At 42.8% G+C, this 72,089-nt stretch overlaps 1 pseudogene; it reads left to right on the top strand.

The window, feature by feature from the left end:
- The first annotated feature begins 46,355 nt into the window (after nt 1-46,355).
- On the top strand, nt 46,356-65,581 carry LOC146620387 (uncharacterized; annotated as a pseudogene).
- Nucleotides 65,582-72,089: the final 6,508 nt, after the last annotated feature.

Here is a 72,089-nt window from a genome sequence, read left to right as displayed (position 1 = left end):
TTTATTTATTTTTGCTTCATTTCTGGCAGTACGCTGCCATGCTAGTGTTATTGGGTCCCACAGGGAAATGTGTTCAGCATCAGTCACTGTGTGTTTGAGTATTTTTTTATTTGTTTATTTTTTGTTGTATGCGGCAATGTGTGCGTGTGTGTACCAACAGCACAGTAATCTGTAGGTGGGTCATCATTCTTAATGCAGTCTGTGTCATCAGTTCCCGTGACAACAGGGGGAATGATGCAGCCGATACATATGAAACAGGGTGCCATGCATAAACATGGACGCTGCAAGAGGAGGAGGGTGAGGGCAGCAAGGGGCGAGGTTATATGGGGGATGTGTGTGTGTGTGTGTATGTGTGTGTGTGTATGTGTGTGTGTGTGTGTGTGTGTGTGTGTGTGCACGTGTATCTGGTCTCTCTCTATTCCTGTTTATTATTCATCAGCCCTCCCTCAGTGTGCTGTCACTAGCTCCTCCTCCTGATATGAGTTTATATGTATGTGTGTGTGTGTGTGTGTGTGTGTGTGTGTGTGTGTGTGTGTGTGTGTGTGTGTGTGTGTGTGTGTGTGACGGATGGTGACAGCGTCAGCGGATGGGGGATCAAGATTAAGATCAAACACAGCTCAACATCACACTCCGTCAGGTTTACTGGACGCGTATGGCCACACACACACACACACACACACACACACACACACACACACACACACACACACACACACACACACACACAGACACACATGGTCTTTAAAGGTTTGAGTCTCCCATCCTCCCAAATGAAAAAAGTATTTCTCACAGGTGACAATAACGGCATAAATAAAACAACATACTCAAATGTGGGGGGGAAAAACACACTGCAAGAGTAAAAAAGATTATTACACAACAACTATTGTTGCTGAATAAACGTTGAGTTGAAAGTAAAGTCCAGTAGCTAAAAATGGGTCCTGACAGTACTTTTCTCCAGAAATAACCACCATAATCACAAGAAGATTAGCAGTTTAAATCTGGTACTTTATATATAGCGGCATAACCTGGAGGTCAATACTACGGAACAGAGCAGACATCAATGATATGATGCTGACTGAGTCATGTATACCTTGACAGGAGGAGCTGGGGTGGAGGTGTGTTGTAAAGCCGTTTGCAGTAACTGTAGGCCTTTAAAGTACTCTGATTATCACATCTTATATAAGATTTGCTAATTGGAAACACACAAAGGTATCAGCACAGCCTTCCCGTGATGTGGACAGGCTCTGAGATCAGTTGATATGCCAGGATTTCTACCGTGCTTGATTCTGTGGCTTTTCTCAGTTTTCCTTTTCAATCTGATTCCATCCATAGGAACACTAAATGTATCACTTCGACCCCACTTTAGGCACAGTATAGTCAAAGGTAGTTTAGCTTCTAGTTATTAGTTTTGACATCATAGTTCAAGTACAAAAAGACTTTGTCATGGCCACATATGACATCATGTCACATTGTTTGGAAAGTTTAACACCGTAGCACCATTTTCTCACTCAGTCCATGCAACTGATGCTCTGTGTTCTCTCATACAAGTTCACGATCAGTGAGGTCACAGAACAGAGACATTCAGATGGAAACACATCCTAAGTAATAATTCTCTGTTTTTTAAAGCATTTGCTGTTGGAGCTTGCTGCATTTTAACACTGACATGTTTAAATTCCTTGTTTGTTTCAAACAAGCCGAACATCTTCCAGCTGCTTTCTGAACATGTGGCTCACTTAATGTAGTCCTTTTTCTCTCCACGTGTGTCTCAGTGAATATGTGCTTTTATCAAGATGTGCGTGTAGTATTTACAGGTAGCATGGGCAGTTGCTCTTTATTTGGTTAACGTACACACACACACACACACACACACACAAACAGCAGAGGCAGTGAAGGCAGATATGGCCTCCTCACTCCACGCAGACCATTCCAAAGGGAGATGTTTTGAATTCACTCATTACGTTGGGGTTGTGCAGGGTCAAGTTCAATGCCAGGGAAAAAGAGCGGCTACACTAAGGACACATACACATGCACAGCCTTCCAGTGAGCACAGCACGAGTAGCATTACATCCAACAAAGCTTGGGATTTTGGGTAAATACACTAAAATTAGTCTCATTGTGTTATGTTAATTTCAACAGGGGAGAGAAAAAAGGCCTAAGAATGGCCGATATAAAGCAAATGGATGGATGGAGGCTTGGCAAAAGGTCAGGCTGGGGAGCTGGTTTGGTGGAGAGAGCAAATTGGCTGGATAGTAAACATGTCTGGGAGGTGTGTAATAAATGCCATTAGTATGCATCACAGTTTCTTAACCATGGTAACTGCGCTGATTCTTCCCACTGTGATTCTGTTTCTTCTCCTTATGTTCTTCTACTTCTCATATTGGCTTGGGATCTTTGGACCTCGAATTTCTTGTTGTGCTCCTGAAACCATTTTTGCTTTGTGGCAAGGCACACAAAGAGCCATCAGGCAATAGGTAGGTGTTACATATCAATGTAACATCCACATGGATGGTCTGATCCAAGGTTTCACAAAACATTACCCAAAGCATCACACTGCCTCTGTGGGCTTGCCTTCTTCCCATAATGCATCATGTTGCTACATGCACAACAAACAGTTATGTTCTGTGTATTCTGACACCTTTCTATCAGAACCAGCATCAACCTTTTTTGCAGTTTGAGGTACCACACCGGTCAGCCTTCACTCCTTATCTGCATCAGTGAGCCTTAGCTGCCATGACCCTGTTGTCTGGTTCATCACTGTCCTACCCTGGATCACTTTTAAGATACTGATGTCTGCATACTGGGAACACCCCACAAGAACTGCAGTTTTGGAGACGCTCTGATTGTGATTTCTCATCTAGCAATCTCAATTTGGCCCTTGTCAAACATGCTCAATATGCATATACACTGGGGCAAAAAAGTATTTAGTCAGCCACCGATTGTGCAAGTTCCCCCACTTAAAATGATGACAGAGGTCAGTAATTTGCACCAGAGGTACACTTCAACTGTGAGAGACAGAATGTGAAAAAAAAATCCATGAATCCACATGGTAGGATTTATAAAGAATTTATTCGTAAATCAGGGTGGAAAATAAGTATTTGGTCAATAACAAAAATACAACTCAATACTTTGTAACATAACCTTTGTTGGCAATAACAGAGGTCAAACGTTTACTATAGGTCTTTACCAGGTTTGCACACACAGTAGCTGGTATTTTGGCCCATTCCTCCATGCAGATCTTCTCGAGAGCAGTGATGTTTTGGGGCTGTCGCCGAGCAACACGGACTTTCAATTCCCGCCACAGATTTTCTATGGGGTTGAGGTCTGGAGACTGGCTAGGCCACTCCAGGACTTTCAAATGCTTCTTACGGAGCCACTCCTTTGTTGCCCGGGCGGTGTGTTTTGGATCATTGTCATGTTGGAAGACCCAGCCTCGTTTCATCTTCAAAGTTCTCACTGATGGAAGGAGGTTTTGGCTCAAAATCTCACGATACATGGCCCCATTCATTCTGTCCTTAACACGGATCAGTCGTCCTGTCCCCTTGGCAGAAAAACAGCCCCATAGCATGATGTTTCCACCCCCATGCTTCACAGTAGGTATGGTGTTCTTGGGATGCAACTCAGTATTCTTCTTCCTCCAAACACGACGAGTTGAGTTTATACCAAAAAGTTCTACTTTGGTTTCATCTGACCACATGACATTCTCCCAGTCCTCTGCTGTATCATCCATGTGCTCTCTGGCAAACTTCAGACGGGCCTGGACATGCACTGGCTTCAGCAGCGGAACACGTCTGGCACTGCAGGATTTGATTCCCTGCCGTTGTAGTGTGTTACTGATGGTGACCTTTGTTACTTTGGTCCCAGCTCTCTGCAGGTCATTCACCAGGTCCCCCCGTGTGGTTCTGGGATCTTTGCTCACCGTTCTCATGATCATTTTGACCCCACGGGATGAGATCTTGCGTGGAGCCCCAGATCGAGGGAGATTATCAGTGGTCTTGTATGTCTTCCATTTTCTGATGATTGCTCCCACAGTTGATTTTTTTCACACCAAGCTGCTTGCCTATTTTAGATTCACTCTTCCCAGTCTGGTGCTGGTCTACAATACTTTTCCTGGTGTCCTTCGAAAGCTCTTTGGTCTTGGCCATGGCGGAGTTTGGAGTCTGACTGTTTGAGGCTGTGGACAGGTGTCTTTTATACAGATGATGAGTTCAAACAGGTGCCATTCATACAGGTAACGAGTGGGGGACAGAAAAGCTTCTTACAGAAGACGTTACTGTCATGATCCTGGGTCTGCTGACCCAGCGTTTTGTGTTTAGTTTATGTAGCCTTCAGGTTTCCTAAGTTTATCATTATCATGCCTAGGTGTTACTAGTTATTTTCCCCTCGTGTTTCCACTATGTTAAGTCTCCCCTGCTTTCATGTATTTTATGTCTGTGGCGTATGTTGTCAGTCCAGGTTGTCATGTTTATATCTCACTGTTTCCTGTCTTATTGTGAAGAGGTCTGGTGTGTCTGTGTTCATCGTGTTCAGTTTTACTCTCCCATTGTCACGTCGTTATGTTCATGTGTGTCAGCTGGTTCCCCATGTGTTGCCACTTCCCTCATTATCCTCCTGTGTCCATTCTTTGTCAGGTCGTCTGCTCATCCATGTCTCATCCCCAGGTACCCATGTCAGTTCACTATGGTTAAGCTTTTTCATGTTTTGTTATTAGTTCACCCAGTTTAGGTTATTGTTTAGTTTTCACCGATGCCCGATTATTTTTACCCTCATTGCTAGCCTCAATAAACGGCTTGTTTTGTTTATCCACACTACGTTTTGGTCTGCGTTTGAGTCCTCCTCTGCAACACATACGGTCTGCCCCAGCCAGACCGTGACAGTACGACCTGACCACTATGGACTCAGCAGACCGCGAGCTTTACGAGCGTCGGGAGGCAGCCTTCGCCCAGCTGGAGGAGGAGCTCCGCTGGAAGCCGTGGCGTACCCCCGACTACGAGCGCATTTTCCACGGGACTCGGCTAGCTCTCGGAGGTCCCAAGAGCTGCCGAAAGTCCCCGCCTGTTGCGCTGCCTGCATCTAAGCCTCGCTCGCTTCAGGTGGGAGTCCTCCGTGTGGCTTCAGGCGCTCACGCTCCAGCCTCGGTGTCTCCGTTCTGTGCACCAGGGGCTCAGTCGCTCGCTCCGCCGGCTTCCTCCGCTCGAAGGAAGCGGCGCGCCCGTCGCCACAAACTGGACAATGCCGAGCTCACGGTGGTGAGTGAAAATGACTTTTATTCTCACGTCCCGTCTGACATTAAAAACAATCGGCTCACTTCCGATCCATGGGGAATTTCCCTTATGGATGACGACGTGGACTGGGAGGATCCGTTTTGTTTTACTCCCTCTACACAGGGAGGGATGAAAAGCAATTCCCGCTCGCCTAAGCCTGCACATAGGGTTAAAGGACAGACTGTTAATTACGTTACCAGGACAAACACACTCAGTTCCACTTCCGTCTGTTCAGGTTCTGTCAGTTCAGGTTTTGTTAAGTCTGGTTCAGTCATCCCCAAGTCAGCTCACTCTACAACTGTTAACCCAAGGATCTCGAAAACTATTAAAACAAGGACTGCTAATACTAAGACTGCAAAACATGAAGTGGACGGCGGGTTCATTTTTGATAGATCTATTTTTGTCGACCCGGAGCCTGCCGTTTCTCGGACTGTTTTTTCTGAGCCCGCTCCTTTTCCTGCTCGTGTTCCTCCTCCCGGGGCAGCTCGGGCCCAGCGTACCTCTGCACCCGTACCAGTTCCTCGGGTGGGGGAGGCTGAGGCCCAGTTGGTCCCTGCTCTGGTTTCCAGGCCGGCTGAGGCTCTGTCCCTTTCTGCACCCGTACCAGCTCCTCGGGTGGGAAGGGCAGTTGCCCAGCCGTTGCCGGTGCCTGTTCCGGTCCCCAGGGTGAGGTCAGCCAGGATACAGCCCGTCTCCGCACCCGTACCTACTCCTCGGGTGGGAGTGGCTAGTGTCCGGCACGTGCCTGCACCCGTCCCTGTTTCTGCTAAAGGCTCAGGAGAGTTCAGTCCACAACCATCACCACCATCACTACTGCATGCTTTTCAGTCTATAGCTCAGTCATTAGCTCTGTTAACAGCCCAGTCCACAGTTCACTTTCCTGTGCTTCCGTTAGCTCAGCCCTTAGCCCACTGTGCTGCTCAGCCAGCTCCCCATTGTTCAGCTCAGTTATTTGCTCAATCACCTGCTCAGCCTTTTGTTCAGCCAGTAGTCTCGGCACCTACTGGTCCTGCCACTGCTTCTGCTGGAGGGCCCGAGGAGCCCGTCCAGCCTCATGCCTCGTCTGCTGGAGGGCCCGAGGAGCCCGTCCAGCCTCATGCCTCGTCAGCTGGAGGGCCCGAGGAGCCCGTCCAGCCTCATGCCACGTCAGCTGGGGGTTCAGGAGAACCGCACCAGCCTCATGCCACGTCAGCTGGGGGTTCAGGAGAACCGCACCAGCCTCATGCCACGTCAGCTGGGGGTTCAGGTGAACCGCACCAGCCTCAAGCCACGTCAGCTGGAGGGCCCGAGGAGCCCGTCCAGCCTCAATCCACGTCAGCTGGAGGGCCCGAGGAGCCCGTCCAGCCTCAAGCCACGTCAGCTGGAGGGCCCGAGGAGCCCGTCCAGCCTCAAGCCACGTCAGCTGGAGGGCCCGAGGAGCCCGTTCAGCCTCAAGCCACGTCAGCTGGGGGGCCCGAGTCGCCTGTCCAGCCACCTTCAGATTCTGCTTCTGTTTCGCCTGGTCCAGCTTCAGCCCGTGCTTCGCCTGCTGCAGCTCCAGCCTGTGCTTCGCCTGCTGCAGCTCCAGCCTGTGCTTCGCCTGCTGCAGCTCCAGCCTGTGCTTCGTCTGCTGCAGCTCCAGCCTGTGCTTCGTCTGCTGCAGCTCCAGCCTGTGCTTCGTCCTCGTCTGGTGCAGCCTCCGAGTCTTCGTCCTCGTCTGGTGCGGCTTCATCAGAGCCTTCGTCCTCGCCTGGTGCGGCTTCATCAGAGCCTTCGTCCTCGCCTGGTGCGGCTTCATCAGAGCCTTCGTCTTCGCCTGGTGCGGCTTCATCAGAGCCTTCGTCTTCGCCTGGTGCGGCTTCATCAGAGCCTTCGTCTTCGCCTGGTCCAGCCTCGGCCTCAGCTCCTGCTTCGCCGTCGCCTGGTCCAGCCTCGGCCTCAGCTCCTGCTTCGCCGTCGCCTGGTCAAGCTTCGGCCTCAGCTCCTGCTTCACCGTCGCCTGGTCAAGCTTCAGCCACTGCTTCTGTGTCGGCCTCGCCTGGTCCTGCGGCTGTGTTGCCGCCGCCCAAGCCGCGTTTTGCCCCTTGGAATCGCCGGCCACTTTCCGGGCCGTTAGCTGGACATCGTTACCATCGGGGTCGGCCCCCTGAACCTTCGAACTATGACCTGCTATGCCGTCGGCCCCCGAGCCGGCCCCCTGATCACATGGACTATGGCTTTCTGGACCGTCACCCCCCGGGCCGGCCCCCTGATCACATGGACTATGACTTTCTGGACCGTCACCCTCCGGGTCGGCCCCCTGAGGAGTCGTGAACTGTTCCCTGCACTCCTTTGCTTTTGGTGGACATTTTGGTTTTGTGGCCTTGTTTCTGGCCCTCCGTCCTGGGCCCCCGCCGCCCGCCCTTGGTGGGTTGTCTTTTTGTTTTGTCTTTTCGGGGTTTTGGGCGTCTGGAATCCGCCCTTGAAGGGGGGGCTCTGTCATGATCCTGGGTCTGCTGACCCAGCGTTTTGTGTTTAGTTTATGTAGCCTTCAGGTTTCCTAAGTTTATCATTATCATGCCTAGGTGTTACTAGTTATTTTCCCCTCGTGTTTCCACTATGTTAAGTCTCCCCTGCTTTCATGTATTTTATGTCTGTGGCGTATGTTGTCAGTCCAGGTTGTCATGTTTATATCTCACTGTTTCCTGTCTTATTGTGAAGAGGTCTGGTGTGTCTGTGTTCATCGTGTTCAGTTTTACTCTCCCATTGTCACGTCGTTATGTTCATGTGTGTCAGCTGGTTCCCCATGTGTTGCCACTTCCCTCATTATCCTCCTGTGTCCATTTAGTCTGTGTGCTCTCAGTCATTCTTTGTCAGGTCGTCTGCTCATCCATGTCTCATCCCCAGGTACCCATGTCAGTTCACTATGGTTAAGCTTTTTCATGTTTTGTTATTAGTTCACCCAGTTTAGGTTATTGTTTAGTTTTCACCGATGCCCGATTATTTTTACCCTCATTGCTAGCCTCAATAAACGGCTTGTTTTGTTTATCCACACTACGTTTTGGTCTGCGTTTGAGTCCTCCTCTGCAACACATACGGTCTGCCCCAGCCAGACCGTGACAGTTACAGGTCTGTGAGAGCCAGAGATTTTCCTTGTTTGAGGTGACCAAATACTTATTTTCCACCCTAATTTACGAATAAATTCTTTACAAATCCTACCATGTGGATTCATGGATTTTTTTTTTCACATTCTGTCTCTCACAGTTGAAGTGTACCTCTGGTGCAAATTACTGACCTCTGTCATCATTTTAGGTGGGGGAACTTGCACAATCGGTGGCTGACTAAATACTTTTTTGCCCCACTGTATATCTTAAAGGCAGTTTGCCATAAAACATTTTCAGAAAATTTTCTCTAACTACCAAAATTACCCCGGGCTTATTTTTGCTTCCACCTGAAACCTGCTCTTTACAGATGAAAAGTCCAACAAAGTAGTTTATATTATATTAAAACCCTCCTGAAGCTCTCTATCCTCTTGCTCACTTTCTCCTTCAGAGCCTTTATTTTCTGTTTGTCAGAGTGCATTAAACCAATGACATATGTCCAATGATTCTCCTGAAATCATTTGCAGGTAATTTTAAAATATGTTCAGGAACCTGAGTGGCCAAAGGGGAAAGGCGCTGACCAAATTCATTATTCATTTCTTCCCCTTTACTGTAAACTTTTTAACTATCCTACAGTCTTCATTGTGCTTTTTTCTCATTCTTAATAAAGTCCAGTAACAGGCACAAAAAACGTTTCCAGATCCTAATAAGAAATAATTCAAACTTCACAAGCTTAACTTTTCTTTGGGTAGAATTTTTGCAGTTTCTGGTGGCAAGAATATTGTTTGGTCAAACGTCATGTTCCCATGCACAGTCCAGTAATAACAGGTCGGCTGCCCTTTGCACAGCCACAGATGGTCAGTTTGAGCAGCCAGCTGATGGTCAACTGGCCCCGGCAGCAGCAGTTGTTCTGGTGCTCTCTGACAAACCAATGTTGGTTTTAAGACCTCATTATGGTGACAAAGTCAACCGCAGATTTGTGGGAAGTTTTTGGATGACTACCAGCATATATAGAAAAAGGGATTTTTGTTCTGCTGACAGCTGTTATGAATCTCCTGACCGCAGTGGCTTTGAAAGTCTGGCTACGGCCGTCTACTAGAAATCTTTTATTGTGGAATTTAAACATGCAAGCAGGTTTCTGCTAAACAAAAAAAGAAAGAAAAATGTAACTTTTCAAAAATTCCCTCAAAGTCCTCTGAATCAGATCCATTCATGTGGTAACTGGATGCACTGCAATGGAGTGACTCAAAATGTGCTTAACTCAGCCTGTGTCTGCTTTAGAGGATAGTTAATGGTCCATTTCCCTGCACACTGCTGCACCATCTTCATCAGAAACAGAAAGAGACAGAAAAAAACAGGAGTAATTAAAATGTCTTTACTTGTAGCTTAATTACGAGCCAGCCAATGAATCTTTTTGTCAGAGTAACTCTGTCTCCCGGCTCCCCCTTTTTTGCATAAAACAATAAAACCTCTGTTAAAAATGTAATTTTCACTTTGTTCAGATTAGATTCAGTCAGCTTTTTCCCCCTCCTTGTCTAAGTTGAAACGTTAAATCAAATCAAAGACGAACAAGCGCCTCTTTTTCCTCTTCCTTGTGTTTTACTTCTGACCACCCTCCCCTCCCTGAGATTCCCCTACACTGTAGCCATGGAAATGGGACTTTGGGGATGAAAAGAAACCATAATTTTGTGGCGGGATTAATTTGGAGACATGAGCAATACCAAATGAAATCCCTGTCAAAACCTCTGCTGATTCTTTTCATCGCTTGCAGATCCCTGAGAAATCTGTTCCCCGTGGCGTTTGTGATTTGACAGTCCAGTAGTTTTGGACTTAGTTCCCCCCTGATACCTCTGACATGATGACATTAAGTGGTTGCTGAGACAGGCAGCACCCATATTTCAATCACCATTAAGCAGAGGATATTTGGTGTTAGTTTGAAAAAAAAAGGAAGAAGAAAGAAGCGCTGGTGACAAACAGACATTCACAGATACAACAGCAGGCAAACAACTGTAATTACATTAGAGAGCGAGCGGCAGCCATTTCCTGCGAGTGCGGGGAGGTAAATATAGTCCACATCTGACCTTAGATCTCTCAAAAAAGTGTGGGCTGATTGTTTACTGGTGTCCTTGTCGGATGCCCTTTTTTCACATCAGTCCTGTCAGCTGGAAGAACTTTATACTTCCTCAATACTTTTTACTTTGACAAAAGCACCACTGCAAGAAAAGATATTAGGAATGCCGTCATCAAAAAGATGTCACCTACATAGAAATGGTGTAAATGGGGTCACCTTGACGTGGTATCAGTTCAACCAATTGTTGCAGTTTTTTGTTTTTTCCTTTTTTTGTTTGTTTTTTTTTTTGGGGGGGGGGGGGTTGTTTTGTTTGCTTTGTTTTATTTTACTTTACTTATCTATATATAATTTTTTTCAGTAATAATATGTGAATGATCTACATGGGAGAGTATGTATAACTATATCTATGTGTTTCCCCAACACTATTCATACACGATGTACATACAATATTATTATACACACTTTTTTAAATTAATTTTCTCCTCTATTTTATTTGAACTCTCTCTTCTTGTTGGTTAAAATGTTATTGGAAAAACAATAAATAAATCTTTGAGAAAAAAAAAATTGTTGCAGTCCCATTTTACATATGGCTGTATGTCTTTGTTCTGAAACTTCCCAAAAGGTAGCCCTTTAACGCCAAGTGTATGATTTTTGATACATCATCAGTGTGATTTTTTTCAGATACAATCAGATACATGTGATGCTACTGTGAGCAATAAATTCCACAACAATTCCAGATGTAGCAAAAATTATGAAAATTAAAACTCATATATTTAAATTGATATTTAATATCCAGTTGTTTTTTTCAATGTTGTGATCTGGCAGTTATTTCATGGTTCAGGCTTTGCGGGGATACAGACAGCTGCAACAAAACCCCCTGTCAGTGACAAAGAAGTAACTGCTCAATTGGCCTATATTTTATGGTCCTGTATTGTAAGGTATCATACCTTATAAATCAAAATCTAAATAAATCTATATTATGCAGTATATTTGTAGAAAGGCCGGACGCCCCACACACAGTGTTCACAGAACGTTCCTTTATTCCTGGCCACACAGCAGTGTACTTTCTCACACACGTCCCACTGCTGCTCTTCCCTGGCGTTATGCACATGTTTTGAAGCCTTCTTCCTCTCCACTCCAGTGTCGCTAAATAGAGAGTGCCATCAATACTACTTGTCCACTCACCTGCCTGGCACCGCCCCTTGAGCTCACTGCACCACCCCTCCCCTGCAGGTGAGCCAGGACCACGCCTATACACTAAGCTGCATTTACTCATTAGTCATTATTAATATCTGGCTCTCTTCCACAGTGTGTCTTTTGTCCTATCTAGCTCCCATCATCCCCAGCTGGGCAGGGCAGAGAGCTGCTCCTCGCTGAGCCTGGCTGTGATTGTTGGGGCTTTCTCTGTGTTATTGCAGATCTATTGTATTGTATATTTAGAGGTGACTGTTGTTGTATTTTGGTGTTATATAAATAAAACTGAATTGAACAGCATTCTATATCACAGCTTTGATTTTGGATCATCACTGATAAACACCCTGTCCGAAAGCTTCCTGATATGTCTTGGTAAAAATATAGTTTTGCTAAAAATATTCCAAAAGGATAAAAAAATGCAGCTTTCCCAATTGAGTAACTTTCTTTCCAACTCCCTCTTCATCCTTCACACAGCCATCAACACCCACAAATCACAGCTTGCTTGAACACGTCCACCTTTTTGTTTGTGTACCAGAGAAAATTATGATGATTCTTCTCTGCTGCTCCATTCAAATTCAACATGTTACTTGTACTTACACACACACACACACGCACGCACGCACGCACGCACGCATGCACGCACGCACGCACACACACACACACACACACACACACACACACACACACACACACAGACAACGATGCACACATGCACCCACACGGAGGAAACCCAACACTGCAACCCACATCAACTGGGACTTTATGAGTCTCATATCTTCCGGATATACCTGCACACTACATGGCTTACTGCCTATCCACCTGAAATCCAACCAAACAAAGAAATATATTCCCTCAGCAGAGATCTCTCTTACTGGAGGCTTTGCAACCACCATCTGAGCTCTATTTAAGCAAACTTCTAATGTTGGAACCTGCATTCAATTTGAGACCTGGAGAAAATGGATCTAACAACTCGGTAGGGAAGCCATCACTGTTAGAACTTTATGTGCTGTCTTAGCGGGGCAGCTGAATACTGATTATGTTGTAAGCCTTTTTTTTGCCTCTCGGATTCTCCCTGGAGTCTCTCCTGTCTTGTCCAGCTGTACTTTGCAGTAAGAAGACAGTGGAGGAGGGAAAGTTAGATGAAGAAAACTTTCACAGAGAGGCAGAGGGGCTCCACTGTAGGGGGGGAAAATGTGACTGAAGGATGAAGGGCAAGGGCTGTGGAAGAAAAATGGAGGGTAAGGTCAGTCGACTGCACCTGTGACGTCTAGCAAGTTTCTGCGAGATCAGAGGAACAGTTTTCTAAAATGTCGCATTCAGCATCCCAAAACTGACATGCAGCCTTCATTTACATATCCTCCTCCTAAACACACACCGGAGATTTGCCTGTCAAAGATGCGCTTCTGCTGCCAGACAATCCAACAACTTTTGTCTCATTTAACTTTCATACCTTTTTACAAACCTGCTGCAATACATTATGGATGATCTTGAAGGTCAAGACAAGAACACAAACAGGAAAAACCACTGTCCACCGACTTGTGTCATTCCTCTAACTGAAAAACACAGCACAGAGATGACAGATGCTTCATGTTTTCAGCTGCAAGACCTGAGTTCCCAACTGGACTTTTTTGTTCTGCAAGTGCACCCTGTCCATTGGTATAGAGTTGGAAGGGTGAAAGGGGCTGTCCCTTTGAAATGATAAGTAGAGTCTTCCTACACTGAGGGACTGTCATTGAAGTCTTTGTTTGCCCGTCAGTGGCTCTGAGGCGTCTGTGAACTTGAGGGTCGGCACGGAATAGAAATGACCATGTAACCTAGTTCGAGGTCACCTAATGAAGGAAAATGTATTCATATATTTTCGTAGTTGTATTAGTTCATGCAATATGCTTCCCTTTGTAGCCCAAGGTTGCAGGTTCATTTTTGAAGTGGTTTTCAATCATCCCTTGGCATTGAAGTTTCTTTTTGTGCTTGGTATCTAGGCTCCACAGGGCTACAACTTCTGTTCATTCTCAGAATATCTACATACGCTCCATAGCCTGTGAGATTTTTTTTCTTTAGTGGACTGTATGGCACAGAAGGGTTTTGAGGAATGTAAATACCTATATCTATATATACCGGGAAGAATGAGCTAGTATGATCTCCACAAAGTGCTCGATTACGATAGAATGCATCTCTATATTTCCCTTTTTTCTGTCTGACTGTCCATCCCTGGGGCTGCTGAGGTTCGTCCAAACCTGCTGCAGCACAGCTGCCTAAAGCAATTTTTCCCCTCCATCATCACCTGTATTAAATATCTCACACACCCCATCCCTGCTGACATGCCACCCCCTGCTACCTCGCCACATCCTGGACCTATTTCCCCATGTTTTTTGAGTCTCATCCTAGCTGGACCCCCTGGTCAGATTCACAGTGGGGACCCCTCCAGCCCATCAGAGAAGTAATTCACACTCTGCCTCATTTGAGTTATTTACTCTATTACCACCCTGGCTGGCCCATTCCCTGTAGCTACCCACTGAGACCTGCAACTCAGGCTGGGTACGCGGGCTTCCAGTAGGACTGGCAGTGCCCTCCGACAGCCCCCCTTCTACCACATTATGACGGGCGCTGCCACCTCAATCTGCAGCTGGCACGCTATGTGGGGGGTTAGGGACAAGATGAGTGTGGAGATTGCTCAGCTAGCTTAGAGTACAGAGGTGTAGATGGTACACTAGTGTCTGTTCGTGTGCATGCTTACATGCATGTGTGTGTGTGTGTGTGTCACATCCTCTCCCCATTGGTAGTCTTCTGTAAGTCATTATCACACTCAAAGCCTGTGCTTCTCTCAGATGACATGATAGATTTACATGACTCTGTCTGGGGACCTGTGAAAAAGACAGGGTCCAGTAGAAAGATGAGAGAGAAGACCACACCATCAGCCTCTCCAAAATAAAAAAAGGGACAGTGCAGTCACACCTTAATAAAAGATGTCTCTTTTTGGAGGGTGGATGGCGCTCCTCATACTTCACACAATAGGCGCAAGTCTCCATCTTTCCCATTGTAGAATTGAAATAGCCCTCCTCATCAAAGATCCCCTCGAGCTCATCTGCCAGGGTAAGAAATGAATGATTTCACCCATCTTCTTCATCTCATTTCAATCTCAAACCATGTCACTTTCTTTCACTTATTGCTATTCAGTATTATTCCGGCTTTTATGAATTTACCTGACTGTAATACATTGTCTTCAGCGACTCAGAGCGTCCCAGAGAAAGGCGCATAGCCAATTGCAGAGACTATTTGGGATACTATTATAGTCATGTTGCAGATAACGCAGGAGCTCGGAGCTGTTGTTTGCTTGGACAGCCAGCTTTTTACATCACCGGGACAAGAAGTAATTTTGAGCCTGTGATTTTAGATACCTTTGACCTATGTCCAATAAAAAGAGGACAGGCCCCACACTTGATTCTCCAGCCATTCAAGCACACATGTTCCCCAGCCTCCAAACTTACCATTTCCACAAATTGAATAAAAACCCCACAGATCTCAATAGAAGAGGAAAATAATTACAGATCAAATGAAATACACACTTAATTTTATAATATAGCTCTTTGTTATAGAAATTTATACTATTTGTGTGTGTGACAGGAAACAAAGACAAGAGAAGGCATTGACATGTTCACCTCATCAAACTGACAATTTTTTACATTTCATTTTATTTATACGTTTGGAGAATATAAAAATAAAGATACTGATAGTGGGACCTCATCAAAGTTTATGATGTCGCAAATCCAGGGACACAAGGAAGACAAACAGACCCAGTGAAGAATAAAAAATACCTGTAAGAGCAATGTGTGAGTTGTCAAATCAAATGAAGCAAATTTGAGTAAAAATCAAGGAGGGCTTTAAAGAAGAAAACAGTTTTTTGAATTAATTTTTTAAATTTCAGTAATTATGAGCAGTTTGAAATATTTGTCTCGCAGGAGTCTCCTAAACTCAAGGTCCACTCAACTGATTATTGATGCATGTTTCTGAACTGTAGGGAACTGTGAGAGTCAGAATATCATTTAACTGTCTTTGGTGACATGTCCATCATGTGCTCCACCTCTTGCCCGATATAAGCTGTGATTACTGGATTCCCCCTTTGCTCCCCCCTCGTATTTATCAATGAAGAAATCATCTGAGTTAAACCACACTAGTGTACTTTTAGTCCATACAACTGGTTCAAATTTTGTAAGACCTTGTCCATGTTTTTTTTTTTTCAACATTCTCGAGCATATAAAGAACCCCAAAGCACTTTTAACCCACTATTCTCTTGTGGAGTGGAAACAGTAGCATTCACAGAGCCACCATGCTGCTTTAATAGCAGTAAATTAAACACAACACAACTAGCTCATCACCATAAAGTTCCCATGCCAGTGCAGTGTGTCGTGGCACAGCAGTGACTGTGACAGGGTTGATTATGTAGCTACGTAGCTTCTTCGCCATATTCATCAGAAAATCTGTTTTGTGAATATATTTGCATCTGTGTATGTGTACAGATGCATATCATGGTTGTGTCTGAACAGCTCAAGAGTGTTACAATTGGTGTTTGCCCTCTTGTCTCTCTCCCTCTCCTTAGTTGAGCTGAGGTAGCAGGTGTTGATGCTGCCTCGATTCAAAGTGTCGCTCACACCATTTAAAAAGTGAGGACACACCGTGTTTGTTTTGCATATGCTGGGATTTCAGGGTCTCAAAGCGCACAGGTCCAACATATAAAACCAACTTCCTAACAGTCAACATTTTGCTCTTTTTCATTTTTACTTATTTTCTCTTCATTTTGTTTTTGGCTTATCTTTTATCACATCCATTTTATTCTTGTTTTTTCTCCTTTCTTGTTGTGTCTTATGCCCCTTTAGCAGACAGTTACCTCCACACTCAGAAGAATGACATTCAATTAAACATTTTTACACTGAAAAACTATCATATCATGAGCCTTGGAAAATATAGGCCTGCAGTGAAAATGAGAGCTATAGTTTGTTTTGTCTGTCATCATTTTGGGAAATCAAAACCTAAATTTGAGCTTTGTTGATAAGACAGCATACCCGGCAGAGACACTGCTGGAACACTGGAACACAGTCATTTTAAACGTTATGAAGGACACTACAATTACAAAACAAAATTTACAGGCAAAAAAATCCATCCACCCATCCTGGGGCTGGAAAATATCCCAGCTGTCACAAAACAAGAGACAGGGTACATCTTGGGCAAGTCACCATCCATCCAGGTTCATTACACTCAATTAATTCAATTCAATTTTATTTTATTTACACAGCGCCAAATCACAACAACAGTCATCTCAAGCTGCTTTATATTGTAAGGTAGACCCAACAATAATACATACAAAGAAAAACCCAACAATTATATGACCCCCTATGAGCAAGCACTTTGGTGACAGTGGGAAGGAAGAACTCCCTTTTAACAGGAAGAAACCTCCGGCAGAAAATATAGGGGCGGCCATGTGCCACAACCGGTTGGGGTGAGAGAAGGAAGACGTGATAAAAGACATGCTGTGGAAGAGAGCCAGAGATTAACAACAAGTATGATTCAATGCAGAGAGGTCTACTAGCAAATAGTGAATGAGAAAGGTGACTGAAGAAGAAATACTCAATGCATCATGGGAATCCCCCAGCAGCCTACACCTATTGCAGCATAACTATAACAACTTCTGTGCATTTGTGTTTTTCATTGTTCTTAATGATGTTACAACACTAAATATGAATAAAAAATGCAACTGTTTCCTTAATTAATGTTTTAAAGTGTTGATTGTCTCCAGCAGCGTGAGGTATGCATTTTACATTGAGCCATATTCACAACCAGTGCTCGGCCTCATGTGGTCAGACTGTATAGGAGGGTCCCAGATGATCAAGGCACTGATGCCAGTGACTGGCCCTTGAATAAAAGTGAGAAGCTCTGGGATATGATTCACTGATGAATCCAGTTTTCTAATTTTGCCGACCACTACCTTACACTGCAAGGAACATTTAATCATACATTTTCCAGAACTTTATCTGCTTCCCATTCATTAATCGCCATTTAACCCTCTCAATGCAGGCGTTGCCGATTTGCAACAGTTAAAAACTAACAACCTGATTACCCCAAATACATATTTTATGAGTTTTCTTTACTCAGAAGTACCACTGCAGGACTTGGTTGTGCATTTGAGCCTGAGAGGGTTAACCTAACATAACAGTCTTTGGACTGTGGGTCCGGAGTGCCTGAAGGAAACTGGCGTAGGCGCAGGGAGAACATTAAAGCTTCAGATGGAAAGGCATCAGCCGTAGAACAATCAAGAAACCTTTTTGCCGCTGTGCCACCTTTGCAACCCAACATGGGAGTAGAAATGCTCTTCCTGTAGAGTGCTTCATAATTCCCTTCCTACAGCTACTAGACAATAAAAGGCAGTCTCTATATATTCGTAGATACAAATCAGTCCAATGTCTGTCTAACTGCCCCTCCCTTCCACCTCCCAGAGGTGAACCCCCAGCCCCCCACCCCTTTCACACTTGCTGCTCTGCTTCCCTTTCTCTCCCCTTTTAAAACAGGTTGAATACACTGAATGTCTCCCCTCACTCTCTCTTTCCGCCAAAACTCATATGGGACCACCTCTCATCATTCCCTTCATTATCCATTCTTTCCACCACTTCTTTTTTTTCTTTTTTGCGGCTCCTCAGTTTCTCTTTCCCTCCCTCTGTTCATCTGTCGGTCTGTCTGGCACCTCGAGCGCTGCTAAGCCTTCAACCAGTGTCAAAACGTACGGAGCTGGAACAGTGGCTCTGCTGTGTTTAGGTGGTGGCATTCACACACACACACACACACACACACACACACACACACACACACACACACACACACACACACACACACACACTCTTGGAGAAGCAAATGTGCACAAAATTCAGCCATTCGCACTACGAATACACACTTGTTTATACACACATCTATGCTCACACATGAACACACACGCAAACACAAGTTCAGGCTTGTAGAACTATGATCTGTCTCAGACACACACATACAAACGCACACACACACACACACTCTGGATGTGGATAATAAACAGCAGAGCAGCAGAACATCAGTCACATGTGTTTACATTATGGCATGGAGAGAGATATGACACAAACCAACCCACCGACAACGCATTCACACACACACACACACACACACACACACACATACACAACACACACACACATACACAACACACACACACACACACACACACACACACACACACACACACACACGGTGATACTGAGAGTTATTGAGTCAGACAAGTCTAAGCCTTCCAAAGTTGGTGTGTGTGTGCATGTGTGTGTGTTCGTGTGTGTGTGTGTAATAATCCATTGGTTCTGTTCTGTGCTGATTCCAGGCGCTAAGCCCTGCCACAATTATTCAAATCCAGGCTTTTAGTTGCAGCACACCTCTCTCCATGGGCCTATGAGCCGGTAATCTTGCCTTTGGCCCTGCATTTCAAATGGCCTTAACTCCCATAAGGAATGCATATGAAGAGGAGCCACTAGTGGCTTAATCCGCCCTGTTTAAGTTGCTGAAACGTACACCTGTCACAGCGTCTCGCGCCAGAGCTTGTGGCTACTGATAGTTGAGCTGTAAATCCAAAGGCACGCAGCTTTTTAGGCCTTTACAAAAATTATCATGCTATTTTGCAGGGAGGTGTCAGGGGTAGAGCTTGAGAACCCCCACCTTTCTTCATCCTCCATTTATACGTCGCTTCTGGATTTTTTTTCCTCTTGGTTGGATTTCCTTTATTTCTGTCATCTATACTTTTATCTGTCTCCCACTTTAATACTGCTACTGTGATTATATATTACTGGGATTCAGAACAGGTAATAGCACATGAACTAAAGGAGATAAAAATATGTAAAATCCCATTTTTAAATCTATTTCTGGTGATTAAATAACATTGAAACATCACTGGTATTTGAAAAACACTCATGCAATAAACCTGTCAGTCAAGTGTTACAGTCAAATCAGAAATACTCAAACATTACAACAGACAATAGATGAGATATTCTGGTATAATTTTATTGAGTTCATTTTTATCAAGGGCTTCATGCTGCATCTCATGATCTCAAGAAATAGTTCAGATTATATACTTCTGTCTTGTACAGAACTTTAGTTCCTAAAAGTTATTTTAGGTTCTTTCTAAGTTTGGATTTGTAACTGTCACACAATACCATCAGGGACTCATCTGATTGCTCCCAGATTCACCGTGCATCATGACGAAACATAACCTCCAGTCATAAAGAACTTCTTCAGTGACGAGAAGAACAGTCTCGCAACAGATGGTGTTACCCCACAGAGCCCTGAGCTCACGTTCACAAAGATGCTTCACACGAACCTGTCCTTAGTCTCGCAGTGTCAGATAGTTCTGTTTTGTCAGTGAGGAAGTGTTTCTAAAATCCTCACATACACACACCTGCTCAGGAAACCTTGCAGGGCTGTTATTCCAAGTAATACAATTATGGACAATAAAATATTTTTAACCGAATCCAAAATCCTAGATGGCTCACCCAACAGACTTGCAAAACACTAAGCTCTCAATCTAAATGACACTCTTATGATTGTTGTCAAAAGACACCTCCAAGATGTCTTTGGCTTTGTTATAACTGCAGTATCTGCTCTGGAAGTGAGAAGAGGTTAGCACGGCCTACCTGTCAACCATGAAAAATTGTTTTGATAGTAAAGGACAGTTAAATTATTTATTTATCTATTTTTTTTTACTGCAACTACACAATCTAGCGGTTAAATGAAATGGTAATTTAATATTAGTGCCTGTTGTCCTCAATTGAATTGAGAGAGCTGCTGGATCAAATCAGACATCTCCTTTTTTCACATCAGACTTATTCACCATGTTGCTGTTTGTAGGTTTTTGATTGGTCAACATTGCTCCACAGTTTAGTGTTTTATTGTCACCTGTTGCTTTGGGTTGAAATTGACACCATTAGAGGTCTTTTTTGTGTTTGCATGCAGACAGGGACATTTTTCAAAATATAGGGCTTCAAAAACGGCCATTTTAAGATCATACCAAAGCATTTCAACCTGCGGCAGATTTTGGCTAGAGAAAAATATTCATTCACGCATTCAGACATAAATTTGCTGGTGTGTTTTGTATCAGTGTGCTTGAGTTTCAGGTCACAAACTCATGGCTTGATATTCTTCTTCAGGATTTCCACACATGTAGGTAGAGAGCAGAATGCATGGTTAAATCAATTATGGCAAATCTTCCAGGTCTCGAAGCCACAAAGCAGCCCCAGACCAAAATACTACCACCACTGTGGTTGACTGTTGATTTGATGTTATTATTATGAAATGCTTTGTTAGTTTTACACAGCATTTTAGATGCAACAAGATGCAAAAGTTCAACTTTTGTCTCATCAGTCCAGGAAATATTTCCTCAAAAGATTTGACAATCATGTTTTGTTTTTTTATTTGTTTTTTGACAAATATGTGTTCTTTTTGGCCTAAAACGTGACAGATGTGCAAAAATAAGAGCTCAGGAAGGAGGCAGATACTTTTTTCACAGCACCATGGACTCCACACCCCAACTTTATTCTATTGCTTAATAAATAAATAATTTAAAATGTCACTTTTACTTTATTTTATTTTTATTTGAGCTCTAAAACTAACATTTAGGCTGTCAAAACAGATGGATATTCCAAAATATAATACAGACCACAGACGCTCTCTATTTGATTCCCAAAGATTAACTCCTTTTAACACTCTGCTTTGTAGATCGTCCAGTTCCGGTGGAATCAGGCACATTACATATGTAGTCTTATCAGTATACGCACCCCAGCATTGATCTCCAATGTGTCTCCAGTGAAAGATGCCTTTGTGAAAATTGCTTTGATAAGTAATTAACAAATATGTGAGAGCACAGTGTGAGAGCACGAGAATAGTTGAGATGCTGAGTGCGTCCTGGGACTCACAGGATTAGTTTCCAACACAGGTGTATACCAGCTAAGCTCATTTATGTTATTACTTTATGGCATTTTAAACCCACTGAACAGTGTTGGCATCTATGTCCTTCAGGTTGGTTTTTCATATTAACAACTTAATTTGTCATTTCTTTTGATTTGACAAAGATCTGACTGGCAGCATCTGTTGAAATACATTTTCAGTCTGTAGTTAGTATGTAGATGTTTCCATTAATGAGATTAGTCATAATGTCAAAAACTACCCAAACAAGACCCACATTACAATAAACTAGATTTTTCTGTAATACATGAAAAACACCAACTCCACCATGAGACCCTATCTACTATCTCTGCTTGCCCCTCCTGCTCCCCCTCCAAGCACGCACACCAGTTTACACACTCTGTGACTGTGGCAGGGACAGAGATGAGCTCAGGACAGCTGCACAGCAGCCTCAGGTAAGACAGAAACTCCCAGTCTCATACACAAGGGACCGACATGTACGCCGACATCTGTTGACGAAAACACACACACACACACACACACACACACACACACACACACACACACACACACACACACGTGCGCACAGACACGCACACACAGAGTCTTTGAACTTTTTCTTTTTCTTTGGCTAACAACAAGCTTTTGTTTTGGGCAGCCACCATGAGTTACATGTGGACAACTTTGCAACTTAGTACAAATCTCCCAGACTCTCACAAGCTCTGATCAGAGCCTGTGGTGCACAGAGGAAGGGGAGTTCTCACACTAGCTTGGGGCAAATACACCATCTCACACACAGACACACACAAGCACTCAGAGTCCCAGCAGTCTTTAGCTGGCATGCGTGAGGCCCGGCAGCTGCAGGCTGCCAGGCTGTCTGGGCCTAGACGTTTACCCAGAAGAGGGGCACTGCCAGTGGGCTGATGCTCTACCCGTGGCCCAGGCCTAAAATAAGGCCTTCAGAGGTTTAGTCCCCCTGGCTTATGTGTGTATGTGTGTGTGTTTAATATTGCTGTAAGTGTTGGCAGTAATGTGTTGGCCATCTGGTAATCTGGACCCTCTAGGGCCACACATAGCATTACAGTAGCAGTGCTGCTGCCACAGCTATTTACAGGCCCACACTCTCAGGGACAGGGACACAAATACAGTACAACCACAGCAGCCAGCCGTATAGAGCTAGATCGTGACATCGCCAGTGGAATGCATTATGGGACCACTGTTCACACAAGTCTGACTTGATTATGGAAAATTCAGAGGCAGATACTGCTTTTGGGTTTGAACGTTAAATTGTGAACATTACAAACTAATTTTAAAAGCAGGAATAACACATTCAACTTATGTAGTTACATTTCATAGGGCTGTTGCTACGTTATACACCACAGATTTTTTAGTTATCTTAGCTGTGTCTAAATAGCTGTATGGATAACTCCCTAAAATGACACTACTTTACCGCATGCAGGTGCAGGGATAGCTCAGCAGGTAGAGTGTTTGCCCCATGATCGGAAGGTTGGAGGTTCAAATCCACTGAATGGCAGCCCTTGAGCAAGGTACTGTCTTTACACACTGCTTCCCGAAGGCTGGATTGGTAACTACCCACTGCTTCACTGTGTGAATGGGTTAAACGCAGAGGACTAAGTAGCTATATAAAGTATACCTTATTATTGTTTAGATTCTCTTTGTATCATCGGGGTGTTTTTTCAGTTTTGGTTAGTGTGTTTTCCTCCTTATTACCTGTTGGCATCTATTGTTCTGTTGGTATTGCACGTTTGCAACTACCCAGAATGCATTGCGGTTCCCAAGCTCTGTAGGTACACACCCACAGACACACACAAACACACAGAAACTGTAAAGACAGCAAAACAATTACAAAATTGTGTGCACAGATATAGGAAAACTTGTTTTTTTCAGAAATGCACAGAAATGCGTACACACAAACACACACACACACACACACACACACACACACACACACGCGCGCACACACAGCCAGACTGAGACACTCTCACCTTCTAACTCTGCTGTCCTGTTTTCTGTTGCTTCATTGTCCATATTCTTATGTAATTTATGAAAATGTGATGTGCTGTTTGTGCTGCTATGTGATCCATGGACACCTAATGTTCTCCACCACCTGCTCGGCGTTTGGAGTCGGGGTCCTAATGTGACAGCGTGGGCGACACCGGACAGACCGAGAGCAGAACAGCCAATGACTCAGCAGGCTTCAAAAACAGCCAATGCCGAGAAATAATTGAAAATAAAAGTGCTTTATGTAAGGCAAGTGTGGTTAATGAGCTGTAGGCAAGTGTGATTTCTTTAGTTGGTATCTGCAAACCTTCTTTTGTTCCACTCCGTGGCTCTCTGTTACTGTCATTTTGTTTTTTTCCTTTGCTTTGTTACTTAAAAGTAATGCTTTGGAGTGTGTTTTGAGGTGCTGGCAGAGTATGCTACATTTTGTGTAGTCTAAGAGTTGATTTGGCACCAAACGGTAGGGTGGAAGGTTGTAACTACTGTGACTTTGGCTCACTCCCTTCTCCTTTCAGTTCTTTGTATTTTTTTTTCTCCACTGGCCGCTCTTGTTCTTCAGTGGGCTATTTGTGGTCATGGATATTAACAGATGGTTACTTGTGATTTCTAAGACTTAATCTGTGTTTCTCTGCATCTAACACTAAAGGTGTATGACGTCCAATGAGAAGCAAAAAGTTCAGCCAGTGTTTTGCCACATTTTGTCATTTCATGCAGGGATGTATAATTATTAAGTTGTTCGGTATTGTTCCTTTTAAAATTGTGAACATGATCAAATATAAATTCACCCGACACCTTAAATGGTAAATGGTAAATGGCCTGTATTTATATAGCACTTTACTAGTCCCTAAGGACCCCAAAGCGCTTTACATATCCAGTCATCCACCCATTCACACACACATTCACACACTGGTGATGGCAAGCTACATTGTAGCCACAGCCACCCTGGGGAGCACTGACAGAGGCGAGGCTGCCGGACACTGGCGCCACCGGGCCCTCTGACCACCACCAGTAGGCAACGGGTGAAGTGTCTTAAAATGAATACCACTGCCATAAAGTCTCCTTTCATGAAGCATTTAAATAGTTTCTGTTGACACTATCAGGAACACCACAATGGTTTTGGTTTTGTTACTGTTTGCTGGTAATATGATGGTATATTCACAATATACTAAAAATAAGTGTTCTTTCGTAGTTACTTCTGTAACTTCTGTAAGTGCACCTGGTGTGGAGATTGTCTCAGCTAATAATAACAGTCATAAAAAAATACAGGGCTCACAAGTAAACGTCCTCTCCCCTGAATAATTTCCGATCCCAGAGATGTTTGGAGCCAAGAAGGTATCATTTACAATTGGTTTATTTGGCAAAGTAAGTTCTTACACAAGGTATGTAGCAGATCTCAACAAAAGACATGGAAAGAACAAATGTAAAGCATTGTAGAGTAGGAAAGACAACAACAACAACAACAAACAAGAAGCTGATTTTGTAAAATGGTAAATGGTAAATGGCCTGTATTTATATAGCGCCTTACTAGTCCCTAAGGACCCCAAAGCGCTTTACATATCCAGTCATCCACCCATTCACACACACATTCACACACTAGTAGTATATGTACTGGCCAGGCAAGATGGAGCTTGCCATTTTGTGGCTGGCAATTTTTGTGCAATGGCTTTAAAAAAGAAGATATGCCCTGAGATGCAAGGCCATATTTCTCATTTCTCATCTAAAATCCATTGTTACATTTTAGAAAGTTAATGTGCAGAGTGTTTCATTTAAATATTTAGTAGCTGCTTATGGGTTTTTTAAAATAGCTTTATATACATTTGTTTTCATGTATTTGTGAATGCACAGAAAACATTCACCTTCTTTTCATGTCTACTGTTTCCTTTGTGCTCTACCTAGAATTAACTGTAGAGTTTGGCGAGTTATCCTTAAAGGGTTCCTACGTGGACAAAAACTCTTCTTGTGTGCATAAATTTTGTCCCCAAAACAAAAAAAAGGACTGTTAATTAATTAGCATGCAAAAGTGTAATAGATTCCTTTTTTGGTGTCTTCAGTTACAGTGTTCTGCCTACAATAATACCCCCATAAAATTTACATTATGACTGAGCTACCACGTAATAACTGAACGTTTGAGTGACTGAATATTCTCTTTTCCCAAGGATGAATGTCCATTTGATTAGAGGAGGTATGCGGACTTATCAGGGGGATAATAGCCTGACCAAAGGAATCAGTGCACAAAATGAAACGTCTCATGCTTCTCTGACGCACATAGGAAGCAAACGGTGTAATGCCAAGGGCATATCAATTTTCAGCTACATCATATCCTTATTCCATGTATGTTTCTTGCTCCATAGCTATGAAATGTCTTCTATTTCCATTTACACTGGACCCTGGAAACATGTCAAATAGAAAAAGAAGAAACACTTGTAACCTTGTCAAAATTCATGAATTTCAGAATTTGTAGGCAGGGTGGCCTTGAGGTCCTCCTCTATATGAAATGGTCTAAATCCAATGCCTAGGGTAAAATATAAGTTCTGCAACAGGAACAGTGTAACTACTCACCAAGTCCCCCTAGAGGCTACAAGGTTGATTACAACTGCCAAAGGGAGCATTAGGCTATTAGCTAATTTAAGTGAACAATACCAACATATACATAAAATAGATGTTCTGATGTTTTGGCCCAGTTGGAGGCTCAACTTAAATCTGACAGCTGACTGTTTGTGACACGGTGAGCTTTGAGCTAGGTAACTCTTCCAAAAAGAAAAACTTTCTTCACAGCTACACAAGGAAATGAAGGCTAAAGCATCACATCAGTCAAACGAACTGTAGTAATATGTCCACTTTTCTCAACAGAAGAACCATAATATCAGTGGATGGAATGGGGGCTGAAATGACACGAGAGTTGCATCAAATCTGCCTTTTTAAATCAATTTTTATGTCCTAGAATTTGTATTTACACAACCCTTGTGGACACATTTTAGAGTCAGGTTGAGCTGTAAAGCCTGAATTTCCCCTTAGCAGGTGGCAGTAATGGGAAACTGCAGATAATAAAACAGTGACGAAAAAAACCCGTTAAGCAGAAGCAAAAGACCATTAATATCACAAAAATCTTATGAAATATGTAATCCTAATTGCTAATAGACTTTAATCTTTCTGTAAAGTTTGCTGTTGGTAAATGATGCAAATCCTTGTCCCATAAGCAACTAAGCTGCTCCCATGAAACTAATTGATTTTGCCAAAAGATTTTACAGTTTTAAATTTGTGAGCTGGTTACATGCAAAGTTTGCAGGGAGGGATTTGTTAGAGTGACGATCAAAAACTGAAATAGATTACTTGCATTAACACATTTCATCTGATATGCTGTTATACTTGCCCTCATTTAGATTTACAAAAAGGACGAAACTGAGAAAAATAAAACATTTTGTTTAAAATAATGAGTTAGCAGGCAAGACACTGGCAAATGTATTTGTTTTCTTTTTTGGCCAACACTGGGTGTAAAATTTGTTGTCACCAGTGTTCTGTACAAATAAAAAAAATTATAGTTATTAACCGATACGGCAATTTTGTGTATTCATGGTCATACTACTACATATTCATTTAGGTTATTCCAAGCCTTTTTCCTGTGTCCTAATGGAAACTAGATTTTGAGAATAATATCTGCAAAGTAATGACTCCACTATAATTAGCAAACGCTATGGTTACGAGTGTTTTTGTTTGAAAAATTAATACCACATTCTGCTTTTCACAATTGGAAAACCAGTGGATTTGAGCATTTTACTCCTCCCCCACAGCCAACACTACGCACACACACACAGACTCGTCCCACATTTCTATGTCCATACTATTATCCATTTTTCACGTCCAATTGCTCTGTTATGGTAATCGTTGAAGGCTCGCCATGGGCTGATTACTCACAGCTGACTTCAGAAGCTTCTCCCTCCTCTCTCCTGCCGTTTTCCTGCTGGCTCTTAATGCACTATTAACCCATTCCTGCTTATTAATTCCTTCCCAGTCATTGCGAAGCGTCCACTCCATGATATCTGTCATCATTCCATGCCTATTAGCTCCTCGGCCAACAGTTATTTCAAGCATGCCGCCACATTTCTTTTTTGTCCCCCCCCTTCTCTCCCTCCTCTAACAGTCTGTTTAAGGAAGTGTAATTGCTGTGGGAGGGGGTAGGAATTTAGGATACTGCTGCTCCGAGTCTGAGCTTCAGTTGTATTCTTGTTGGTCTTACAGTATGCGATTACGGAGCCAGTGATCTATTTGTGCTTTTTGTATTATGACTGACTACGTGTTGATTGACTACTGCAGGGTTGATGTTGTCTTTCAGTCACTATCTGGACAGAGCCTCTTCTGTAGTGCTTTTATCTACATGCAGTGAAGTGTTGTGGTAGGCTCTCAACTACCTTTTCCAAATGTGAATAAAATGACCAGATTATATCATAAGGATGGTTTTCCAAAATACATCACTTGATTTGTTGGCTGACTTCTAGAATATTTGACATTTCCATTTCCATTGCAGGAGTTTTCTTCCTCTTCTTTCTCGGGTGGGAGGGGAAGGGGGGTGTCTAACTGTTTTGGTAAACATATTGTCCGTAACCAAAGTTTCTAAAACAGACCCAGTGCTTTCCTTGGTGGAGTACAGCTGTTATAAGTCTGTCTGTTGGGTCTTTTCTAGACAGATATTCTGCCTGAGTACTTTATGTTCTCCTGCTATAAATCCTAATGGTCTGCTCTTGGATGAAGAACAGGAATATTCCTCACAGTGGATCTTGGCAGCTGAATCTGGAACCACTGCTGGTGTCAGGGCCTGTGGTTTTGGACTGTCCTGAGACATATGGAGGAATGCTGGAATAACACAAAACCCTTAAGTTAGCAGGGCTCAACCACAGATCGTCTCAGGTTTCTGTAAGACCACATTAAAGTCGAGTAGTAGCTCTAAGTGTGGTCTTTTTGATGGAACTTTTACTGATTTTTCTACAGCCTGGTTACACATGACTCCACAGCATCAATCAATCAAAAGCAGTGTTTGTTCTACGTTTTTTCACACAAACGCTGAGCCCAAAGCAAACTTGACCACGAGTGGCCCAAAAGTGCCAAAGCAATGAAAAACTAAATTATAAAGACAGCTGTTACTGCAAATGATCTAAGACAATAACTACAGACTGGGTAGCAACCACAACCTAACAGTTGTGTTGATATTATAAGATGGTGCAGTCTACACAATCCAATTGTGGGTAAAACCAGTAACACTAAGCTATATCTCACATAACTCCAAGTACATCCTATGGAAAAATGCTAAAGACTGTAAAAAAACAAACAAAAAAACTGGTGTGCATGGTGAAAATTGTTTGTTGGGATACAGTAATGTCTGGCAGCCACAAAAAAGTTACATTTTTTTTAATAGGGTTGCTAACATAAACAATGCACAATAAACAGTTTCAGTATTCATGAAAGAGATTGCAAAGAACTAAACAGATATTAAGTGTCAAATTCACATATTTGAAGTTTCTTATATGTTAAACTGCGCATTTCACCTCCTTACACTTTAAATGGGTTGCCAGTGATCTGGTGGATGTAAGTGTACGTCTCTCCATTTTGCCATTATTTTGTCGTTACCATTTGCCTTTTAAAAGCTTTTCAATTTCACAAAAGAACTCAGAGAATCATCTAAAGAACTCCAGGCCTTGTTTGTTTCAGTTATGGTCAGTGTTCATTATGGGGGCATACACTGTACGATTTTTGGCTCATTTTGAGACGATTTTTCCGTCGTGCGACTGTTTTGGTGATCGGCCTGAGTTTCACCTTCCTCGTGTAGCATACGTGGGGTAACGAGAAGCGATTGACACCTTACGACCAGCTCCCGATCGTCAAATGCTTGGTCGTAAGAAAATCAAACCTGTTTGAAATCCTGTCGGCCTTTGTGAGGGTGTCACCGCAGCCTCTCACACTGCAAAGTGAAAAGACGGAGCAGCACGGCAGTCTGGACACAAGCGATGGAGGCATTACTTGTAGAACTGTGGAAAGCTCATCCGAGCCTTTTCGATGTGGCCTCACAAAATTATCACGACCACAACAACCGTGAAAATAGTTGGATTTACATGCTGCTCAATCACAGCTGCCTGATCAATGTTTTTCATTAGCAATTTAGCAAAGTTGATGGTGGTGGTGTGTCTGTGTGAGTGATAGACAGAGTGGGAGAGCGAGCGACAGAATTTCTGTTATAACCTTCATTTTATGGAGGCACAGTGTGAGCACTCAGGTCGCATCAGAGCATCGGGCCGTATAGTGTGAGACCCTGCATCGTGACCTACGAACTTCTAAGCCCTGCGAGTCAATCGTGCAGTTTGAGCAGAAGCTGAATAACGCGACTGAAGAAATCGCCCAGCTTTAGGCAACAGTGAGAAGGAGACTGGGCAAGAATGGCATCTATGGGAGTGCTCCAAGGTGAAAATAACTGCTGACCAAAACAGCCATAACGGCTCATCTCATTTTTGCCAAAAAATGTCTTGATGATCCCAGGACTATTGGGAGAATATGCTGTGAACTGATAATACACATGTTAAACTTTCTGGAAGGTTTACACTTTGTTTCATCTGTCATAAAACTAACACAGTGTTTCATAAAAAGAGCATTGCAACCAACAGTCAACATCGGTGGTGGTAGTGTGATGATCTGAGGCTGGAGGACTTGCCTTTATTATTCAGACCATGAGTTCTGCTCTCTATCAGGAGGAGAATGTCTGGCCATCAGTTCATGCCCTGAAGTGCAAGTGCACTTGGGTTATGCAGTAGGACAATGAGGCGAAACACAACAGCAAGTCCACCTCTGAATAAAAGAAAGTAAGAAAGGAAAGAGTCTGAGTGGTCTAGGGAAAATCCAGTTGGCATGACCTTAAACAGGTCTTTATGCCTTTAAACCCTCCAATTTGAAAACAATTTTGCAAAGAAGACTAGGTCAATTTTTTTCCACAGCTATGTGAAATACTTATTGCTAGTTATAAGAACGCTTGATTGGTTGTGTCATCCCTGAAAGCAAGACATGCTGTTATTAAATTTGCAGGGTACTAACATTTTCACATAGGGCCAGATACATTTGAATAGCTTTTCCCCCTTAATAAATGAAATGAAAACAAAATGATGTCTAATTTAGAAAGAAATGCAGAAATTACAATCATGAAAGAGAAACAAGTGACGGGTGAGTAATCAGTCTCTCACACTGTTATGAAGGAGTTCTGGTCCACTCTTCTTTATAAGGTTGTTTCATTGAATTGAGCCTTGTGGTTATTTATTCATTTATAGATCCCATAAGGTCCTGCCACAGCATTTCAGTGAAGTTGGACTTAAGCCATTACAAATTCTTTTCTTTTTCAGCAATTTCTTTGTGCATTTGCTGCTGTGCTTGAGGTTATGTTGTATGGTCTGTTTTCAGTAAAGCTTTAGGTTTTAGATGCCTTCACATTTAACTCTAGAACTTTTTAGGTGTAAAGAGGAGTTCATGGTCAATGGCTACAAGGTGCCCAGGTCTTGTGACTGCAAAACAGCCCAAATCAACCCTTCAACTACTGTACTTGGCAGTTATGAGGCGTTTGTGCTTATGCTGTGGTTGGTTCTGACTACATACATAGCATCAAGAATGGAACTGCTTATAACTAAAAGTCCAAGTGGAAACAGAAAGAATAACTTTGTATAAAGAATGAATTTAACCATTGTCATCAGAAACTCAGCCACATAATTAACAGACACTGGCAGATCTTAAAAGCTGAACCATCACTGAAATGTCTCTCCTTAGATCATTTCGAAGAGCTCAAACAATCAGAGATAATCGAGTACATATTTTTTAGCCAAGCAAACTAAATGATGCTTGGCTTCAGTTAAAAGGAAACTTTAGTGCACCCAGAAAGTATTCACAACACTTCACTTGTTCCACATCTTGTTGTTATGGCCTTATTCCAGAATGGATTCAGTTCATTTTTTTTTACCTCAATACTCTACACACAGCATCCCATAATGACAAAGTGAAAAACATTTGCTTGAAATTTATTACAAATAATAAACAAAACTGTAGCATTTTACAGTATTGTCATTGTCCGGTTGGAAGATGAACCTTCACCCCAGACTGATGTTCAGAGTGCTCTGGAGCAGGTCATCATCATCTTTGCACATTACTGCATTCATCTTTCCCTCAATCCTCACTAGTTCCCCAGTTCCTGCTGTCAAAGACATTCCCATAGTATGAAGCTGCCACCACAAAGCTTCACTGTAGAGATGGTATGGACCAGTTGATGAGCGTTGTTTGGTTTCCTCCAGACATGACACCTGGGATTTAGGCCAAAGAGTTGAAGCTTTGTTCCATCAGACCAGAGATTTTTGTTTTTCATAGTTTCAGTCCTTGAAGACCCTATTGGCAAACCTCAGAGAGAACTTGAGAGAACCCATGCAAGAATAAGCTTGTCTTAGTTTTTCACAGGCATGCTTATAGTCCTGTGAACACTTTTATTTTTACATGAATGATGAATAATGAATGTTTACACACTAGCCGCTGCGTAAATAATTAAATAATTATGCTACCAATGCTTTGAGCCATATTCTATGGTTACTTTTAATGGAAGACGTAAAAAGTTCTTGAGGTGCTCTGTAAAAACTAGTCAAACTTCATTTTGAAAAAGACAATAAAAGTAGCTAAAGAGCTTTAATAATTTTTATAGACAATTTTGCACCGATGTGGCACCTGTTAGTGTCTAAAGAATTGATTGTCTTTTAATTTGCATAACGCTTCTTTGTTGTAACTCGTATGTGGCAGGAATGAAGGATCATGATTGTTAGAAAGCCCACTGTTTACACATTATTTGCTTGGTTGAAGTGTAGTGGTTTGTTTATAGATAGTGTTTGCGCTGCGGAAATTGATATGTCCTATGTCATTGAACTCACCATATCTATGCTGACGCTCCTTGAATGCACCACTCTGTGCCGTGTGCTGCTAGTCTGCCTTGTAGCTGCTGATAGCCAGCATTGCTCCTTGTGTCCTCTCATCAGCATTTCGTGGGTTTTGGTTTATTGCTGTGTGTGAATGCCAGAAGGTGGGTTCTGTTTACATGATGTTCCGTATGTCAGATGCTATTGTGTGTATTTGTTCCCTCGTGACTATGCTCATGTTATCTTATGCTAATGCGCTAAGACGCTATGTAAGCTACTAAGCTAGTTAATGCTAATTATAAATCTTGTGTAATTATTGAAGTTGTTATAGATGTGAGTGTTGAATACAGTTCCTTGTGCTATCTCTGTGCTAGAATAATGTCTGGGCATGTTGAATGTTTTATGTGTGCTGTACTGATAGTTGCTTTATGTATCGTTACTACAGACCACAGCTGAATAAATCTCCTAAACTTGGAAGCTGCCTCCGTGTTCTTTAACCGGAACACACCCACCATACCTTGCCGCTCTAAATCAAATCAGCTAAACTCCCGGAGACAACATTCTCTCCATTTTATGGTCCTTCGAGCCGGATTAGAGTACTGATTAAGGTATGGAACAGACAGATGTCCAGGCTGACTCAGCACCCCCACGTGTTTCGCAGAGAGAGCGACGGCCACCTACTTACCTGACCGATTATGAGGTTTCAACACTCCCTCTTGAGGGACAAAGTCAAACCAGGCAACCTGCTACTGCTTCTCAGTGTTCACATAGTGGTAAAACACGCTCATCCCAGAGGAGCTCCAGATCCAGATCCACAAGAGCATCACGCTCGGCGATAGGCAGATTCCCTTCCCACGCATTATCAGACCTGGAAACAGCCCAGCTCGAAGAGCGAGTGAAGCAGATGGAACTTGAGGAATTCCAACAGCACCTAGAAGAGGATCAACAAGTCGAATATGAGTGTCAACGACTTCAAGCTCAAGCCAGAGAGGCCCAGCAGCTACAGGAAGAAGCCATTAGAACCCAAGAGTCATTGAGCAGACAGCTGGAGAGGCGACGACAGCTAAAGAAGAGGGTAAACGAGTTGGAGATAGCCAAGATGGTTACTTCTCTCCTTAAAGAGAAGGCACAAGAACCCAGTGGTTCCAGAGTCTCATCATGCCCATCGGAGAATAGTAATTCGAGCACCCATGCAGCTCTACCTTCAGTCGGTCCCGTGGGTCATCCTCCTGTACCGCTAATCGCTCCACCCTCAACACTTACTGTGGCTCAGCCTCCAGCGCCTGTGGTAGCTCCACCTCCAGTAACCATGGCCTCGCATCCATTGCATTCTCAATGCATGCCCCAAGTGCTGCACCCAACTGTTCCAGCTGGACCTCGGTCTACTACCTTTGCACCTGATATCTCTTACCAGGCATCTACTCCATTCTCAGTTCAGCCATCGCAGTACACTCATGCAGCCTGCACTAACCCTGCCGAAGCAGAGTTATCTTGCACTCCCACCCGGACTAAGTCCGAGCTACATCAACTACCGACAGCTAATGCCTACCCTTTCCTCGCCACAGGTCATGGCATTCCCAAACCTATGATTCCCTCCTTTGAGAGTGGCCGTGAAAGTGACTTTGCCTTATTGAAAATGGCCCTTGACAACCTGTTGAACAGTCATCCACAACTGAATGAGCAGTATAAATATCAAGTGCTGCTTGGGCACCTACGGCTACCTAGTGCAATCCAGCTAGCTAAGACATACATGCACGACCCAACGCCGTACACCACAGCCATGCACGCCCTGCAGGACAAGTATGGGCAACCCCGTCAGCTCGTCCAAAGCGAATTGGGCATAATTCTGAATGCTCCAGCTATAAAATTCGGCGACGCAGAAGCCTTTGATGCATTTGCCTTGTCTATCCAATCTCTAGTAGGGATGCTTAGGACACTGGAGGGCCAGAACGGCTTTGAGCTAAGATGTGGGTCTCATGTCGACCGACTACTGAGTAAGATGCCACCCAGTTATCGCGATGGGTTTGTAGAGCATTGCCTGAACCAAGGCATTCTTCGGACAGGTACTGACCAAACCTATACCCTGCCTGATCTGAGTTCCTGGCTGCAGATGAAATCCCAAGCGAAGCGCATCGCAGGTAGAGCTGCTTCACTCTATAGTCCTGAAGCTTATAAGCTGACAAAGAAAGACCAGCGTCTTCCCAATAAACCAAAGGAGAAATCTACAGCCTTCTTCCTGACTTCCCGGGAATCCCCCAGCGCAGAAGGGAGTTCTTTCCGACCAAAGACCTCATCCAGACCAAAACCATATTGCCCGCGCTGCGAGAATAAGGAGCATTTCCTGAATGCTTGTGTAGAGTTTAAGAAACTGACCACCGACCAGATGGTGAGGTGGTTAACTGATGAACAGCGGTGCTGGAAATGTGGAAGAACTCACCAGCCGGAGGTTTGCACCCTCAAACGACCTTGTAATACCTGCAGAGAACAACACCTGACTGTACTGCATGATGCTGTCCAGCAGATCCAGAAGAGTGTGCTCATGATGACTGCTCTGACTACAACAGTGTACTTGGATAGGCCGAACCGTTCCCCCAAGGTGATGCTGAAGGTTGTAAAGGTCTTGCTGTACAACAGGGACCAAACATTGGAGACTCATGCAATACTTGATGATGGCTCAGAACGAAGCATCATTTTACCACAAGCTGTTCGACGCTTAAAACTCACCCCAGAGCCCGAGACGCTTACCCTGCGGACTGTCCACCAAGAGGTAGTGCAGCTTCGTGGCGCCTCAGTCTCCTTCCAAGTGTCTTCCCCCTACAAACCTGGGGAGAAGTATCATATACAAAAGGCATTCACCGCCGATGCCCTTGGTCTCTCAGAACATTCCTATCCGGTGAGGATTCTCCAACGCCGCTATAAACACCTGCGTGACTTACCTCTGCCTTTGGTAGACCATGTTCAACCTCTGCTGCTTATCGGCTCTGACATGCCTCATCTCCTGGCCCCCACAGAACCAGTTCATCTGGGCCCGACAGGGGGACCCATCGCTGTCCATACCAAGCTTGGTTGGTCGCTCCAAGGTCCCATCAGTATCGACCAGACTCCTGCAACTGAGCAGCAGTGCCTGTTCACAACAACCGTTGTGCCAACCAGTGAGCTTTTCAGGAATGTTGAGCGTCTCTGGCAGATTGATACGCTCCCTTATGTGAGCGAGAAGCAGGTAACCCGATCAAAGCAAGATCAGCAAGCTCTGAACCTACTCCAGACATCCACTATCAGGGTCACTGTCGATGGGACACAGAGGTATGCCACACCACTGCTTCGTCGCGCCAACTCCGCCACGCTTCAAGCTCCTATGGAAGCAGTCTTGCCAAGTCTGCGCAGTACAGAGAGGAGACTTGTCAAAGACCCACAACGTGCCGAAGTGTATTGTCAGGAGATTCAGAAACTAGAGAAGTTGGGCTATGTAGCTGTGGTGCCACATGAGATAGCTAGAACCACTGCAGAATCCTGGTTCATACCTCACCACATGGTGCGACACAATAACAAGGACAGGATCGTCTTTAACTGCTCTTTCCAGTACGAAGGGAAGTCCCTCAACTCTATTCTCCTCCCTGGACCTGCCCTAGGTCCATCTTTGCTAGGAGTTCTTCTTCGGTTTCGACAGTATCCAGTTGCTGTGAGTGGCGACATCAAAGGTATGTTCCACCAGATACGCCTGTTGCCAGCAGACAAACCAGTGCTGCGCTTCCTCTGGCGGGACATGAAGAGGAATGAAGAGCCGAAGATCTATGAATGGCAAGTGCTACCATTTGGCACTACATCCAGTCCTTGCTGCGCCATCTATGCACTGCAGCAGCACGTCCGGGACACTTGTAGGTCCAATCATGACCTCGTCGATTGTGTAGAGCAGTCGTTCTACGTGGATAACTGTCTCCGCAGCACCCACTCCCAAGAGGAGGCTAAGGCCCTAGTCGACAGTCTGCGCCAGCTGCTCCACACCGGGGGCTTTGAGATACGTCAATGGGCCAGCAACATCCCTGCTGTCATTGAACATCTTCCATCCAATGTCAGATCTGAGAGTAGTGACCTATGGCTCTCTCAGTCTAGCACGGACCTTTGGGAGCCAACTCTGGGATTGACATGGGTTTGCCTTCGTGACTCCTTCAAATACAGACATCGACTGGGGGAGAGAACTGAACCCACACTGAGGAACGTCTACAAAAAACTTGCGTGTCAGTATGATCCGCTAGGTTATATAGTACCGTTCACCACACGGGCCAAGATTCTGGTACAGGATCTTTGGAAGGACCAGCTCGGCTGGGACGACCCGATCCAGCCACCTAGCCTTCGTGACAGATGGCTTGCCTGGGAAAAGGAGATTCCTGATCTTATCCAAATGGAAATCCCCAGATGTTATGCACCAGCGTCTGCTGATTCATCTGCCTCGAGCAGAGATCTCCACATCTTTTGCGACGCTTCCGAGAGAGCGTATGGGTCTGTCGCTTACCTACGGACAGAAACTGCTCAGAAGGAAGTCTATGTTGCCTTTGTAATGGCTAGATCCCGAGTGGCCCCAAAGAAACAGTTGTCCATGCCACGGTTGGAGCTAAGTGCCGCTCTCACTGGTGCACAACTAGCTGGTCTCCTTCAAGCTGAGCTCACGCTGCCCATTCGGAAGGTTGTTCTCTGGTCGGACTCTACTACCGTCCTCCACTGGATCAAGTCAGAATCTTGCAGCTATAAAGTTTTTGTGGGCACGCGGGTGGCAGAGATCCAGAGTCTTACAGATGGGAGTACCTGGAGATATGTGGATAGCGCGAATAACCCTGCCGATGACATTACCCGGGGCAAGACCTTAAAGGAGCTGTCACGACCACACCGGTGGCACCAAGGCCCTGAGTTTTTACGTCAATCCGAGGAACATTGGCCGACCAGCCCACCAGTATATCCAGAGCCAGAGGATGGTGAGCTGAAGAAATCATATTTCTGTGGACAGGTTAGGGTTAACTCCTGCCCTCAACTTCCTGAAATCAGCATGTTCTCTACCTGGAAGACAACAGCGCGGTCCCTACATGGGGCGGCTGACCCAAATTCAAGCTCGCACAGTGAAACAGATGATTACATCAAAGCTGAGAAACTCCTCCTGATGAAGGCCCAGTCAGAGTCATTCCCAGATGAGGCTAATGCACTCAGGTCTGGCAGACCATTGCCAACCAACAGCCGTTTGAACTCCTTATCACCCGAATATGATAAGGATACGGAACTCATCAGAGTTGGTGGAAGGTTACGAAGAGTTGAGCAGCTGGAGCTAGACACGATCCACCCGATCATACTGGACCCAAAACATCCTCTGACTAAGCTCATCATCCAAGATTTTGATGAGACCCTCCTTCATCCTGGACCAGAAAGAGTGTTGGCTGAACTACGTCGCCGGTTCTGGATCCTCCGGGGGAGGGAAGCAGTCAGACGGTATCAGAGGGACTGCAGGCAGTGTCAGGCTTGGCGTGCCAATCCATCCATCCCAAAGATGGCAGATCTGCCACCAGCTCGTCTGCGTCTGTATAAACCACCCTTTTACTCGACTGGAGTCGATTGTTTTGGACCCTTTACCGTGAAAATTGGACGTCGAACAGAGAAGCGTTGGGGCATAGTCTTCAAATGCATGACGACCCGCTGTGTGCATCTAGACCTCCTCGAGAGCCTTGACACTGACTCCTTTCTGATGTCGTTAAGGCGCTTTATTGCCAGAAGAGGCAAACCCTTTGAGCTCCTGTGTGACAATGGGACAAATTTTGTCGGTGGAGCCCGAGAGCTCCATGAGGCCTTTGAGACCATGGCGCCTCAGTTGAAGGAGCGTTTGGCAGAGCAGCAGATTGCTTTCCGTTTCAACCCTCCCAGTGCTCCTCACTTCGGTGGTGCCTGGGAGAGAGAGGTCAGGTCCGTAAAAACCGCTCTTAAGGTCGTACTCAAGGAGCAGACGGTCCCTGAAACTGTGCTTCATACGGTCTTTGTGGAAGTGGAAGGCATCGTAAATGCTAAGCCTCTCGGCTACATCTCATCAGACATAGCAGATCCAGACCCCATCACACCTAACATCCTGCTGATGGGACGCTATGATGCATCACTCCCTCAAGTGGTTTACGATCCCAGTAACCTTATTGGGAGTCGGAGATGGAGACATAGTCAAGTTCTTGTCGACCATTTCTGGTCCCGATTCATCCGTCACTACCTGCCTAACTTGCAAGAGAGACAGAAGTGGCAGAAGGATTCGGAGTGCCTCAAACCGGACCAAGTGGTGCTCATAGTTGATCCTCAGCTCCCAAGAGCTTTATGGCCTGTTGGTAAGGTAACGACTACTTACCCTGGAGCTGATGGACGCATCCGGACTGCTGCCGTTAAGGTCAAAGATCGAACGTATATTCGACCGGTAGCCCGCTTGGTCTCACTCCCTATGCTTGAAGATGATAAGGATCCACGTACCTGAGTGGCTTTCTACCTTGGATTCGACTGTCTGTGCAGACATTCGGGGGCGGCTGTGTTAGAAAGCCCACTGTTTACACATTATTTGCTTGGTTGAAGTGTAGTGGTTTGTTTATAGATAGTGTTTGCGCTGCGGAAATTGATATGTCCTACGTCATTGAACTCACCATATCTATGCTGACGCTCCTTGAATGCACCACTCTGTGCCGTGTGCTGCTAGTCTGCCTTGTAGCTGCTGATAGCCAGCATTGCTCCTTGTGTCCTCTCATCAGCATTTCGTGGGTTTTGGTTTATTGCTGTGTGTGAATGCCAGAAGGTGGGTTCTGTTTACATGATGTTCCGTATGTCAGATGCTATTGTGTGTATTTGTTCCCTCGTGACTATGCTCATGTTATCTTATGCTAATGCGCTAAGACGCTATGTAAGCTACTAAGCTAGTTAATGCTAATTATAAATCTTGTGTAATTATTGAAGTTGTTATAGATGTGAGTGTTGAATACAGTTCCTTGTGCTATCTCTGTGCTAGAATAATGTCTGGGCATGTTGAATGTTTTATGTGTGCTGTACTGATAGTTGCTTTATGTATCGTTACTACAGACCACAGCTGAATAAATCTCCTAAACTTGGAAGCTGCCTCCGTGTTCTTTAACCGGAACACACCCACCATACCTTGCCGCTCTAAATCAAATCAGCTAAACTCCCGGAGACAACATTCTCTCCATTTTAATGATCATATGTCATTAAATTAAAAAAGGACATGCTCTTTAGTTTGCAAAACTTGGTGTTGCAGATAACAATGCGCACAAAAAGACAAGTAGATGAGTGAAGAATTAAACAGAGAGCTTCAGTGGATGACTCAAAACCTCCCTTTGTCTGCTTTAAAAGTTTGAAAAATTGTCTAATGCTATCTCACTGTAAGTCTGACATCGGAGACTTTGACAAGCTCTTTCACATTTCTCAAGCTCTTCCTTTCAAGCATTATGGGGCCTTAAAGTTTAATATTCTGCAATGTTTTTATTCACTATACTACATCTGGTTAATTCATCTTTTAATTTATCCTCTCTGCTTGATATGGCGCAAAAATGTCTTTGAACAAAACCTCACAGACTTTCAGGTCTGCGTGGTGAATGATGGTGATCCTTAGACTAACCTAGCACTTTGCTATTGACTGCTGGGAGTTTTTTAGAAGTAAAATAGACCTTTATTTTTTTAAATTACTGACAGTATTTAAGGACTATTACATTAGGACTGAGCTTGCTCTCGCACAGTTGAACATCATCCATTGTCTCATCCCCCTTCTTCTTAGTTCCCTTTTTAACTTTCCATCTTATTCAACACTAACCCTGACGATTTGGCATTCACACCAATTTGCCATTCACAACTTTGCTAATAACTCCAACCTTTTATTGCATTACCAGTTCACCACTCAGCTGCGGAAGTCATAGGCTAGCAGTTCTCTCACTAACGTGTTAGCCCCTTTTGATTTCCAGTTGCATATCAACCTGCAATTACAGGACCTGGTCTGGAAACTGTCAAGCATGACTGCAGAGGTATTGGAGTTATTGCAATTACACTCTGGTAATTGAGCTGCCACGGGTGACGATGTTAAACACTGTGTCTATAGTGGGAGTCCATGTTGCCACTGTCTCATTCCATTTTACTCCTTTTCTCAGCATAACACAATGTTTGAAATTCCTTTTTTCACCAGGCAGAGACCGTACACTTCAAAATAGCACGTAAGCCGATTTGTTTTTCATCTTGACTTCATGACCTTTTAGATATCAAATGAATGTTATATTATAAAAAACTTATGTCAGCACTGTAAACCCAAATGCTCAGAGTACTTAAATAATTAAGTAATGTCAGCTTAAGCTTTTAAAAACAGTCCTACTAACTCAAACAGCTTAAGATCATCTAACATTTTCTTAGTTCGGTGTATTATTTTTAATAAACTTTGGCTATTTTGCATATTAAGTACCTGTTACTTAAAAAAATAATTAATTAATTTAAATTTTATGGCAGTCATCTTGTAATGTTTTGATTCCTGGGGTCAATTTGACTACAAACATAAATGATATTAGTCTTTAGTCTGATATAACAGCTGGGTCAAGATTATGAGAAAAGACAATGGAGCATCAGTGGCTCACAGACAAATACAGTTTGACAAATCACTTTTTTTTTGCTTTGTTCTTTTGTTGTTGTTGCTTTTACTCTTTTTAAAACATGACACAATCATTGTAACGTAGCCATTTTTTTTACTGCAATTCATTTATTGGGGCATTTAAAAATCTGCAAAAACCCCAAGCTTTAAAAATTCTAAACTTACCTTTTTGACCATGTAACCCGACCTTTTTGAGAGGTATGTATCAGGCTTTTGAAAGGCAGTTTCAGTCTCTTTTAACAATGTCTAATATTATTAGAAACCAAATGTGCTAGCAGCTTCTCTCACTTTGTTCTCACCATAGCAAAAGATGCAGGTAGGTCAAAACTTGGAGTACCCCTTAAACCTGAAGAACAAATATCACAGTATGGAGAACCATAACTATCATTTTATCATAGGTCAATTAATTTTGAACTCACTTAGTAGTTTTGCTGTAGTAGCTTTGCTACCCTCAAAGGTGTTCAAACAGAGCATGCCCAACATGTTCTTTGCCAAGCTTGACAGCCATCCTTTTAGCTGATGACCTTTTTCAAATAGATGGCTCCCAAAACAGGTAAGTGACCAAATGTTTTGGCTGCAATTTGAAAAAATTCGCAGTGGAAAGAGACTTGTCATGAACCTCACACTGAATTCTAGCATTAACCCACTTTGTTTTCAATCTTCAACATCTTTTGTCCACCATATCCACTATCCCCACTTTGCACACAGTTAAACCGCCTCACTCTTGCCTCTGTTTGTCACTTGGGTTCAGTTGCCTCAGAACTGTTTACTGTCTAGAACACAGATCATCAGTTGTTACTCATTCATATGTAGTTTGTTCTACAAAAATACAGAGTTGTAACTAAAATAATAAATAGCTTTCAAACATAACTCCTACACACTGGTTGACGGTTAACGACATAAAAGTATTATGACAATTTGCAGAATCTTCTGAGTCATGACTAGTGTAAACCACCTTTCTGATTAAGATGATGCAGATATGATTTGTAATAAAATCATTCTGTGGATTAGTTGATTCATTTTTTTTCATGCTCTCTTATTCATTCAGGACAAGTCTGATGTGGCAGATCTGGTTGGTTGTCATAGATTACTCATAATAGTATGACAACCACCCAGTTCATTACCAGTCTGTGAAAGGCATTCATTGTGACTTTGTGGAGGTCTTCCAAGAACTGCTGATAAACATCTTGGTAATGTTTGGAGTGATCGATGAACTACACCTACTACTGCAATTTTCACAACACTGTATTCACTCAGAGTATAGTAGTCTGGTAAACTGTTGTCCAACAGTTTACCAGACTTGTCCTGAATGAATGAATGAGAGAGCATGAAAAGTCTCAAGAGTCGCGATCACTGTATCAGAGCACAGTAGTAGTTTTTTCTAAAAGTCATTGTTATGAATATGAATGTTAACTAAGCAGGTATTGAAAAATAACAGAACCAGGACAGTAGTACAATGTATACATACAACAGTTGATCAAACAGTTTCAAAATTATTCAAAAGTAATATTGCTTTTGGCATTCATTACGTTTTAATTTTTTTATTTTAATATTTCTTGAATATTGACAGTGCAGTGTGTTATTGATGGAGCCCAAGAAAATACTGCTGAACTGAAGAAATGTACTTAAGCTGTTAAATTTAGCAGTACACGATCCAATTGAGGCAATCGGTTGCCTTAATTTGTTTTACGTTTGGTGAGACATGTTTTTGAGTTTTCAGTGTCCATATCTTTGAGTTTTGTTTAGTAAAAAAAATACAAAAGTGAAAAATAAATTTTTGCTAAACTGAAAAAGTGACTCTGCTGTACTCATTTCTTTTAAGCTACATCTACTTATTTCCATTGAAGACAAAATGAAAACTTTAATTTCTAGTTACTAAAAATATTTACATTTAATTATTAAACATTTTACTTTTATTTTAGTCAAAAGGTACACGTCAAATAAAATCAAACTATCAGAGTTATGATAAGCTTAAATTCCTAGGTTTAACAACTTCAAAAAACGTTAAGACAATCGGTTGCCTTAATGTTTTTAAGTTCTGCTAACTTCATGTTTACAGTGCAGTAAAATGTTGCTAAGAGACATATTGCTTTTTGAAACTATTGAATGGAAGACATTCTTAAAGCAGCATAAGACAGTACTGAAGATGTTTATTTTTGAAATGTTGGCATATATTGTAGTTCTCTGCTAAAACATCAACACTGATGCAAACTGTGTTTGAAAAGTGTAAAACATTGACTTTGGCATGCGAACATTTCAGGCTGTCAGTGCGTGGATACATCACTGTTTCAGATACATTTCACTTGAGGTAAACTGTAACTGTAATCATGACAATCTATTATACAATTTATACAGCCTTTGACCTACTTGTGTTTACCTGACTGCTGTGGTCTTTCTCTAAGCGTGAGAATCTATCAAAGAAATCCAACATAATTCAGTATTCCTTTAATATAACAATCTTCCCTGTGAAATTGCACAACTAATACCACCTGAAACTGTGATCAACATGAAACTGTTATTTTACAGTAAACTTGTCTTAATCTGCAACAAGTTATTAGTGAAAAAAAAGATTGTGTAACTTTTATAGTTTTTATTGTTGTATGTTTGAAATATATTTTTTCTTTTGTTACTGTATTCTCATTATATTAGTTTAAAACACCTATCTATTTATAGAACAAAAGCTTTTTTTAAAGTATTTTTTCCTTTCTTGAATAAAGGCAAGATATGTGTTTTTGATGTAATTCCACGAGTCCCTTGCGGCTCATACTGATGGAAACACTGATGTATTCAAAATTTTTCTCATCAAATACACTAAATCATATCACACATTTATGTCTAAGAACAACTAAGGCATAGATGTGCTATTGTGACAGTTAAATAATCAGTTTGAACATTTACATATCCATAATCCTTTGTTTTCACTCATGTGTAACTGTCAAAAGTGACCATGACCATCTTGAAGTTGCTTTCTAATTTTATTGGTTAACTTCTTATAACTTGCCTAGAAACCCATATTAGGTACTTTCTAGTTGCTAGCGATGAGTAGATTCATAATCTCAATTTAAGGTGACACAGTTAGCAGTTAATGCACCACCTCAAACAAAATGAAGCATAGAAAAACATGTTTATCACCCAAAGGCCTATCACACTTGAGTAATTATAAAAATATATTCTGTTCATTTGAAATAAAATTTTTAATCATGACATGTATTTATTAATTTTAGTATATCGTAACACAGTATCCATGTTCAATTTAATTTTCATTTAATTGTTTCATTTTTCTGTGCAATGTTTTGAAATGATTGTTATCCCCTTCATTTGTCCCAAAAGGAAGATATCCAAGATGACATATGGTGACCTGTCTGTAGATGAAAACAAGCAACAACGATAAAGGTTTTAGTGGGTTAAATAGTAGGTGGATAGGTCAGTATGTGGCAACCTGTTAAAGGCATTAAGACGCTTTTAGTAGAATTCTGCATCTATTTCGAGAGTCTCCACATGAACCTGCAACTTGTACTCTTCCACATCTCCTCAGTCGAGCCACAGTGTGAGAGAAAAAGTTGCTTAGCTCAGTAGTTTCACTGTGAGGCTATCACTGGTGTAGAGTCCTCCTATCAGCTGGCTTCTGTCAACTTCTATCTCTCCACTTCTCTCCCTTTCTCCTACTCCTTCTGTCTTCGCTCTCTTCTTCACTCCCTGCATGAACCCAGCTTTACTTCTTCCACGCATCTGCATAGCTATCTATCTGTCTCTCTCACCCTTTTCCTGTCCTCTTCTGTGTGCCTCTGTCGTTCAGTCTGTCTATATCCACTGACCCTGTCCTCATTACCGTCACAACACTGCAGCAGCTGGTTGCCTGAGTCACAGCCACCATTGTCGATTCCTCACTCGTCCAACTCGCACCCACTTAACAAAGTGAGGAAGGGAGGGAGAGACAGATACTGAGTAGAAAACAGGTGAAAAGAAGAGGGCAAGTGGGGAAAAGGAGAGTGAGGGAAAGTGTGAGTGAGGAAGGCACAGATTTAAAAAAAAAAAGGGAAAGTGAAATTCACAGAAACAGGCAGTACTTCAAAGATATGTACTTATGCTTGTGGTTTTAAATGAATAGATTTTCTCTTTGGCATCCGTATAGATATCAGTCTCTATTCTGACATAAAACAATCAAAGTCAGACTCAACTTTTCTATTTGCTATTGCTTTCTAAGAACTCTCCTATGAAGTAGTTATAAAGACATTTCTACAATCATGATTCAGCAAGTTTCAGCCTGTGAATAACTGGAGAGCTCTGGTATGTGAAAGGCAGCAGTTCAAATATCTAATAGTATGATTAAGGATATCCAGGCCACATTACTGGCCTGCACAGTGACATCACATATATGACATATATGACATAATCAGAGATGGGCAGTAACGCGTTACTTGTAACGCGTTACTTTACTCGTTACTTGAAAAAAGTAATCAGATTACTGTAATCTGATTACTTTTTTCAAGTAACGAGTAAAGTAAGGGATTACTATTGCAAAAACGGTAATTAGATTACCGTTACTTTTCCGTAGGAACGCTGCGTTACTGCGTTACTAAAACCGTGATTTTTTGCGAGAATGTCTCACGACAGTGACATAAGCGAGTGCGCCATTAGTGACAACAGCTGTGTGCAGATCAACAATGGATCATATATCGATTGTGGGAGAGAGTATGAGCGTGCAGCGTTTAAAGCTTGGAAGTACTGACCTTACTTTGAGTTTGATTCCATAAAAAGTGACAAAAACATTTGCGTCCATTGTGCGTGGGAAGAAAACTTCTTTTTACAGCGAAAAAAACCCCTAAACAAGCACCGAGTGCGCAACAACGTAATGGGAAATTCACAGAGAAACTCGCGGATTCTTCAACTGACCGCTGCACACCTGCACCAGGGTAAACCTCCGCCTACCCCAGTCCTGCTTTACAGGTGAAAATAGAGCAAAAGGACCGCTGAGTCTTTGACTTTATTTATTTTCTGCTGTGTTTTACTTGCATCTATTTGAAAGACTGAGTGTAAACACAAAAAACATTTTATTAGATAGAGAGGTGATATGATCATGGCAAGTTCTTCTTATTTCATTGTGTAATCTTCACATGCTTCATCTGAAGCACACTTTCTGTGTATTCATTTGCTAATTTATAGTCAGAGTATTCACTTACTGTTTCTTTAAGGTTTTGCTAGCTTAGCTTAGCTCGTAGCCAATTTGCTAGCAACATGGCCTCTTCACCTGAACCCCCATTGTGTCAGATGTTTAGTTACTCCTCGGCTTCCTTTAGCAGTAATGATACTTGTAATAAATATAGCCTATTAACAGCTCTGGAGGCCAGGATTGCTGAATTGGAGACTCGGTTTCACACCCCTGAAAAACCTGTTGCTACCCAGACCCCTGTATTGGGTGCAGCCGAAGGTAGCGTAGACCTCGCTAGCTCTCCCCCCAGCAGACTGCCCCGAGGAGCTAGGGAAACAGGAAGGCTGGGTGATGTTGAAGAGGAAGCATAGTCTTAAACAGAAGCCCCCGGTACACAACGAACCTGTTCACGTGTCTCAATGCTTTTCCCCACTCGGCAACACACCCGCCGGGGATCAAACTCTGATTATTGGTGTTCTGAGACATGTGAAGCTAGAGACACCAGCAACTATAGTCAATTGTCTTCCAGGGCCCAGAGGACGTGACATTAGAGACATAAAACTGCTAGCTAAGGGTAAACGTAAATTCAGTAAAATTATAATTCACGTCGGCAGTAATAACACTTGGTTACATCACTTGGAGGTCACTAAAATTAATATTCCATCAGTTTGTAACTTTGCCAAAACAATGTCGGACTCTTTAATTTTCTCCGATCCGCTCCCCAATCAGACCAGGAGTGACATGTTTGGCTGCATGTTCTCCTTAAATTTGCTGCCTGAGTGGTGTCCAAAACATGACGTGGGCTTTATAGATAATTGGGAAGCTATCTGGAGGAAACCTGGTCTTGTTAGGAAAGGGTATATATATATATATATATATATATATATATATATATATATATATATATATATATACACATAAAAAACACCCAGCACGCCCCTGCGGGCGGTTTATCCTTCAAGCTCGGGTCCTCTACCAGAGGCCTGGGAGCTTGAGGGTCCTGCGCAGTATCTTAGCTGTTCCCAGGACTGCGCTCTTCTGGACAGAGATCTCCGATGTTGTTCCCGGGATCTGCTGGAGCCACTCGCCTAGCTTGGGAGTCACCGCACCTAGTGCTCCGATTACCACGGGGACCACCGTTACCTTCACCCTCCACATCCTCTCGAGCTCTTCTCTGAGCCCTTGGTATTTCTCCAGCTTCTCGTGTTCCTTCTTCCTGATATTGCTGTCATTCGGAACCGCTACATCGATCACTACGGCTGTCTTCTTCTGTTTGTCTACCACCACTATGTCCGGTTGGTTAGCCACCACCATTTTGTCCGTCTGTATCTGGAAGTCCCACAGGATCTTAGCTCGGTCATTCTCCACCACCCTTGGGGGCATCTCCCATTTTGACCTCGGGACTTCCAGGTTATACTCGGCACAGATGTTCCTGTACACTATGCCGGCCACTTGGTTATGGCGTTCCATGTATGCCTTGCCTGCTAGCATCTTGCACCCTGCTGTTATGTGGTGGATTGTCTCTGGGGCATCTTTACACAGCCTGCACCTGGGGTCTTGCCTGGTGTGATAGACCCCAGCCTCTATGGATCTTGTGCTCAGAGCTTGTTCCTGTGCTGCCATGATTAGTGCCTCTGTGCTGTCTTTCAGTCCAGCTTTGTCCAGCCACTGGTAGGATTTCTGGATATCAGCCACCTCCTCTATCTGCCGGTGGTACATACCGTGCAGGGGCCTGTCCTTCCATGATGGTTCCTCGTCTCCCTCCTCTTTCTTGGGTTTCTGCTGCCTGAGGTATTCACTGAGCACTCGGTCAGTTGGGGCCATCTTCCCAATGTATTCTTGGATGTTCGTTGTCTCATCCTGGACTGTGGTGCTGACACTCACCAGTCCCCGGCCCCCTTCCTTCCGCTTAGCGTACAGCCTCAGGGTGCTGGACTTGGGGTGAAACCCTCCATGCATGGTAAGGAGCTTTCTTGTCTTTATGTCAGTGGCTTCTATCTCCTCCTTTGGCCAGCCTATTACCCCAGCAGGGTACCTGATCACGGGCAGGGCGTACGTGTTGATGGCCCGGATCTTGTTCTTACCATTCAGCTGACTCCTCAGGACTTGCCTGACCCTCTGCAGGTACTTGGTGGTTGCAGCCTTTCTAGCGGCCTCTTCATGGTTCCCATTTGCCTGCGGGATCCCCAGGTACTTGTAACTGTCCTCTATGTCTGCAATGTTGCCTTCTGGTAGTTCAATCCCCTCAGTTCTGACTACCTTCCCTCTCTTTGTTACCATCCGACTACACTTCTCCAGTCCGAACGACATTCCAATGTCATTGCTGTATAGCCTGGTAGTGTGGATCAGTGAATCGATGTCTCGTTCACTCTTGGCATACAGCTTGATGTCATCCATGTACAGGAGGTGGCTGACAACTGCTCCGTTCCGTAGTCGGTATCCGTAGCCAGTCTTGTTAATGATCTCACTGAGGGGGTTCAGACCTTGAAGGATAAACCGCCCGCAGGGGCGTGCTGGGTGTTTTGTGTTTTATATATATATATATATATATATATATATATATATATATATATATATATATATATATATAACACCCAGCATGCCCCTGCGGGCGGTTTATCCTTCAAGCTCGGGTCCTCTACCAGAGGCCTGGGAGCTTGAGGGTCCTGCGCAGTATCTTAGCTGTTCCCAGGACTGTGCTCTTCTGGACAGAGATCTCCGATGTTGTTCCCGGGATCTGCTGGAGCCACTCGCCTAGCTTGGGAGTCACCGCACCTAGTGCTCCGATTACCACGGGGACCACCGTTACCTTCAACCTCCACATCCTCTCGAGCTCTTCTCTGAGCCCTTATAACCCTTAACACCCAGCACGCCCCTGCGGGCGGTTTATCCTTCAAGCTCGGGTCCTCTACCAGAGGCCTGGGAGCTTGAGGGTCCTGCGCAGTATCTTAGCTGTTCCCAGGACTGCGCTCTTCTGGACAGAGATCTCCGATGTTGTTCCCGGGATCTGCTGGAGCCACTCGCCTAGCTTGGGAGTCACCGCACCTAGTGCTCCGATTACCACGGGGACCACCATTACCTTCACCCTCCACATCCTCTCGAGCTCTTCTCTGAGCCCTTGGTATTTCTCCAGCTTCTCGTGTTCCTTCTTCCTGATATTGCTGTCATTCGGAACCGCTACATCGATCACTACGGCCGTCTTCTTCTGTTTGTCTACCACCACTATGTCCGGTTGGTTAGCCACCACCATTTTGTCCGTCTGTATCTGGAAGTCCCACAGGATCTTAGCTCGGTCATTCTTCACCACCCTTGGGGGCATCTCCCATTTTGACCTCGGGACTTCCAGGTTATACTCGGCACAGATGTTCCTGTACACTATGCCGGCCACTTGGTTATGGCGTTCCATGTATGCCTTGCCTGCTAGCATCTTGCACCCTGCTGTTATGTGCTGGATTGTCTCTGGGGCATCTTTACACAGCCTGCACCTGGGGTCTTGCCTGGTGTGATAGACCCCAGCCTCTATGGATCTTGTACTCAGAGCTTGTTCTTGTGCTGCCATGATTAGTGCCTCTGTGCTGTCTTTCAGTCCAGCTTTGTCCAGCCACTGGTAGGATTTCTGGATATCAGCCACCTCCTCTATCTGCCGGTGGTACATACCGTGCAGGGGCCTGTCCTTCCATGATGGTTCCTCGTTTCCCTCCTCTTTCTTGGGTTTCTGCTGCCTGAGGTATTCACTGAGCACTCGGTCAGTTGGGGCCATCTTCCCAATGTATTCTTGGATGTTCGTTGTCTCATCCTGGACTGTGGTGCTGACACTCACCAGTCCCCGGCCCCCTTCCTTCCGCTTAGCGTACAGCCTCAGGGTGCTGGACTTGGGGTGAAACCCTCCATGCATGGTAAGGAGCTTTCTTGTCTTTATGTCAGTGGCTTCTATCTCCTCCTTTGGCCAGCCTATTACCCCAGCATATATATATATATATATATATATATATATATATATTAGGGGTGCAACAATACACAAAATTCACGGTTCGGTTCGGTTCGATACTTTGGTGTCACGGTTCGATATTTTTTCGATACAAAAAAAATGTTCATGCCTTTTTAATTTGTCATTTATTAAATTTTCACGGCACATTCCGCACCACATCTCTGTGCGTTCATCATTTGTTTGAAGCCAGCTCACCCCCTGCAACTACTTTTCCGAGAATACGTGCTTCTTTTGTGGTTCGGACTCCTTCTGACATTTCTTTGGAGGTGGAGGAACATCACAGTAATTGCTTAAAGGAGCTTGCTTCTTCGACATCTTTAAGAGTTCTAAACAAATGTCTGTCCTCCTCCTGAAAATCTTATGTATGCAAACACGCGTTGCAACTTCTTATCTTGTGCCCGTTTTTTATTTTGACAGCGAATGCGCACCTGCGGACCACTTATGTGCAGCCCTGGTTATTTCGCTTGTCATATTGCAGCCACATAAATTCTTTTGTCCATGAAACCATAAAGCTGCACTTTCTTTTTGCCTTATAGTCTGATTTGTCATAACTTTTCCGTTTTGTGGTAAGTTTTTCTTTGGCTGTCACTTCTTCACCCTGACCTGTCTTATTTGGCTCAGCAGAACTAAAATATTGTGGCGAGCTCAGACAAGGAGGAGACGGAGGTATCGTTTGGTCTTGCTTCCCGTGAGCTAGCCAGGGAGCACAGCCGTTTATTGACATCTGCAGAAGAACACTGCCGCTAGCTAACTGCTCAGCGCGGTAACAGCACAGCAACAACAACACCACCACACAGGGCGCCCTCTGACCCCGGAAGGACACACCGTCGCAGCGAGAGGGCGTCACCCGTCACTATGGCAACATAAACAAAACATAACTGTACAAACAGAACCCCGAACAGCCCTGATCCGCTACAATATATCCTGCTGCTTTTACACACGCACTCACATAATGCTCAGCGATTCTCTGCACGATCAACCTCACATGTTTAAGCTTGCTGCGGGAGATTTTACTTGTCATGTTTGCATAGTAAGCTAACGATTGATAAGACAACGTCAGAGGAATTGGTGCGCAAATTATCATCACTCACCAATCAGTGCTGTCGCTCTCTATACACAGTTCGCGCGATTGCAAAGTGAAAGCAAAAAAACAAGCGCAAATTCAAACGCGATTTCAATATGTCACATATTAGCAGTGGCTCACCGATGTCAATGACATAATTACCCAGCTACATTTCCGAAAGAATGCAAAAGCATTGACATAGATTTTTCCTTCCTACAATAGCCCGACGGGCAGGGTAGCCCGTCTGAAAAAAATCGCTAGCCCCAGGACGTCGGGCTAGCGATTTTGCGAGCCCTGTATCTGATTGAGGAATCACTCATCTTTGGAAAAGAGAGTTTATTACAGAGAAATGCCTCTTTCCAAACTAAAAGCTATACTATCCGCTTCTTCTGGGCTATATTCTCAGCAGCATAAGGAGAATCATGTGCTAACAGCTGTCTAAATGACTCGGCTAAAGTTAGTAGCATGCTTGTTGTTTTTGTCTTTGCACTAGGGTGATGTAAATGTGCAGTCATATTCGTTGTGTTCCCACTAGTGCTTTCAGGTTAATCTCGTTGAAATGACCTTAACGCCACAACACGGCAAATCTCCGTTAACGAGCTACCGCGGATCGCCCTGTGCATGGGGCTAGACGGCCAACACGTTAACGAGCTAACTGCGCTAACACACTAGTTCCCACCCATGTAATTGAGCATTGCATGGCACATCCAACATACTGTTTTACTTTAGTCCATGACTCGCTTAACTTCAGGGTCATACGTCACATGAAAACCAAAATAATTCCAAACGCCAGATCTGAATGGGGGGGGGGGTCCATGTTGCAAGGAGAGCTTAACTTCTGTCTTGCTAGCTTGCCCTGCGCTCTTCCTTCTGACTATGCTGTCTGTGTTGAGCGCTCAGTGGATCTGCGCTCGACAGTGCAGCCTAGGCGGAGTAGTCGAACGCAGATTCACTGAGCGCTCAACACAGACAGCATAGTCAGAAGGAAAGTTGATAAAATAAATTACAAATGTTGTATTGTTCGATACATATGCGTACCGAACCGAAAGCACTGTATCGAACGGTTCAATATCGATACGAATATCGTTGCACCCCTAATATATATATATATATATATATATATATTAGGGGTGCAACAGGCAAATTGAACCTCATTCAGATCTGGCGTTTGGAATTATTTTGGTTTTCATGTGAGTATGACCCTGAAGGTAAGCGAGTCATGGACTAAAGTAAAACAGTATGTTGGATGTGCCACGCAATGCTCAATTACATGGGTGGGAACTAGTGTGTTAGCGCAGTTAGCTCGTTAACGTGTTGGCCGTCTAGCCCCATGCACGGAGCGATCGGCGGTAGCTCGTTAACGGAGATTTGCCGTGTTGTGGCGTTAAGGTTATTTCAACGAGATTAACCTGAAAGCACTAGTGGGAACACAACGAATATGAATGCACATTTACGCCGACATCATCCTAGTGCAAAGACAAAAACAACAAGCATGCTACTAACTTTAGCCGAGTCATTTAGACAGCATGATTCTCCTTATGCTGCTGAGAATATAGCCCAGAAGAAGCGGATAGTATAGCTTTTATTTTGGAAAGAGACATTTCTCTGTAATAAACTCTCTTTTCCAAAGATGAGTGATTCCTCAATCAGATACAGGGCTTGCAATATCGCTAGCCCGACGTCCTGGAGCTAGCGATTTTTTCAGTCGGGCTACCAAAATCTATCTCTGCCCTGCCCGTCGGGCTATTGTAGGAAAAATATATGTCAATGCTTTTGCATTCTTTCAGAAATGTAGCTGGGTAATTATGTCATTGGCATCGGTGAGCCACTGTCAATATGTGACATATTGAAGTCGCGTTTGAATTTGCGCTTGTTTTTTTGCTTTCACTTTGCAATCGTGCGAACTGTGTATAGACAGCGACAGCACTAATCTGTGAGTGATGATAATTTGTGCACCAATTCCTCTGACATGGTCTTATTAATCGTTAGCTTACTATGCAAACATGACAAGTGAAATCTCCCACAGCAAGCTTAAACATGTGAGAGGTTGATCGCGCAGAGAATCGCTGAGCTTATGTGAGTGCGTGTGTAAAAGCATTTCAGTTCTGCTGAGCCAAATAAGACAGGTCAGGGCGAAGAAGTGACAGCCAAAGAAAAGCTTACCACAAAACGGAGAAGTTATGACAAATCAGACTATAAGGCAAAAAGAAAGTGCAGCTTTATGGTTTCATGGACAAAAGAATTTCTGTGGCTGCAATATGATGAGCTAAATAACCAGGGCTGCACATAAGTGGTCCGCAGGTGCGCATTCGCTGTCAAAATAAAAAACACGCACAAGGGTTAGGGTTAAATTTAAAAACTGTACTTTTGAGTTAAAATATATATTTAGAATTTTAATAAATGACAAATTAAAAATGCATGAACATTTTTTTTGTATCGAAAAAATATCGAACCGTGACACCAAAGTATCGAACCGAACCGAACCGTGAATTTTGTGTATCGTTGCACCCCTAATATATATATATATATATATATAATAAGAAATCATCATCATTCCAGCATACTCATACTCATATTTTCACTGCATCACCTAATAATGTCGTTATGGCTTCTTGATACGTTATTGCAGTAATATTTGCAACTGTAAAAAGGTTACATTTTTAATACATTTTCAGGAATCTATTGTACATTTATATCCAGCATCCAACATATCATACTTTACTCTTGTTCAGAGAATATCCATGGGTTTACCAGAAGGAGCTCACCATTTTTATTGTAGGCTACAGGACATGTCCTGCTGTGTAACAGAAATTTTTTTTTTTATTATTATTTCTTAAATTAAATTATTTTTTTTAATTTGATAGTTAAACCACTCCAGTTTGAGACTTATTAGCATGTCGCACTGATGAACCAGTGATAGTTGACTATTTTCATGCTTTAGATGAGATGTATTGTTCAGAGGGCCCGGTGGCACCAGTGTCCGGCAGCCTCACCTCTGTCAGTGCGCCCCAGGGTGGCTGTGGCTACACTGCAGCTTGCCATCTCCAGTGTGTGAATGTGTGGATGACTGTGTATAGTGTAAAGCGCTTTGGGGTCCTTAGGACCAAGTAAAGCGCTATAAAAATACAGGGCATTTACCATTTATAAATCTGAAGGCAATAATAATCACATCAATATGATGTCATTGGAAATAGGGTTTACTGTACTTTCTCATCACCTTTGGTTCCTCCAAGGTTATTACCCTGACTCCTTCTCGGATCAGTTATTTTGATGTTATACGATTTAGAAACGGAGCCTAACTAGACTAGACAAACATAACTTAACTCATTAAGGCTATTTCCCATGTTTCATGAACCATTTCAGAAAGGTTGATCCAAATATAGACAGATATAGACATATTCTTCCAAGCATTACAACAGCAAGAAGAATTCCTTATTCATTTATGAATCTGCATCAGCTCCCATTCTGGAAAACTACTAGAGCTGCATAGAATTTTAACCCATGTAAATGAAAAAAGAACAGTCTGAGTTAAACTGCAGAGGTGACTTTTGACATAAAGTAATCTCCAGCCAGGGAATAGTCATAAATATGGATGTGAAATCAAGATATTTTATCCTCTCGAACTTCTTTTTTTTTACTGTTTATTTATTGGTATAAATCTGTCTTTCGAGGTTTGTGTGTTTTTTTAAAGAACAAACTGAAGTTATGCTTTATGCAGTATGAAAATTGTGAAACACAATTGCAAAGTGAGTTGCTGGTTCCCAGTCAGTTTATGATTACTGTGGACCAAAGTCTGGAAGCGTGATTTAAAATTATTATCTATATTTGTTCAAAAATTACACCAATAATATAATGACTCTATACTGGGAGACACTCCCCTGGGTGGTACAGGAAACGTCTCTCAGAGTTTTTTATGGCACCAAAGACGTTTTTAGCTCTCTGTCCGATCATCACCTTTATTAAGAGTGGACGCTTGAGGCGAGCAGGAGAACAATGTAGATAGATAGTCAGAAGGACAAGGTAAGGCTGCTGCGAAGGAGGGCGAGATAGTGGCTGTGTGAGTGTGTGTGTGAGGGAGTGGGAGAACGGGAGGGGAGGGGAAGGGTGGGAGCAGGTCGAGCTTAGCCAATCCTGTGCCTTGCACTCTCATCTGAATTAAGCTGTGCAAAACAGGCCCCAGGGCTTGGTTGCTAAGCAGTGAGATGGGCTTGCCGATTTCCACAGAGACCTCAGTGGCGAGAGCCTCTCTGATGGCCTGAACCAGAAACCCCATAATAATGAGCAGCACCACGGCAACAATAGAGACCCCAAATAACGGGGTGTGCGCCTCTTGTTTGCTGTAATGTGGGGAATTATGCATGTTATGCAGGATAATTCCATTGTACTGCTTTACCTCATGTTGCGAAACTGAGAGTGACCTCCCAAAAATGCCTTGTGGGGTATGTTATCGCACTCTTTAGGCTCTTTTTTTTTAGCCAAGGAAATAGTCAGCAGTGTTTCCTTATGTCGCTGTTGGGTAATCTATGGGATCTCAAGTTCCGTTCCTCTTCCTCTTTGTTTGCATCTCTAGCTGAGGGGGGTCATCTTTCTAGCTATTTTGTAATTTGTAGCCATAGAGACATGTTGGTAAACTTGGTAACTGTGGCAGCAGGGATTCTATTTGTTTCCCTGAGAGCTCTTGAGGTCTGCTCATAAGGGCATTTTCCTGAGGTCTTGTTTTTTTTTCCTTCTTCTTCTTCTTCTTTGGGGGGAGAGGGGCTGGGGTACAGCAGGCGAAGGAATTGCAGGTGACCTTTTGGATTTTAGAGAGTGGAGAAAGCTAAACAAGCCAAAGTCTGTTAGTCTGTCAACAAACACTTAAAGGTCTCAGGAGAAGTTGGGAGCCTCCGGGGGCCAAGGAATGCTATTCATCTGGAGTGTAGGCAAGTACGACCAAGGATGCTTCAACAGAGCACATAAACAAGGACAAATGCCCAGCCATTCTCGTAATAATCTGGTAGCAATATGCAGACGCTGGCTGGGGCACTGTATGGGACTGCATGTTAAAGGTTAAGTGAAACATATGAATAATTATGTGCTGTCTTACTGATTCCCTTGTTTGGAGGTCCAGAAACATTTGCAAATGTTAGCGATGGCATTGTAGATGTAGATGCATTTGTAGATTGCTGCAGCATCTTCGTGTTGTGTGTGTGTGTGTGTGTGTGCAGGCATGCGTGAGAGATGGGATGACTGACAGGGATGCTGTGACATTTTTGGTGTGATTATAATGTATTTTTTAATCTGATTAATATAGATTTGGACATTGCTGCCTGGAGGTGAGCTAAAATGTCATATCTGAATCACAACTGGTAATCCTGCATTACACTATTTCACTATTCTCTTTCAATTGGGTTTTTTTTTAAGATACTTTATTAAATGGATTTATGTTTCATTGACAAAATTTCCCTCCCAAGTTGGGGAAGAGTGTCCCAGGAGATGTAGAAGTGACAGAAAATAGATGCTTTGACAGATGAATAAAATCAAACTCGGCTCTCAACTTTTTCCTTTTCATTGCTCAGTTCCTTTTTAGGGTCCACTTATATTCATGGATTAAGCAACGTATTCAATGGGCTCTCATGAGCCCTCTTGTGTCACAAACAGCCAGTAATATACCTTTAAACATGATGATTAACATAATACCGACTGATCAAACCTCTCCCGAGCAGAGTCCCAGCTTTTAAAATAAAAGTTTGTTGACTTTCACCTGCACTTCTCTAAACAGGACGATGATCTTGCAAGTACCGGGAACTGACTTTTTTTTGCTATTTACACTATACCTTTACAGAAATGTTAATTAACCGCATTTGAATAGGAAAAAAAAATACCCAGCAGAAAAAGAAGAAAAGTACATTTTAAATGACAGTGTTAGTGGTGGCCCGATGTGGCCAGGCAATTAGCTGCTGCCAGGGAAGGCGACTGTGGCGATTTTTCTTGCTTAACTCATTAGAGGGGTCTCCGGCAGTGTGCTCACTCATGTCAGGCCCGCATAATTACTTTAAAACAAGGGGGAAAAAAATCAAAGTAGCCACTGTCTGGCATTGTTCGCTGCCCCCTCATCTTGGAATTTAATTAGGCGTTCATTTTAATAAAAGCCCATTTGGGATGAAACGCGGCGTTAATAGTATTCTGGTCCCCTAAAGGCTGTCACGTCTTCATCTGTGGCTTAGATGGACACTGACAGGTGACAACTTGGCTTTTTATAAGCAGATATCAGCTTGCTTTGATAAGGTGGAGGAACAATAAAGTACACACCCAAATGGAGCTAAAAATTCACTCAGCATGCAATATTAAAACATTGTTTAGCTATTATGTAAATGAAGATGAGAAATGAGTGAGATTGAAGCGTTTAACTGGCCCTTGTGGACTGTACCATATGCACAGCATCAGCACAGGTAAACCTTCAAAAAATAATCCAGTAGTAGTGTGAAGCTTTATTTGACCTCAGTGTTTGGGCAGGGGAGAATAATTTCTCAACATTTTCCTGCAGGACAGCATGCAGTGACCTCACAATTGAGTCTACAGTGGGTTATTACTTCTTGACGATGTGTGTTTGTGGACTTTGAGAGGTCCAGCATCATGACACACCTTCCTCTTAATGCCTTACATCAACAAAACCCCAGCCACACGGGGTCTCACCAGCCAGTCCAGCCCTTTTATTTTCTGCCCTGCCCTGCTGCGATCTAATTGGTCACCGGTGAGTTCTCCTCTTCCCAGGAATGCTGATGACCACGGTACGGTCCATTCCCTATGAACTTCTTCAGATCCCCGAAGAGTTCCAAACAACTTCCATCCTCACATTTGAGATGTGGATCAGAAGAGGTTGATCCCCTTAATGACCCATTCCATTTTGTTTTCCTGACTGCTGCAGACAGATATAAAAGGATGGGGGTTTAATTGAAGATGTAGAAAAAAGGTATAAAGGTTGAGAGAGAGAGATTTCTTTGAAATGTTCCACACCTGTAAACTGCAACCCCAAATGAAATTCTCTCTCAAGCAACAAATCACCAGCTAACTCCATATTTGTTCCAGACAGAATAGCTGCTCGAAGATAAAGGCAGAAAACACCAGCACCCTGTGTTGGTTTTCAAACCAGTATATTGTAGACTTAGTACCAAAAAAGAAATTGACAAACCTACAACAAGTGTATTTAGCCACTGAAGACTTCGTGCAGTCAGTTGAAGAAAGTGCTGGTTGACTAGTATTTACACCATTTGTATACTAGTTAAATATGAACAACCAGCAGGTGGCTGTCTGTTTTGCTATGATTTAGGATTTAAATTGGCCAGAAAATCCAAATGCAAATATTTAGGATACTGTTTTTAGATAATAATGCCTTGAGCCATACAAATAAGTTCTTCTACATTAGTCTGGAATTGGCTCTGAAAGGTCCACATCAGGCATGGCTTTATGTTTTTATTGTGGAAATCTTACAAAACTCACAACACATTCTGACCAGTCAGCATCTACATAAAAGGAATAGCAACAACCAATAGATGCCAGAAAAATAAAATCTGTAGAGCTATAAAAAAAACAGTCCAACTGCTAAAAAATAAATTCTCTTCTTTCTTTATGGAATTGCATTTTATAACAAACTGGTCAGATATCTGGTAAAAAGCTGAAGCCAAATGACCAAAACTGATACCATGTGACAGTCCAACTTCTTGTAAATTTTGAAATTAGCAGCCATCATGCTGATTTGAGAATACAAGAAAAATCAACTTGCAGTTTATGAAAATGTTCTATGGACGGATGGATCATAAGCACTGATCCCCAATACCCATTTTATATAAACACAACTGGCAGTAAAGAGGAGCGATACATTACACACCACTAAAATCTTGAAGCTTATAAAATTATAGGTGTAGTGAAATGGTCAAATGACTTTATGTTTAATGGGATGTAATGAAGGATCAGTCTAAGTATAAAGCAATGCAGTTCACTCTGATAGCGTAAACATCGATTTAAACAAGTTTTCTCTGAGGTAACAGTTTCCTCGGGAGTTCAAAAGCTCATTTTACTGGAACTTTAAAAGGAGACAACCAAGCCTGCCTGATTTCCTGTTTTTATTGAAAAGCCAATGCTGGCTCAATACATGAGTAAATCACTGGATGAGTAAGTCTGGTCCTAGCAGTAATGTCTCCTTGCATCTCTGTTTTCTGTTTGCCTTGGATCACCTAACTGTGAATACCCATTCTGTCTGTCTGCATTATCAATCACTTTTTCAAGACCATTACACATATAAACAACGTACCAATGCCAGGAATGACACATCATAGTAACAAATCAAATGTATTTTTTTTTAATTTTTATGTTTTTTTCAAATGCTCGGCAGTGGTGGTAAAATTATGATTCATATGACAAACACTGGTTGGCTTCCCTGTGTGCTTTGCAATTCCATGCAGCAGGGCTCTATAAACTCTGGAAGAGCCACTTCACATTTTGCCCTGTAAATTTGTAAGGCTCTGTATATATATGTTCTACCCTCAATTCTTCTCTTGTTACACAGAATCGATCACATGTACTCTGTATCCCTCCATCTTTGTATTCATTATGTGTGTGTCTATGTGTGCGTGTGTGTCCCTATCCACCCACCCACAGACATATTCTTAAGGGAAAGTGTTGTTAGATCGTTGACCGAAAGCAACATAGTGACCCCAGGGTCAAAGCTGAAACGCACTGAAATCCTATCCAGCAAAAACATGTTGAAAAGACACTGAAAGCAACTTTGTGAGATAACTAAAAAAGTCTGAGATCTGGTTAATGTTAACCAATGACTTCTGTTTAGTGCTTTGAACAAAAGTCACTTGTGAATGACATCTCATCGCCTGCATGAACTCCTCAGATTACCAGCAGATTTGAACTTAGAAACATCTATTGTGCTTCAAAATCTTAAAAAAATGTAAAATTCATGTAAAAATAAGTAGTAAGTAAGTAGGAGTTTTGGGATTATGTCTTTATAAGGATTTCTTCACCAGTGTGTTCAGGGCCCTGTATAGGACCAATACTCTACACATACAACATCTCCCATTGACTCTGTAGCATACAAGTAAACTCAATGGGAGACTGGGAGAAGACCCAAACTGTGAGGGTCACAGGCCAGTGTACTGCCAGTGCTGGTCCCAAGCATGATATATGGGAGGGTGTCAGGAAGGGCATCTGGTATAAAATCTTTAAAATGTTCTGACCCTTGGGCCACATGTTTGACACCACTGAAAAACTCCATCCCCTCATGAAGAGTGGGAGTTGGTGCTAACAATGACTGATGTTCAGGAATTAGCTGTTGTGATCTACTAGAAGATGGTGAAAAACATGGCCACAACAGCATTCATTTCTGACAGCATGATAATATTTAAGGCAATATTCCATCATTAAAAAATCTTCTACTTTTTAAAGTAATATATGATGCATTTTTTATAGGCAATACTTTGTCACTTATTTACCTGAAGAAAGTAATTTGTTACATTACTTGTTACATTTTTTGGATGACTCTGTCAACGTGGCCAGAGATACATTGTTATATAATTACTAGTTCATAATATATACCTAAACACAGACCTCTTTTCTAATGATGACACAGCTCCTTTAGTGTTTAATTTTCAACACAAAGCCGTTGATCAGAACCAGGCCATGATCACTCTCCTGGAAAATGATGTGGTCACAGAGTCCACAGTAAAAACAGGTACAGGTGGAAACAAAGGCTAAAATGCTGCACGGCTGACTGCTTGTTACTGTTTTTGTTACCAGATGAAAATCAAACTTGGCTACTGGTCAGCACTCAATAGCACCACTCTAGGTTTGATGTTCTTTGGTAGTTGATTTATGCTAACATGCTGTCTTTGGAGGTATTTGCAAACATTTAACACCAGTAGTGGTTTCTGCCCTGTGCTTGTTTTGAAGTTTACTGTCATATCCATGTCCATTCGTCTAATAAAAATTAAACTAATATTTGTGCTCCAACAAAAATGTAGAGTGCTGTGTTATTTTTCTCCTCCCTCTACTGCAAGTTTACTCATAGTGCACGAGGAGAAATGGTATAATTACATGATTTTGTCCCTTATTTACTCCCTGAAGAAAGTAAGGTGTTACACTGGGTCACTGCAAGAAAATCTAATGTGACTACAGACCCACGATTGGTTCTAAAAAGTAAATAATGAAATTATATTTTGTAGAAAGGCATTAGAGGCCCATCTAGGGTTAGGGTTTGGTTAACACCTACCCTTTTACAGAATGTTTAACTCTTTGGAATTTAGAAGCCTTTAAAAAATACATAAAATGCAATAAAAAAAAATTGCCTTTATAGCATGTGGCTAAAAAAACCCACCCCAACCATAACTCTGCATGACTCACTGATGACCTGGTGGATGTTAACAGATTAACATGAATAATACCTCAACCACATTTTGCACATACATTCATTTTTTTCTCGGTACCCTGGCTCACAGTGGTAAGTGTATGAAGATGAGAGTGCACAATCACTTTTTTTCACGGTAGTCCGCTCAGAATTAGTGACAGGGAGAGAAAGAGGAAAGGCAGAGGGAAGGGGACCACAGGGAGGCTGAGGACAAGTGAAAAGCTAATTAAAAAGATAAGTGACCAGCAGTCGCGGCCTGTCAGGGTGCAGAGCCAGAGCTGAAGTTAACCCGCTTTGTGCTGGATGGCAGCGGATGACAGCCTCGACCGAGGCTTTGTATGGCCTCACCTGTGATGGAGGCGCTCTCTGTTCGCAGGTGAAGGGCTACACAAGCCAGGGTGGCACTTAAACACACTAATAGAAGGACACACACAACCACACGAGCACACTCCTCTTCGCCTTCCTCTTTCACACTGTCTCGGTACATCTCTCCCTCCTCTCTCTGCTTCTTCCTCCTTCTTTTCCCAGCCTCTTGTGACAGATCCAGGCGGTGGGTGGTGGCACTGGCACATTGTTTCCTCCCCTCTCTCTCGCCTCTCTTTTTTCCCTCTTCCTAACACACAGATCTACACCCACACATGGGGTTATAATTAATACTTCTCCCATATCCATATTTCATACTGTTTGCTTAGAAAAAGCCAGCGAGCTGGGGCTGGGGAGGGTTGAGGGAGAGAGTGAGAAAGAGAGGGAGGGATGCTAAAAAAGATCTCTAAGATTAATTAACGGTGGAAGAGGGGGAAAAAAGGGATGTGTCCCAGGAAAGCAGCAAGCTCTGCACAATGCGGCACACTTCATTTGAATAACGGAGCCGTGTGTTTTTCTTCTGTGCATGTGTGCATGTGTCATCGTGACACCGCTCTACCTGATATGAAGGATAACTAGTCCACCGGATTAGAAAACGCACCATCTATCCTACGAGTCCTCCTCTCTCCTCCCCCTGCACCCCCCCCCCCACCACCACCACCACCCACCTTCTCCCCATTATTTGTATTCAAGGTTTTTTGAAATGACATTGCAATCTGATGATGCACCAGCCCATTATATTGTCTAGCAGGACAAATACCCCAGCGTTTTTCTGTGTAGAACTAACACAATTTTTCCATGTCACAGTGTGTGTGTGTGTGTGTGTGTGTGTGTGTGTGTGTGTGTGTGTGTGTGTGTGTGTGTGTGTGTATGAGAGAGAGAGAGGGAAGGGATGTGTTGGTGGTGGGGTGCACGGTGGTAATATTCCAGCGGTCCGGGGTGGAGGCGAGGCCCCGGGAATGCTGTCATTAATCCTGGAGGAGGGCCGTCGCGCACTCGGATTATTAGAGAAATAAATTTGCATGCTGCATATGAGCCAGGTGAAAAGCACTGAAGGCGCAAATTATATTTCCCTGACAGGCTGAGCGGGAGAACCGGGGCTGCCACCACATCGTTCCATTACACACACACTCACACACACACACACACACACACACACACACACACACACTCATATGCATTCCTATTCCTGCTGCTATACACAGTCACTCAGGAAAGCTGTACGTGCGCACATGTATGCGGTACACACATTATAGAAAAGAATATGCTGGGCTTTCGATACGGGGTCAGGAATGTACTGTGCGACTATCTCTGAGCTTCTGTTCACACACTTCCGCAGACACAGCTTGTCACTTAGCTTGTAAGTATCGACAAACCCCTAAAGAAAGAATGCCAAGTGTGGACATAATAACATTATGCTCTGCTTTTATGTGTGATTGTGTGTGCATGTGTGTGTTTATTCCGTGGGGTCCTCTGGCTTTGGGCTGTCCTCTCACCCTGCCTGTAATGGTCCATGCAGGCCCAGCCTAATGGGGTGGACACTGGTGTCAACTTCATTACTTTACATCTCCCGCCAAGATGAAAAAGTCTCTCCCTGCTTGCACTTTGACCATGCTTCGTTAGCGCTTCCCTCCGCCTTTGCCTTTTTTTAACCTCCGAAGAAAATGTGAAACACTTTCAGAAATGTGTTCATGAAATTATTTTGTTTAGGGGAGATAGCGGAGCTGTAATTATGGGAAATAAGGCTACTCAGTGTGAGTACAGGCCTGGCTGTTACTAAAGGCACTGATGTTTTTGCATTCACCATTTCAGAATGAGTCACTGGCTGCTTTTCTTCGCCAACCGGAAACCTCCGGGGCTGCAGTTCCTTTAATGGACACTTGAGGGTGGCTCAAAATTGGAATCACAACCTAATGCCCAGATTCAGCCGAGAGATAAACATTTTCAGCCTGGTGTAAAAATATTTGGGGGTCCTTTATTTCTAATTTCTTCCTTCATGGCAGCTTTATTCATGGTAAATATTTTTTTTGAAACTGGATAGTATTTAGGCAGGGGTGGGCAACACTTTTCCCTAGAGGTCCAAGTCTGAGTGTCTTACAGCCAGCAGAGGGCCAAAACCTGAACAACCAAGTAGAAACATGGCACACAAAGAGCTGAAATCTGTTAGAATCCATGGACTTAAACAGACATGTTAGATTCTTTTCCCAGAAACCAACAACTTACTGTTAAAATATGCTGAGTTTTCTGCTGTACCTTAATTGTTTAATATGTGATACATGCCTGCATGAGTGAATAAAATAAACATTCACAGATACAAACAAGCAGCACTCAGAGAACGCAAACCTCGACCGAGGCATCTCACTCTGTGTGCAGTATTTCTTTTTATGGACACAGTAATGTCTTGGTAGCTGGAGATTGGTACACCAGGGCCTCTGCTCGTGGCCTCCACCTGGTGCACATTGCACCCAACCCCTATGGCACCCCCTGCGGGTGGTGGGCCTGCAGAAGGATGGGCCCATGTCCTCTTTTTGGGCTGTGACCAGCCGGGCCCCACTGCCCACCACCAGACACTCGCCCTCAAGCACCCTTGACGGGCCTGGCTCCAGGTAACCCTATCACAGGCAGGGTGATTACTGTGTTTTCTATATATTCATTTTGTTTTCTTCGTTCTTTTTTACGTTAAGAAGTACTTTAAGAAATTTGTAGTACAGTGAGAATCAGATAAGGTCAGCATGACAGAAGTTTACTTTGATTACACAAACATTGTTATTGGGAGCAGATAATGACTAATAGGTACCGATTTGTAAATAACTGGAGATGAATAACTTATATATAATTTAACATTATATTTCTAACCAAGCAGCAGTCCCCTAAAAAAACGGAATTGTCTCGTATTCAGAGAAAATATTACGCGTTTTGTATTGAGGTGAAAAGGAAGGCAGTTTGTCCCGTACTTCAGCTACAACGAAAAAGACACAAAGCTGAAGTTCTTCTGTGTCTTTGCAGCACAACTGCCTGTTCTTCTCTCATTCGCTCCCCATCCCTCTTCTGTTTCTACTTCAATCATGAAATTGATCAATGATCAGCTGAGCTTTTCAGCTTTTCTGTCGCAAGTCCCGTCTCTCTTGTTTGTTTATCGCCCACTTTGCGCCAGAAAGAAGAAACCAGCGGAGCTCGGCAGTAGATTGACCTTTAGATTGACCTTTAGGTCAATCTACTGCCCTTAAAGGAGAGGTCAGAGGTCAGATGTGGTATGATACCTGTTGGTTAGACCTTGGTGGATGTAAGTCAGATTTTAAATGATTTTTGTGTTTACACACAAACACCAGAAAAAACACAAGCTTGTTAGTGGAGACAATTATGAACATATTCATGGTCATATTCATGAATGTGAGTAAAATCATTTTCTGTTCTGTGATGACCTGTGTGAGGACTGTTTTACAGATGTAGCATTATAGACCTGAATAAAGAGAACAGGTCTAAAATGAGTGGAGTGGCTTCCTGATGGGTGCGTTGTAGTTGAGGGCAGCTTCGTCACCATTAACCTATTTAACTCAACTGGATCTCAAGAACATGGTTGTGCTCTTGGTAACATTTTTGATGGAATTACCTAACAAATATTACAACTTGCTGTGAGATAGATACTCCAAGAGGTTTGTGCAGTTTTGGCTACTCTTACTCAACACAGGTGACCCTCAGAGTTTCTGGATTCAGGTTGCTAACCAAGCTTGCTGGTGAGTTGATACTTTTCTTCTCCATCCCACAGTCTAAAATATGGTCAATTCTGCCTCCAAAAACCAACATGATGGGTGCAAAAACTCACATTACAAATTCCAGAAACCCATCATGTCTTTCATTTTTAGCTCACCCAATGCTTTCCTTAACACATTGACGGGAATTTTGAATACATTAAAACATTTTGAAATAGCATCCCATTTACAAGATAACACATGATGCTGCTGATCTAACACAGTGAAAGGGTAGCCATGTGGCAACGACAAAGCTCCTTACAGGGAACTGGCCCATTACCCTGTTTTTATTCTTGTCTTATCTTATTATTATCTGCAAATTCACCAGTTCCATTCTATCCTGTTGTGTCTCTATAGTCACACTCACCTTCCACACCTAGACTGAAAATCAAAGGCAGGTTTAGCTGTGGTCATAAGTTGGCTGAATTCATCTGTAAAACTGCAGCTGTTAAAATATGTCCTAGTAAGCAGGAATTTCAGACAATCTAAAAAAAATTCAGATTCTAAAGATACTTGAGAGTCACAGTGAGATATCTGAGAATCTTTTTGAGGAATTTATTGATTCACATTAGTGAATGAAACAAACTTTTCAAGCCTTATCAACCTTCTTTTGAGTTCCCATAAAGAAACAAAACACACAGAGAAGCAACAAGTGCCTCAAATACGGGGGGAAGTGTTCAGGAATTTACTTTTTATTAGAGGCTATTCAGCTCCTGGCTACCAGATATGGAAAAAAAATACATTTTCAAAGTTAAAAGCATGCAGATAACATTTTGGCAAAAAATCATGGGTGTAGATGCAGATTAACTTTTAAGGGTGCTTAAAAGGGTCCCTGATCGCCACGCTCGAAGGTGGAAGTGCCTGCTGTTAGAGTGTTTTCCTGCTGCCTTTGTTCAGCTAAAAGAAATGTTACCTTTGAACAAATTCCACCAGAAAAGGAGTGAAAAGGTTGCTTTTGTCTGTAATTTATAAGCGACTTGATCAAGGACTTTAATCTGATAGATGCAAGTTTTTGTTTTAAGAAGAACCATTTAAATACACCTGCAAACCAAGAACACTTCCTCACAACACAAGCTTCATTAATATGTAATGGTTTCAGAATAGGATACAGAAACACCGCCATGGACTGTACAGATGAAGACACACGGTCCTATATGTCCACTGCAGATCGCTTGCCAGCCATCTTTCATCTCTTGGCCTGTGCCTATAGGCAGAGAGACAGAGAGCAGCAGGCAGAGAGTAAATTTGTTCTAAAGCCCCTAGTTAGGCATGCATATATTCCTATTATAGTCAGCGCTCCCGGAACAAGACAACAGACAGCAAACAGAATGACCTTGAAATATTTATCCCCAGCCTCGCTTTGGAGAATTAAGTTTGGTGTCAGGGGCAACTTGCAGCTATCCAGCTCCACTTTGTGTGGAAACATGTACTCTCATGAACACACACACACACACACACACACACACACACACACACACACACACACACACACACACACACACACACAACCATCCTCCTTTAGCGGGTTATGTAGACTGAGACAAATGGCTCATGTACCATCTTGCAGTTTTGAATATTAAAGGCGGTCAGGGAGGCAAAGCTTTGATTGGGACAATAAAGGCTGATGAACAGGATCTTAGAGCATGGGAGAGGAGTGTGTGTGTGTGTGTGTGTGTGTGTGTGTGTGTGTGTGTGTGTGTGTGTGTGTGTGTCACAGTGCAAGGGACACAGCCAAAACCCTGAAGTGGAAGCCAGGAGCTGCCCGGCCCAAAATGCGGTCTGTGTGTGTCTGTGTGGTGGGCAAGTGGGAGGGTGAGGAAGGGTAAAAAGTGACCTAGTCCAAGCAAATGTGGGTCAGATTGTTGAAGAATGTTGTAAATTGGTTTAATGTGTGTAGTTTTCTGTGACTTTGGATTGTAACTCAAACCGATTGCATGGTGATGTAAGTTTGTTATTGACTGACCACATTTGACTGAGCACTAACTTGCTTTCATGAAAAAAAATAGTTACAAAGGAAAAACTACAACCTGCTATTCAGTTAGCTAATTTACAAGATAACCTGAAAGAGCTGCCAGATGTTGACTGGTAGGTAAACAGGAAAGCTAGCAATGAAACTAGGTAAAAGTTTAAAATTATACTATCAGTTTCTCTTATAATTAACAGTCTTGATTTTATTAAGAACAGTGAAACTATGCAGCTCATCTGGTCACAAAGCAGTATAGTATAAAACATGGATGTAGCTTCTGTGAAAGTGCTTTAAACCTGCATTCTGTCTGAAAGCTACAGCTGTGCTAGCAAAATAGCTGATGACTTCAGATGAAGTCATCTGAAGTCCAGATGACTTCATGGACTCACTCATTTTGGATCATACTGAAGAAAAGTTATATATTTAAAAAAGGAGGACTGTGCATGGTATTACGGCTCATTGTCTGATGAGCAGGCAATTTCACAGTCATAACCTTAGGCATGCTTAGCTTAGCTTAGCTTAGTTTAGGCAACATCGCCTTAAAACTTTCTGTCCCTCACCTTATTTTTAACATTATCTCAGCTATTAGCTTCTTCAGAATATCTTGAAGAAATGTGAGCTAAAACTGTTTTTGTGCCCCAAGTTTTGAGCTTTACCATTTTAACACTTGATTCAGTCAGTGTTGACAACTTAGCAACTTTGTCGCTATATTTAGCGAGTTTTCAGACCCCTTTAGCGACTTTTTTTTCTAAAAAGCGACTAGCAACAAATCTGGTGACTTTTTCTAATGTTATTGGAGACTTATTTAAGACGACTTTTTGACGTGAAAGGGCATGTTGCCTTACTCTTAACAAGCAGCGGGTGCTGCCGTGGGCACCACACCAGTGCTAAAGCGTTCACGGGCGGAGGATAGTCCTCCCCCAGCTGCAGATTCACACCTATGCGTCCAAACTGCAAATGAACCGCGCATGAGTGAAGCCACTGCTCCCGCACTGACTGTAACGCAGTCAGTTCTTCTTTTACTGTTATGCTGTTTTGTGGATCACAAGGTTTAAAACTACTTATAAACACACACACACAAAGAAACTCCACCAGAGTGCCTATTTCAGGTCACTTTTGCCGGTTGATAAAGGAGTAGGGTAGGGTTGGAATTGTGACATTAAAAAACAATAATTGCTAAAAGATTTAATTTGTAGTTCTAAATAAATTCTAAATGCATTTAGGACGGTGTTTTGCTCACTTTATGTCTCTTCCACGATGTTATTTCTCTCTCCAGCAGTGTAGGTTACAATCAGAGATGGGCAGTAACGCGTGCGTTACTTGTAACGCGTGCGTTACTGTAATCTGATTACTTTTTTCAAGTAACGAGTAAATTAAGGGATTACTATTGCAAAATCGGTAATTAGAATACCGTTACTTTCCTGTAGGAACGCTGCGTTACTGCGTTACTAAAACCGTGATTTTATTTGCGAGAATGTCTCATGACAATGACGTAAGCGAGTGCAATATATCGAGTGCGAGAGAGAATATGAGCGTGCAGCGTTTAAAGTGTGGACGTACTGACCTTATTTTAAGTTTGATTCCATAAAAAGTGACAAAAACATTAGTGTCCGTTGTGAGTGGGAAGAAAACTTCTTTTTACAGCAAAAAAAACCCTAAACAAGCTCCGAGTGCGCAACGACGTAATGGGAAATTCACCGAGAAACTCGCGGACTCTTCCACTGACTGCTGCGGCACACCTGCACCAGGGCAAACCTCCGCCTACCCAACTCCTGCTTTACAGGTGAAAATAGAGCAAAACGACTGCTAGTCTTTGATGTTATTTATTTTCTGCTGTGTTTTACTTGCATCTATTTGAAAGACTGAGTGTAAACACAAAAAATATTTTTATTTTATGTGCTGGAATGTGCAGAAAATAGGTTTAAATGTTAAACTAATTTCTTCAAGTCAGAGAATGTTGCACGTAATTTAATTTTTACTTGATGCATAATTAAAAGATTAAAACTAATAAAACAAGTTAAAAAAAGAGACTTTTCCATTTGATTACATTTTGTATGATGGATTATGCAGAAAAAGTAGAATTGGGCTGAAAGATCTATCGCTTTATCACCTATTCAGGCTGTAAATCGTGTTTTTAAAAAGTAACTGAGTAACTAAGTAATTAATTACTTTTGAAAATAAGTAATTAGTAAAGTAACGGGATTACTTTTTTGGGGGAAGTAATCAATAATTAGTTACTGAATACTTTTTTCAAGTACCTTGACCAACACTGGTTACAATTACATTAGCATGACCAATTATACAAATTAGGTGATGGCGTCATTTAGCGACTTTTAAGACAGCCAATAGCGATTTTCCTTACTGAGGAGTTGGCAACACTGGATCCAGTACACCATAGAGCAGCAACCAGCTAACTTCATGGCTTTCTGTGCTTAACTGCTAAAAGAATTAATATCACAAAACTGATATGTAGGACTCAGTTCAGCATCAGCAAAGATCATGGTAGAAGTATAACTTCCAACTTTCAGGTGTTATGACTGCTGAGTGGTGAAACATCTAGATTGACGGCGAGTTAGCGTACATGTGGTTTATCTGCTCTGTTTAGCCTAAATAGCAAATGCTCTGGACCAGAAAAATAAAGCAAAGCACTTACACAACCAATTAGACTACAAAGGCTGGAATTACAGGGAGGACTTTTCAAATTAAAATAGATTAGAGTATTAAAGTTTTCATTGGTAGTGTTTTTATGACTAAAACAATTCCACTAAGCTACCAAACATGCAAAGATGCCTTTCCTCTCATAATGTGTGTTTTACCAACTTAGTTTGAAGTTAGTATCAAACATCATTGTTCTTCCTCTTCAGCCAGAGATCAAAAAGAATCACAAACAACTTTGTGATTTATTTGGAGATATTCTATGTAATGATCCATTACGGAATATCTAAGGGGACGTCTGTACAGAGGAAACATGTTGGAGGCTTCGCCAAAAGCCTCTTTGTTGTACTTATGTAATTGTCATGTTCATAGGGAATTTTTATTGAAACAATAACAAAGCGCATGTCCACAAATTAGCTTCACTTTCTCCCATTCAACTTCTCATTGTCTGCAATGCCTGTGAGGGCTTACAATAATGGATGATTGGAGAGGAGAAAGGAAAAGCAGTATGCTGTGTGTGTGTGTTTGTGTGTGAAGGGGGAAAGCATGTTGGCAGTGTGGTAAAGAAAAGCCTGCTGGATTGTTGGAGCACAGTGGAAGGATGCCTGCCAGTTTCTACGCCACCGGGACTCTCTGACCTGCGCTTCTGTGTGTTGTGTTTGATTGTGTGTATGCAGCTGAACTCAACAACAGAAAACCTCCGCCTGCTCCAGCATGCGTTCACACTGTGTGTGTTTGCTGTTTCACTGAGTGTGAAACTATGTGTTTCTACCCTGCGTTCAATTTGTGCTTAAGCCGTGTGCACCTGCGTATTATATTGTGTGTGTGTGTGTGTGTGTGTGTGTGTGTGTGTGTGTGTGTGTGTGTGTGTGTGTGTGTGTGTGGGAGGCAAGCAGATGAAGACGGTGCTTGCCTCATATTCAATGTGATCTGCAGCCTCACCTCTGTCATTATATTTAGCATACGATCCAGCTCCGTGTTTCATTATGCATTCCCATCTACTGCTCTGTGGTGTGAATCTTACATCTCAATTAGCCTCTGTGTTCTGGACATAAAATGCATTATTTGTGGCAAGCAATGGAAGACCAAAGCAATTCAAACTTGCAACTAAAGTGCACATGAATGACCCATCGTAATTTAGTCTCACACATACACATAATGTGTGCACAGCGATTTAAAAACATCCATTACACTGCAAAAACTCAAAATCTTACCAAGTATATTTGTCTTATTTCTAGTCAAAATTATCTCATTACACTTAAAATAAGACACAATCAGCTACAGGGCAACATTTCAGTAAGCTAAAGGAACTTGTTTCAAGACAGTGAATCTTGAAACTAGAGAAAAACTAGAGATTTTTCACTTGTTCCACTGGCAGATTTTTTCACTTAATACAAGATATTTTAGCTTAAAATAAGTGAAAAAATCTGCCAGTGGAACAAGTGAAAAATCTCTAGTTTTTCTCTAGTTTCAAGATTCACTGTCTTGAAACAAGTTCCTTTAGCTTACTGAAATGTTGCCCTGTAGCTGATTGTGTCTTATTTTAAGTGTAATGAGATAATTTTGACTAGAAATAAGACAAATATACTTGGTAAGATTTTGAGTTTTTGCAGTGTAGTTTTTTTTTTTTTTTGTTTGTTTGT

The sequence above is a fragment of the Diplotaxodon limnothrissa genome, linkage group LG13, assembly GCF_057381915.1.
Source record: "Diplotaxodon limnothrissa isolate DT_005_m linkage group LG13, D_limnothrissa_male_GT1.1, whole genome shotgun sequence".
NCBI lineage: Eukaryota > Metazoa > Chordata > Actinopteri > Cichliformes > Cichlidae > Diplotaxodon > Diplotaxodon limnothrissa.
Note: the sequence above shows the minus strand (reverse complement) of the source record. Positions and strands in the feature narration are given on the sequence as shown.